Source organism: Oncorhynchus masou, chromosome 27, assembly GCF_036934945.1.
Source record: "Oncorhynchus masou masou isolate Uvic2021 chromosome 27, UVic_Omas_1.1, whole genome shotgun sequence".
Taxonomy (NCBI): Eukaryota; Metazoa; Chordata; class Actinopteri; order Salmoniformes; family Salmonidae; genus Oncorhynchus; species Oncorhynchus masou.
In genome coordinates this window covers 24424115-24496203 of record NC_088238.1, presented here as the reverse complement: position 1 = coordinate 24496203, position 72089 = coordinate 24424115, and the positions used below count along the sequence as shown (strand labels likewise).

The following is a 72089-nucleotide window of genomic DNA, read 5'->3' as shown; positions in this document are numbered from 1 at the left end:
CACCTGTCCACAACCTCAAACAGTCACACTCCAAACTCCACTATGGCCAAGACCAAAGAGCTGTCAAAGGACACCAGAAACAAAATTGTAGATCTGCACCAGGCTGGGAAGACTGAATCTGCAATAGGTAAGCAGCTTGGTTTGAAGAAATCAACTGTGGGAGCAATTACCGTAATATCCAGACTATAAGCCGCTACTTTTTTCCCACACTTTGAACCTCGCGGTTTATACAATGACGCGGCTAATTTATGGATTTTTCCCGCTTTCACAAGATTCATGCCGCCAAAAAACTGAGCAACGGCACATAATGTGACGTAAATCAAGCGCGCTCAAACTTCCCATCACTCTGATTACAGTAGTCATTTTGTCACCCTCATCATGGCAAAGACACAGAGAAATGCATATGATGCAGCTTTCAAGTTGAAGGCGACCGATCTGGCTGTTGGAAAAGGAAATAGAGCTGCTGACAGCGTGGAGCATTGTTAAAAAATCCACTATCATCAACGGTTTTCGAAAGGCTGGACTGCTGCGTGTTGAAGAGGGCAGTGATCCAACATCGGATGAAGCAATTCTGAGGCTATTCAACTCCGACACCGAAGGAGTTGACTTCAGTGGTTTCAGTGCACAGGAGGAGGAAGATAGTGACCAATGACTTTCTTGGTAGGCTACTGTTTAATGCTATTTTTTTATTTTTTTTTATACAAGCTGTGTTTCGTTAAAGCCTATTTATTTTTGTTACAAGCCGTGTTTCGTTTAAAGGCTGTGTAAAGTTCATCTGTTTCAATGTACCGGTAGGCACCTGTGGCTTATAGACATGTGATGCTTATTTATGTACAAAATACATATTTATAAAAAATTCAGTGGGTGCCTTTTATGTTCAGGTGCGCTTAATAGTCCAGAAATTACGGTATTAGGAAATGGAAGACATACAAGACCACTGATAATCTCCCTCGACGCAAGATCTCACCCAGTGGGGTCAAAATGATCACAAGAACGGTGAGCAAAAATCCCAGAACCACACGGGGGGACCTAGTGAATGACCTGCAGAGAGCTGGGACCAAAGTAACAAAGCATACCATCAGTAACACACTACGCCGCCAGGGACTCAAATCCTGCAGTGCCAGACGTGTCCCCCTGCTTAAGCCAGTACATGTCCAGGCCCGTCTGAAGTTTGCTAGAGAGCATTTGGATGATCTAGAAGAAGATTGGGAGAATGTCATATGGTCAGATGAAACCAAAATATAACTTTTTGGTAAAAACTCAACTCGTCGTGTTTGGAGGACAAAGAATGCTGAGTTGCATCCAAAGAACACCATACCTACTGTAAAGCATGGGGGTGGAAACATCATGCTTTGGGGCTGTTTTTCTGCAAAGGGACCAGGACGACTGATCCGTGGAAAGGAAAGAATGAATGGGGCCATGTATCATGAGATTTTGAGTGAAAACCTCCTTCCCTCAGCAAGGGCATTGACGATGAAACGTGGCTGGATCTTTCAGCATGACAATGATCCCAAACACACCGCCCGGGCAATGAAGGAGTGGCTTCGTAAGAAGCATTTCAAGGTCCTGGAGTGGCCGAGCCAGTCTCCAGATTTCAACCCCATAGAAAATCTTTGGAGGGAGTTGAAAGTCTGAGATCTGCATGGAGGAATGGGCCACAATACCAGCAACAGTGTGTGAAAACCTTGTGAAGACTTGCAGAAAACATTTGACCTCTGTCATTGCCAACAAAGGGTATATAACAAAGTATTGAGATCAACTTTTGTTATTGACCAAATACTTATTTTCCACCATAATTTGCAAATAAATTCATTAAAAATCCTACAATGTGATTTTTCTAGATTTTTTTTCTCATTTTGTCTGTCATAGTTGAAGTGTACCTATGATAAATTACAGGCCTCTCATCTTTTTAAGTGGGAGAACTTGCACAATTGGTGGCTGACTAAATACTTTTTTTGCCCCGCTGTAGATATCCTAACATCACTTTGTCGGGCAAAGACTCAACATCAAAACAACAGACAATGACTCCTCCGTTTCACCACTCACGCCGCCCTGTATGCGTCACACCAAACGACGAGCATCACAAACACAGGGAATCGTCCACTTCAGTTGGTCAACTTTTACATTTACTGCTACCCCAGTAATCACTCCTTTCAATGGCACCCTTTTCTTGAGAGCATAACAATTTACATTTCTTGCTCCAATTCGTTTTAACGCGGAGTGCCTTCTCCCTCTGACCAGCAGAAACAAACAATTATCACAAGACCACTTCTGGTTACCTTCACCGATTCCACAGCACCCAACTCTGTTTTCATCCACCCTGAAACAACAAATGGATCAGCCAAAAGGAAAGGGTCCCCTTTTTCCAAATACTTCACTCCTACTGTCAGACTCATCTTTATCCTGACCTTCAGTGCAAGACTCAGGCTCTGAGAACTTCACCACACCGAACACATCCAATACCTCATTCACTTCCATTTCTCCTCAACTTAGGCTTTCTACCATTCTTCTTTAATTAACAAACCATCTCCCTTTTCCCCACCTTTTAACAGACTCAAGCTTTCTCTAAGTATACATCTCCTTATACTACACTTCTCCTGACATACATATTGTAACGACCATTTTAAGCGCGTTATCGACTCTGCCGCTCGAGTATGTTTTTGCGGCACAGTCGATAGCACGATGGACTTCGGCCTAGAAGGTCGAGGGTTCGAGACCTACTCCCTGCCTGTTTCATTACAATATTGTTTTTGCCTTCACAAAGGAAGCCATTTAACCGAATGTCACAACTCCATACAATCAGCACGAACTCCTCAGGATGTAGCGCTCATCTTATAAAGCAGCTGCTTCATCTTGATGTTCTTCTTTATCAAAAGCTACCGCGGCGCTTTTCCATTTCAAATAAGCGCGCTCTTCCAAACACCATCGACCGTCTCGCTTCATCCGACTCCCCCTTTGACAACATCTCCCAGCAGCCATTGCGTTTTCTTCTATACTGAACGTGCACACACTCAATGTCACTTGCCAATGCATGTAGTAATGTGTATCAATAAACCTTGTTTGTAATTATATTAGAAAAAGCGAATGTATTTTCTGTTAACTAGCTAGCAGCAATGTTGTTGCAGACATTAATTGAATCGTTCACCTCTGGCTTACAAGGTAAAATTAGTTTTATACTGGATATTCTGTTTTCCCTTGTCAATAGCTATTGATCCAAGCATGCCGTGACTATGAAAAAGGTATATTCTGAATCGGCATGGGTGGATATAAAAAAAGGTGTGGGTTTTTCTCTCATATATATATATATATATATATATATATATATATATATATATATATATATCATCATAGGTATGGCACACTGTGTAAGAGCTATTGAAGATTGAAGTACGAATATCCTATATTAAACTATTTTGAACTCGGCCTGGTTTACCACGTGATTTGAAAAACTAAGAATGACCTCTCGTAGCTAGGCTGTGCTTGTTCCTAGAAGCAAAAGTGGCTATTTTAGAAACACTTTTCATGCAATGGATCAAAATAAACCGCAAGAAGAGGACTATGGATATAACCTATTCCCGGAGAGGAATTCGGGAAAGTTCCAAAAGGGATCTATAGCAGAAAGCTTGTTCACTTTCAATCACAAATGTCAGGTCATGCTACAATTCGCAATGGAAACAAGTAAGCTAACAGGCTAGTAAGCTGATATGTCTGTCACCCTCCAAAATATATCGCATGGCAATAGTTAGCTAGATGGCCGTGTAACCATTGATGCCGTGTTTACATTTGTCATATACGTCATAGCCATGTTTCTAGCAAGCTTAGCTAGCTATACGCTAACTGTTGAATGACCTGATTGCTGTCATGGTGCAGGACCGATTAGGCCTAATCTCATTCTATCTCCCTTTCAGGTCCATATGCAAAGCTTCTCCTTGGAGCCATGAAAAGCTCAGGATGGTAAGTGTCAGCCAGCCACAATCATCATCAATCACAACTCAACACAGCTGTCAGCTGCCATAATTCTTCTTCCTCCTATCAGTTTTGGCAGAATAGACACTGTAATGCATATTGCTGCCTTTCTCAGGCTGGAGTGTGAAAAACACAATGATCTAAATAGCCTAGGTACAAGCCAGTGGAATAAAGAAACCACAACAGCTATTTTGCTCTGCCTGTCATTTGAGCCCAAAATAATTACAAGTGAAAATGTGGTTAACTCAGTCAGCGCACAGAAAAATATCACCCTATCCTCAGCATACTGTCTGCTATAACAGAACATGCTTCACAGTAGTGCAGTCTCTACCTCCCCACATTCCTCACACTTGCCATCTGGTGTTTCTCTACTAACAATAACCCACTTCCCAATCCACAATGCCCCAACCTCCGCCTCGCCAACAGAACCCTATCCCTCCTTTCCCTCCCCAGATACCTACTGCCTTTCCTCACAGAATTCTGGATAGAGAAAAACTGCCTGCCCCGCTCCTCTCCCACTCACGTTGCCACTCCAGGGTCAACCCCTCTGCTATGATGCTCCTACATTCCATCCCCCCTAATGGGACCACCACATCGACCTCCTCCCTCCTCAAAGCGGCCTTTGCCACCATATTGGCTGCCTCATTTCCTCTGACCACAACATGAGTTGGGACCCACAGAAAACCTACCGTACACCCTTTCTGTCCCACCTTTATAAAGTGCCATCATCAGCTCTATTATAATTTCTGGGCGTGCCTTTGAATTCCCTTCTCTCAGTGCAACCAGGCTAGTTGCAGAGTCTGAACACAAAATTACAGTTTGTGCCCCACTTCTTCCACCCATCCCAATGCCTACACTAGTGCTAGCATTTCAGCAGAGAAGACAAACTTCATCAGACAGCCGCCTCCCCTGATGTATCCGAAACCGGGGAACATGTATCCAGAGCACCCCATAATCAGAAAACAGGAAAAGCCCAAAACCAGGCCAAACATCCCAGAACATGAAATTCACCATTTATGTTAAACAAAACTGGACTAATTACACTTACCTGCGGTGTCCCTTTCTCTATCCCCACTAACTCAGAATAAGCTCCACCAACTCTGACCTGTGTGGTCCGGTTCTTCAAGAAATCCTGGATCCAATTTAACAGCAACCCCTCACCCCAGCAGAATACAGCTCCAGCACCAGTCCCACTTACCAGAGCATGTCGTATGCCTTTTCAATGTCCAGAAACACCGCCACCTCTCCCTCCTTGTTGGCCAGTACCTTCTTTATATCACAGTCCTGTGCTAGCACTGAGTCCATAGCACAACGTCCTAACATAAATCCGCTCTGGTATGAGGAAAACATAAATGTACTCTCAAACATATGTACCAATCTGTCTGTGACCATTCTTTCCATTAGTTAACACATTACAGAGGTCAATGCTATGGGTCTGTATGAACCCGGGTGTGATGCTCATTTTCCCGGTTTTACAATTGGCACCACTATGGCATGTTTCCACACTGCTGGTAATGCCCCCTCTTCCCATACTGTATTCATTAATGCCAGTACCTCCTCCAGTACCAAATCATCCAGGTGTTTAAGTTGCTCGTAGCGTAGCCCGTCCATTACTGGGGCTGTGTCCTCCTTGTATCACCCAACGCAGGTCATTCATTGTAACAAAACAACAACAACACATTGTTCGGGTGTAGCTGCCATAATGCTTCGATAGCTGCCATGACACTGATTTATTGTACACTGAACAAAAATACACTGCTCAAAAAAATAAAGGGAACACTTAAACAACACAATGTATCTCCAAGTCAATCACACTTCTGTGAAATCAAACTGTCCACTTCGGAAGCAACACTGATTGACAATAAATTTCACATGCTGTTGTGCAAATGGAATAGACAACAGGTGGAAATTATAGGCATTTAGCAAGACACCCCCAATAAAGGAGTGGTTCTGCAGGTGGTGACCACAGACCACTTCTCAGTTCCTATGCTTCCTGGCTGATGTTTTGGTCACTTTTAAATGCTGGTGGTGCTTTCACTCTAGTGGTAGCATGAGACGGGAGTCTACAACCCACAAATCAAATCAATTTTATTTATATAGCCCTTCGTACATCAGCTGATATCTCAAAGTGCTGTACAGAAACCCAGCCTAAAACCCCAAACAGCAAGCAATGCAGGTGTAGAAGCACGGTGGTTAGGAAAACTCCCTAGAAAGGCCAAAACCTAGGAAGAAACCTAGAGAGGAACCAGGCTATGTGGGGTGGCCAGTCCTCTTCTGGCTGTGCCGGGTGGAGATTATAACAACCCAGCAGCAGGACCGCTACCTCCGCCTTTGTGCAAGGAGGAGCAGGAGGAGCACTGCCAGAGCCCTGCAAAATGACCTCCAGCAGGCCACAAGTGTGCATGTGCCTGCTCAAACGGTCAGAAACAGACTCCATGAGTTGATAGATTTGATTTCCATTGATCATTTTTGTGTGATTGTGTTGTCAGCACATTCAACTATGTAAAGAAAAAAGTATTTAATAAGAATATTTCATTCATTCAGATCTAGGATGTGTTCTTTTAGTGTTCCTTTTATTTTTTTGAGCAGTGTATAAACACAACATGTAACGATTTTACTGAGTTACAGTTCATTTAAGGAACACAGTCAATGCATTCATTAGGCCCTAATCTATACATTTCACATGACTGGGAATACAGATATGCATGCATCTGTTGGTCACAGATACATGAAAAATATATTTTAAAAAAGTAGGGGCGTGGATCAGAAAACTAGTCAGTATCTGGTGTGACCACCATTTTCCTCATGCAGCGCGACATCTTTTTGCATAGAGTTGATCAGGCTGTAGATTGTGGAATGTTGTCCCACTCCTCTTCAATGGCTGTGCGAAGTTGCTGGGTATTTGCGAGAACTGGAGCACTCTGTTGTGCACGTCGATCCAGAGCATCCAAACATGCCCAATGGGCGTCATGTTTTGGTGAGTATACAGGCCATGGAAGAACTGGGACATTTTCAGCTTCCAGGAATTGTGTACAGATCCTTGCGACATGGGGCCATGCATTATCATGCTTAAACATGAGGTGATGGCAGCGGATATCCCTGCCCATACCATAACCCCATCACCACCATGGGGCACTCTGTCAACACGCCAATTGCACGCTGCCTCAACTTAAGACATCTCTGGCATTGTGTTGTGTGACAAAACTGCACATTTTAGTGGCCTTTCATTGTCCCCAGCACAAGGTGCACCTGTGTACACAATCCATGTCTCCTCCCATTAATTTACACCAGTGGTATTCAAACGTTTTCAATGGAGACAGCATTTCTTTCTGCAGAATTTTTGAGGACCCCATTTTTTCCCCCCAAGAAAATTCAGATGAACAAATAACCTTCAATTCATTGCATTTTCATCTCTTATCAAAATGAAAATAAACCAATAAATACATTTACCTAAAATGTTATCTTTCAAATGATCTTTCTCCAAAATGTTTGTAAATTGTAAATTGTCCCATACAATAATCTGTCCTCTTAATATTTGTATTCATTATTTATTTATTCATTTTTAATTGGCGACCACACTGCAATTCCCTAGTGGGGTTGCGACCCCGACTTTGAATACCACTGATCTACACTGATGTGGATTTAACAAGTGACATCAAAAAAGGACCATAGCTTTCACTTGGTCAATTTGTAAGCGAAAGAGCAGGTGTTCCTAATATTTTGTGTACTCACTATGTAACACGGGTGTCAAACTCATTCTATGGAGGGCCGAGTGACTGTGTTTTTTGTGTTTTTCCTTGCATTTAAAATCTAGACAATCAGGTGAGGAGAGTTCCTTACTAATTACTCACCTTAATTCATCAGTCAAGTACAGGGGTTGAGTGGAAACCCACAGACACTCGGCCCTCCGTGGAATGAGTTTGACATGTGATGTAATAGCTATATCATGCCGTTATAATGTTAGGTTTTGTTTTCACTATGCCACCCCTTTGTGAAGTATTATCCTCTCTCTTCAGTGCAGTGTACAAAGATAGACATTTCTCCTGTGAAGACTGTGATGGGACTGTCAGTGGTGGTTTTGATGCAACATCATCACAAGTAAGACAACTAGAACCATTACCTTTGTGTACAGGTTCACATGCTACACTGTGTACTTTGTATCACATCTGTAAGATACCATCCCCCCCCCCCAACTCTCTCAATTCTAGATTGTTTTGTGTCAGAATAATATTCACCAGCAGTCCCACATGAACCGAGTGGTTACACATGAGCTCATCCATGCCTTTGACCACTGCCGGGCGCATGTGGATTGGTTTAACAACTTCAAGCACTTGGCCTGCTCAGAGGTGAGACCAAGAAATAAACGTGCATGTTATGGGCATTGTGTTTGTGCTCAGTTTTAATTGTGTTTTAAAGGAAGATATGTTAATTGTTTTGGTTCTTATTTTTCAGATTCGAGCAGCCAATCTCAGTGGGGATTGCTCCTTCCACAATGAAGTATCCAGGTTCAACTTTGGCCTCAGGAAGCACCATCAGGTAATATCTGGAGATAATGTGAATTCACTGCAAACACAATTACATTCTTACTTGTATGTATTTCAGTCAACTAGTATCCTTCATGGCATAGCATGACATGATTTTCCCATTGTGTGAATTGGTATGTCTGAATTGACAACTGGTTCAGTTGAAACTGTAGTTGAATGTAATGGCAAGTATAGCACTGCCTTTTTCAGTGCTTAGCGATTAACAAGAAGTGTTTATGATGGCCAATATTCACATGAAGAACTCCCTACCTAACCCATACACTACTACCTATCAGGAATGTGTTCGGGGACGTGCCTTGCGTTCCATCCTTGCTGTTAGGAAGGTGAGCCGAGAGGAGGCAGAGAAAGTGGTGGACGAGGTATTCGATACCTGCTTCAATGACCACGCCCCCTTTGGCCGCATCCCACATGACAAGAAGGATGCCAATTTTGCCTACAGAGATTTTGAGAACCGAGATCGGTATTACGCAAACCTTTAATGTGTTATTACATGCACAAATTAATTTTTATTTAATTTCCATGGGTGCTATTGTGATGATCCTTGCAGAAAGCTGGGCAACCTACCACTGCCCTCAGCAGAATGACTGTGTCAAAAATGGTATGAAATTACCTCCTGAAGGGAAATATTCAGAGGTCTTTCTCTCTGTCATTTAAATAAATCAAATGATATAATAAATTATATGTTTTTATGGCACACTTTTGTGGACTCTAATGCTATAACTAAAGAATATGATGGAGAGGTTTCCTTCTTGGCATTGATAAATGTGGCCCAAATATTATTTTTGTCATCCTTTTAGAGAGGTTCCAAAGTTTGGTCTTTATGTAGGGTATATGATGCCTTTGAAACTTATTTCAAGACTGAAAGGTGGGAACAGATTTACAAGGGGGACTGTCCACCCCTCTACTCTGCCATGTAACTGAACTGGGAGTTCACTGTAAATAGATTTTATTGTACTGTACTGAATAAGTTGAAATAAATATTTGATTATTATGAATAATATGATATTGAGCCTTGATTATTATTGCATTAGCATTTATGAATTGACAAAGACGGTTCAAAAACGAATTCTACAAAGTGCTCAGTTAATATCCAATTTACATTAAACACACAGTATTCCCTGAAGACGGTATGAAAGCATGCATTAGTCCATGTTAGCATCATTCCTTCATCCATCAGATGAGCAAATCATTTCTTGAACAAGTTGGACAAGTGATGTTACTTCTCAAGACCTTCATATACAGTGCCTTCTGAAAGTATACACACCCTTTGACTTTCTCCAAAATTTGTTGTGTTACAAAGTAGGATTAAAATGTGTAAAAATATGAAAAATAAAGCATTACATATGTATTTATTAACCCTTTGAGTCAATACATGTTAGAATGACCTTTCTGGGTGAAAGACACGGCATGTTCAATCTGCATTGGCCGTGCAGAATTTATGGTGATATGGACTCTGCAGAATCAGGGATTTCATACTTGTGCTTCGCCGAGCAGCTCCGAGCTGTTGTCAAGGAAGTGAGTTTGTGTTTATACAGGACCTCCTGCCCTCACCTACTGTCAACCAATCATGTAAATGCGGAGCTATACGGAGCCCTCAGTATTGATTTTGCCTCCGCCAGGCTCCGCAATTGCGTCACACAAGCCATACTGCGCCTCCGGCCACATTTTTGGATTAAGCCTGAATTGTCCCTAAATCTCAAATAAGATTTTCGCATACTTGGATAACACAATATTTGCACATCTGTCTTTTGAAAATTATTCAAGCTCTGTCAAGTTAGTTGTTCATCATTGCTAGACAGTCATTTAAGTCTTGACATAGATTTTCAAGCCGATTTAAGTCAACACGATACTAGGGCACTCAAGAACATTCAATGTCATCTTGGTAAGCATTTCCAGTGTCTGTTGGAAAGCTGACAGAACCAGGTGTTCCTCTTGGGTTTTGCCTGTGCTTAGCTTTATTCAGTTTTCTTTAAAAAAAATACTCCCTTGTCCTTGCAAATGGCAAGTATGCCAATAACATGATGCAGCCACCACCATGCTTGAACATATGAAAAGTGGTAATCAGTGATGTGTTGTGTTGGATTTGCCTGAAACATAACGCTTTGTATTCAGGACATAAAGTTAATTTCTTTGCCAATATTATTGGCAGTTTTACTTTAGTGCCTTACTGCAAACAGGATGCATGTTTGGGAATATTTTTATTCTGTACAGGCTTCCTTCTTTTCCCTCTGTCATTTAGGTTAATATTGTGGAGTAACTACAATGTTGTTGATCCATCCTCAGTTTTCTTCTATCACAGCCATTAAACTCCATAAATGTTTTAAAGTCACCATTGGCCTCATGGTGAAATCCCTGAGCGGTTTCCTTCCTCTCCGGGCAACATAACAAAGAGGTTGAACACTTATAGACTCAAGACATTTCAGCTTTACATTTTTTATTCATTTGTAAAAATGTCTAAAAACATTATTCCACTTTGACATTATGGGGTATTGTGTGTAGGCCAGCGACAACAAAATCTAAATTTCAGAAATGTTTTGTTTGGGCTGTAACACAACCAAATGTGGAAAAGGCTGTGTGAATACTTTCTGAAGGCACTGTAGAGACAATTCTCGCCAGTGGCGGTCAGTCCCGTTTAAGATGAGGGAGGACGATTATTTTTTCATGAACCTGGCCTTATTTCTATTACAGCATATTGGATGACTCTTCTTCATATTCCATTCACCCAGTTCAATGTAACAGCGATAGGTTTAGACAACCACATGATACTCAAATTTTCCCTATAGCCATCATGAGGTTGCAACAACTTAGCCTATGAATTAAAGTTTACAATGTAGGTGCAACACAGGTCGAGAGACAAATTTGAGGTGACAGACAGTGACATTCAATACAGCATTGTACACTCTTGCCTGCATCTAGCTGAGTTTCTATTGGACAAATTCAGGAATGCTTTTCCTTGTTTTATTCAGTTTGCGTCCCTTTACGAAATGTTTTTCAACAGAATCGGCGCAAGGAATTCAGCCCTGATCACGCGTAAACAGAGTACACTCTTATAACAGCCACGTTGTATTCCTTCTCTTTCCTTCGTTTGTGGACTTCGAACAGCTGTATGTGACCAGGCGAAAAAACTTTCCCATGCCAAACCATAAACGCTACACACAGCCGACATCGTTGTCACCGTATTAGCTAAAGTAACATCATAGTCAGCATAGCTAATACAACAAATGCCTTAGTAAACCCGCTACAATTATGCAGTTACGTTACAGTGTATAGTCATTAAGCAGTTACACTGGCGGGCCCTGTGGCAATAAATGAGTGAAAACCAAAAGCTGACCTTGACTTGGAAGAGTTCCAGTGTTGTGTTGGAAAGTCATAGCCAGCTAGCTAACATAGTGTCCCTCTGTTTGAGCAGGGTCTTTCAGTAGGCTAAACTGTCTAGCTGAATTTGCTAGCTAAGTAAGTGAAACTGAAAGCGAAAATAAATTATGAAATTTCTTGCTTCTCCATCATTTTGGAAGAAATTAATTTGTTCAAAACTGTTCAACTACTGTCTTTCTCTCCGTTTCAGTCAACTACTCACCTCATTGTATACACTGCAGTGCTAGCTAGCTGTATCTTATGCTTTCAGTACTATATTAATTCTCAGCTTCTTTGATTGGTTGGACAACATGTCAGTTCATGCTGCAAAAGCTTTGATAAGCTGGAGGACATCCTCTGGAAGTTGTTATAATTACTGTGTAAGTCTATGGAAAGGGGTGAGAACCATGAGCCTCCTAGGTTGTGTATTGAAGTCAGTGTACCCAGACGGAAGCTAGCTGTCCACCATGGTGGTACCCTACAGAGTGATGTTGAGGCTAATGTCAAATCAAAGTTTATTTGTTACTTGCGCCGAATACAACAGGTTTAGACCTTATGCTTACTTACAGGCTCTAACCAACCAGACATGATGCAAATAGTCCGGGTAGCCATTTGATTACCTGTTCAGGAGTCTTATGGCTTAGGGGTGAAAACTGTTGAGAAGCCTTTTTGTCCTAGACTTGGCACTCCGGTACAGCTTGCCATGCGGTAGTAGAAAGAACAGTCACTGACTGGGGTGGCTGGGGTCTTTGACAGTTTTTAGGGCCTTCCTCTGACACCGCCTGGTGTAGAGGTCCTGGATGGCTTGCAGCTTAGCCCCAGTGATGTACTGGGCTGTACGCACTACCCTCTGTAGTGCCTTGCGGTTGGAGGCCGAGCAATTGCAGTACCAGGCAGCGATGCAACCAGTCAGGATGTTCTCAATGTTGCAACTGTAGAATCTTTTGAGGATCTCAGGACCCATGCCAAATCTTTTTAGTTTCCTGAGGGGGAATAGGCTTTGTCATGCCCTCTTCACCACTGTCTTGGTGTGTTTGGACCATTCTAGTTTGTTGGTGATGTGGACACCAAGGAACTTGAAGCTCTCAACCTGCTCCACTACAGCCCCGTCGATGAGAATGGGGGTGTACTCGGTCCTCTTTTTCCTGTAGTCCACAATCATCTCCTTATTCTTGGTTACGTTGAGGGATAGGTTGTTATTCTGGCACTACCCGGCCTGGTCTCTGACCTCCTCCCTATAGGCTGTCTCGTCGTTGTCGGTGAATAGGCTGTTGTGTCATCTGCAAACTTAATGATGGTGTTGGAGTTGTGCCTGTCCATGCAATCGTGGGTGAAAAGGGAGTACAGGAGGGGACTGAGCATGCACCCCTGGCGGGCTCCAGTGTTGAGGATCAGCGTGGCAGATGTGTTGCTACCTACCCCCACCACCTGGGGGCAGCCCGTCAGGAGGTCCAGGATCCAGTTACAGAGGGAGGTGTTTAGTCCCAGGATCCTTAGCTTAGTGATGAGCTTTGAGGGTACTATGGTGTTGAACTCTGAGCTGTAGTCAATGAATAGCATTCTCACATAAGTGTTCCTTTTGTCCAGGTGAGAAAAAGGGCAGTGTGGAGTGCAATAGAGATTGCATCATCTGTGGATCTGTTTGGGCGGTATGCAAATTGGAGTGGGTCTAGGGTTTCTGGGATAATTTGTGATCGTACCTCGTCTAATTTATTGTCCAATGATGGCACGTTGGCGAGAAATATTGACGGTAACGGCAGCTTTCCCACTCACCTTCTGCAGGTCTTCACAAGTCATCCCGCTCTGTGTCCCCTGTACCTGCATTTCTTCCTCTTGCAAATAACGGGGATGTTGGCCCTGTCGGGTGTTTGCAGAATGTCCTGTGCATCTTGCTTGTTGAAGAAACAATCTTTGTCTAATCCGAGGTGAGTGATCACTGTCCTGATATCCAGAATGTCTTTTTTTGCCGTAAGATATGGTTGCAGAAATATTATGTACAAAATAAGTTACAAATAACGCGAAAAACCCCCACATAATAGCACTTGGTTGGGCACCTGTAAAACTGCTGCCATTTCTTCCGGTGCCATTTTTCCATGTAGACCTTTGCAAAATAATGTGTTTTAATCAGTTATTTGGTGATTATATTTAATATAGTTTTATCTAAAAAGGATAACTTTTTTAGATGTTTTACAATTTACATTTTTATGAAATTCACTGAGGAGGATGGTCAACCCCTTCCTCCTCTGAGGAGCCTCCACTGTTGCCCTCTGAATGTCAGTGCAGCTGAGGCCTCTCTTTCTTCGTGTGTGGGGAGAAATGCTTAAAAAAAAACGTATTCCACAGACAGATGATGGCAAACACTACCTCTACACCGTATGAACTTCCTCTGTAAAATGTAATTTGGGACATTTTTATAGCACATTAGCATTTTAAGAATCCGTTATCCATCTTCTTTGGATTAATGAGGAACAGTTCCGCGGGAAATAGCCTCATAATCTTCCCCCACCATTTGCAGTATATGGTGGCTTTCAGGCTATCGCAAAGAGTCCAGACATCGACATTTGAATTGTAATTAGAAATTGTGTGGTGAAAGTTACACTGTACTTGTCTTTAATGTACACTCCACCAACAGGCACTACAGAGGGCATACATCTTACACGGGATCAAACAGCAAGAGGAGTCTGTTGAATAGGACAAAGAAATTAAGTAGTTTACGAAGAATTGCACCCTCATAGGCAAGCAGGGGATTAGTGTTAACTGCATAATCACTAAACAACAGCAGTTAGAGGAGATTAACCTAAGGACTATGGGAATATAACACAAGAAAATATACTGGCATTGAAATAAAACAATACAATTACTTGTAGAATTATTAACTTAACTATGTTAATTGCCATATTGAATGACACTGTGCTTTGTGCCATTCTTCTTGTTTTTTTTCCCATACATTCACTTGAGTATGTGGATTTATGACTTTTATACTTGTTTGAATGGCTTGTACTCTAATTCAATAGGTCCTTACTGTAGGGTATTTTCCCAAATCTGCCTCATGTTAACTTTAGTAACATGATTTTGGAATTGGAACTGACTGACTTGGTGCACACAGGACCAAGCAGTTGACTCTTGTACGTATTGGGTGATTTCACACAACTCAGAAGTGTAGTACACTTCACCAATGTCGAATATATAAATGTTTGATCCTTGAGTTCAAGACCTATGACAATTCATGAGTCATCTTATCTGTAGTTCCATCATTGTCCTCAGGATGGCAGTCTTGATGTATCAAACTTCAGGCTATAGTGGTCGATTAGACTCCATAAAGAAGACAGAAGAAAGTGCAATCACAGTTTTAGTGATACAGATGATTTAATCCATTTCAATGAGCCCTGGTTCAGGTGAATGCCAGGCCTTTATAGGGTAAAATAGAGCATGGTGATTAAGTTACCACTGAGAGAATGACTTATCTCATTACTCCATCCATTTAAACAGGCAGCTCCCACTGAGTTCTAATTAGAATGTTCCAGCATCATTTAAATCCCCCTGCCTTCTCTAATCTACTATAGGACAACACATTAACACAGACCTCACTGATGAACTAATGTGTTTAATTTGAATAATTCCAGATTTGGTTGAGAGGGATAATAGAGACACTAAAAACATTCACTTGTGTTTTTGGAAGTAATCTTTAAACTTGAAAAAACAGAAGGAACTATGACAAGAATCCGGTTTGTGCCAAAATTCCACAAATAGGTTCCCAGCATTTTGAAAGCATGGCTCATTAGTAATGTTGGCATTGGATTGTTCTTGACTTTTTTTGGCAGGGACAGCCCTGGGTAGATGCTTAGTGCCACGGTACAGTTTTGAAGAGGCAGGTGTGAAACCAAGCTTATTATGCCAGGACTGAAGCAGGTACTCGTTCTATTTGGATGGCTTTTCCAGTCCAGAGAGCGAGCTAAAAAGCATGCTGAAGTGTAATACACTACTTACCGGTAAATATGAAACATGGGTAAAAATCAAATTTGATTAAATATGAAACATGGGTAAAAACCAGCTGGAGAGAGACAAGACCAGTAGAATCTACAGTATATTGATCCTGCCAATGTTATCTGTCTTTCAAAATACCCTGGCATGTGTCCATCATTATGTTAAAGGTGTATTTTAGCCAGTTATTGCCTGTTTCTCCATATCTGTTGTGTATGGTGATCACCATAAAAATGTAAATGACAGTTCATTCTCACACTTTTTAGGATGCTTTATGAGGTTTCATTTAAGCCCAAATTAAGAGTTCTGAGGAGTGATATAAAAGGTTAGGTCACTCTTTTTGCTGAGATGGTCATGCACTGCCCAATCTCCCTCGCTCTTGGGTAATGCTATAACAAAAGAAAAATATTGAGTCCATCAGTGCCTGTTCTTTAGCCTGAAGAGGACAATGACTTTCAGCTTATTGAGGACAAGGTTGCTTCTCTAAAGATGGATTCCTGAATCATTTAATGTCCTTGTAAATCACTCAATACACGAAAATATCATGATGTAATGAAACTAAACAAATATCAGCTGGTTTAGCACCGCCTTTAAGGATGTTAAGTGATCACTTATGTTATGAATGATAAAATTGAAATATATGTAATATGTAGGCATACTGTAAATTAAGAAGTGCCCACATTGTGGCATTATGGGTATTAATATGATTAGGAAAACTGTTATCAGCTCACTGACGGAATTGAAACAACTAGCTATCATTATAATTCACAGCACAAAGCCACCTCAGGCTAAGCATCTAACCTGACGATTAACTTGCCCAGCAGGTAACTGTTGTAAGAGGTGTTCAACGTGGTCATTGGAAATCAATTAATTATGTGTGTAGGGAATTTAATTAAGAAAGTGTTTATAGGTTGGCACAGACCCAATGGCCATCATCCTCTTCTTTATATATATTTTAAAATGTAATGAAGGTTTGGTACTGATTCTCGGGCTAGTTTTAACGGTGAACTGCACATATTAGCAAATTCATTACCTGGCTAAACAGTTCTTAATAAGTGAACACAGAGGTCACTCTGTGTTCACAGAGTTACGGAGGTTATTGAGATCAATTTATAATTTAAAACACCTATATATTCAACCTCCCCCACTCAAAAATGTGTTCATTGCCAATCTTCTGCAATGAACGATCCAATGAAACACTGTAGGCTTATTATTCTTGCAAAATGATTTTAATGAGTGAAAAATATAATTAGGCTAGTCCCTTCTCAATTTAGTGTCCCTACTTTGGCTTGATCATTATGAAGTCATCACTGTATCTACATTACCACAGTATAATAAATGTGTAACTGTGTAACATATTCAACAACAGTTGTATTAATCTCTGCTCTCAGGCATACATAGCATGTAAGGTCAGGGCAGAATAACAGGTGGTTTAGTGATACGAAGCATCTTAACACTGCACCTCATTGTGTCTGCTAGATGACAGAGATGAAACGAATGTTCATAAATGATTCTTGGCAGATTGTTAGCATTCATGGCAGAAATGCTCAACAAATTCTTCAGCGGTAATTAATGTCTGCTGGCATTTGAATCTTCATTTTCCACTAATGATATGCATGGTATTAATTAAGTGATTAGCATAACAACCATTGGACAATGTCCTGGGGGAAGAGCAGGGGGGCTGCTTTTTCTCTCTGTGAGCCATGTGCTCATTAATGAATCCTTTCAGCTAACTCCAATAACCTTAACAAACTTTCCTCCACAAACATTTTGTCATTAATATTGGCTAATTCATTAATATTCTCTTTCCATGAATCTGGAAGCAAATGTGATGTACCTCACTCATCCACCTTGAAGCAACACTCAAGCACATAATTGCAAAACAACCCAGTTTGGCCTCAAATTAGTGATGTTATTGATTAAAAATGCAAGCATCAATGAAGATGGAATTTTGGTTATCATTAGTGTATGTGTGCAGGGTCAAAATTAAGAGGATGATTCAGTCCATGTATGTTCAAGGGTAAATTACTCCATGCCTTTTCATATTTAACAAATGTTCAAATATAGATATCAACAGCAGAAGCTAGAATTAGGCAGAGTTGCAGTGGGGGAAGGGGAGTGTAATCCATATTTACTATGCAGACTAATATGCCACAAGGATCAACATTCTGAGAGGACCAGGGCTATAGAATAGTATGACTCCTCTACAGGGAACTGAGAAAGAGAAAATCGGCATTTGCTTCCTCTGCTGTGCACAACAGGACTGTCCCAGAGCTCCACTGAGGAGGCATGGCACCCCAGTAACCACCACAGCCCACGGCTCTGCTTTTTCTCGCTGCTCTGAGAGGGAGGGAGGGAGAGATCCCACCCCCCCCGATACTGGGAGGCAATTAGCTTGAAGTAAGTGCAGCAGAGCCTTTGCATACACTTGACTCTGAAACAGTGAAGAAAACGTTCTCCCTGATCCCACTGTGTAGTGTCTGTGAGTAAGATGCAAGACAAGAAAGTCACTATGACCATGGCTTTGATAGCCTGAGGTCAGAGCTTACTCTAGTGGCTATGATGTGAAATGTCCTGAAACGTACTGTCAATATGAAGGCCAAACCTACCATCAAACTTGATATAACATGACAGTATGGTGGTGTTAAACGTTCCCTGACTTTGAGCTCTTTGTGAGTCTCTGCTCCAAGGACACAGAGGAGAATCACTCCATTCTCCTAGCTATTGCCACATTTGCAAGGCAGCGGTCTGCCTTCTCTGCGCCACAGAGTGGCCAGGGGAGTTACACATCATTGAAGGGAGCAGCAGGACTAGGATAGCCTTGAGGTGGTGGGCAGATCTCTCGTGAGCCAATTTAGAGTGACCTTGAGGTGTCCCCTGCGTTTGGAAGTCCTGATAAGTGTCCCCTCAATCTGGGGGCTTTGTCACACCCCTGTGCGTGTGATCCTGCAGCTATGAGAAGGAAGTGAACCCGAACAACTCTGACCGTCAGGGATTACTTCACTGAGACGCAGAGCCAGGGACACAGATAAGAACAGATTTGACGCCTTTCCCTGAAAATGTTCAGTACTTTGTTGAGGGAAAATGGATTGTATAACACATACTGCCTAGCACACAGTTACAGTAGGAATTCGTTTTACTTTGATGAAAGATCAAACATTTGATCAACTTAGGATCAGAAGTGTACTGTGTGTTTACATTCATTAGCTACTACTAAGGTGATTAGAGAGACTCCAAGAAGTGGTGGATGATAAACCCTCAGAATTATCTTTGAGTAATCCATAGAATGGAACTCTCCTGTCTAGGTCAATTTGATTGATTTTTGAAAAGGCGTTTCACAGTATAGACCGAGAGATGCTTTGGAAACTCATCGCACACTATGGAATCCCACCCAAATTCAGGACATCATTAACCTGTAACCTATCACGAGGGAAGTCCATTAGAAATTAGGGCTGCCTGCTCTGTTCCATCCTCTTCCACTTTTGCGTCGACTGGATCTTGAAACAAACAACCAACAATAACCAAACCCATATTCAGAGGAGCCTGGCCGAGCAGCTAGAGGATCTCTGCTGATGATTTGGCACTATTAGCACACACTCACCAACGACTCCCATACTGTAGAAACAATGCATCTATGCTTGAACTTCAGATCAACCCCCCGAAAATGAAAGTCGTGAGGATCAACAATAAAGACAACGCACCAATAACCATGGAAACAACCACCTAGAGGAGGTACTGTAGTCAGATTCTCCTACCTAGGTAGTGTGATAACTGTGGATGGAGGAAGATGTGAAATAAATAATTGGTAAAGCATGAATAGCATTCAACACTACATTTTTATTTATTTATTTTTATTTCACCTTTATTTAACTAGGCAAGTCAGTTAAGAACAAATTTAATTTACAATGACGGCCTCCCCGAAATGCAAAAGGCCTTCTGCGGAGACAGGGGCTGGGATTAAAAAAGTATAGCAAAAAAATATATAAATATAGGACAAAACACACATCATGACAAGATAGACAACACAACACTACATAAAGAGAGACCTAAGACAACAACATAGCAATGCAGCAACACATGACAACACCGCATTGTAGAAACACAACATGACAACAACATGGTAGCAACACAACATGGTAGCAGCACAAAATATGGTACAAACATTATTGGGCACAGACAACAGCACAAAGGGCAGGAAAGTAGAAACAACAATACATCACGAAAAGCAGCCAGTAAGAGTGTCCATGACTGAGTCTTTGAATGAAGAGATTGAGATAAAACTGTCCAGTTTGAGTGTTTGTTGCAGCTCGTTCCAGTCGCTAGCTGCAGCGAACTGAAAAGAGGAGCGACCCAGTGATGTGTGTGCTTTTGGGGACCTTTAACAGAATGTGACTGGCAGAACGAGTGTTGGATGTGGAGGATGAGGGCTGCAGTAGGTATCTCAGATAGGGGGGAGTGAGGCCTAAGAGGGTTTTATAAATAAACATCAACCAGTGGGTCTTGCGACGGGTATACAGAGATGACCAGATGACCAGAGGTATATAGAGTGCAGTGATGTGTCCTATAAGGAGCATTGGTGGCAAATCTGATGGCCGAATGGTAAAGAACATCTAGCCACTCGTGAGCATCCTTACCTACCTATCTATAAATGATGTCTCCCTAATCTAGCATGGGTAGGATGGTCATCTAAATCAGTGTTATTTTGGCAGTTGGGGTGAAAGAGTAGTGATTACGATTGAGGAAACCAAGTCTACATTTAGCTTTAGCCTGCAGCTTTGATATGTGCTGAGAGAAGGACAGTGTACCATCTAGCCATACTCCCAAGTACTTGTATGAGGTGACTACCTCAAGCTCTAAACCCTCAAATGTAGTAATCACACCTGTGGGGAGAGGGGCATTCTTCTTACCAAACCACACGACCTTTGTTTTGGAGGTGTTCAGAACAGGGTTAAGGTTAGAGAAAGCTTGTTGGCTACTAAGATGGCTTTGTTGTAGAGCATTTAACACAAAATCCTGGGAGGGGCCAGCTGAGTATAAGACTGTATCATCTGCATATAAATGGATGAGAGAGCTTCCTACTGCCTGAGCTATGTTGTTGATGTAAATTAAGAAGAGTGTGGGGCCTAGGATTGAGCCTTGGGGTACTCCCTTGGTGACAGGCAGTGGCTGAGACAGAATATTTTCTGACTTTATACACTGCACTCTTTGAGAAAGGTAGTTAGCAAACCGTGCCAAAGATCCCTCAGAGACACCAATATTCCTTAGCCAGCCCACAATAATGGAATGGTTTACCGTATAAAAAGCTTTGGCCAAGTCAATAAAAATAGCAGCACATATCTTGTGGTATTGTCAATAATCTGAGAAAGATTTAGGGAGTCCCATTGCTTTAGGACTTGGTCAGGTGGTTTAAGCATGTCCCAGTTTAGGTCACCGAGCAGGAGAAATTCAGACTTAGTGTAAGAGGCCAGGAGAGAGCTTAGGGCGTACAGGCTGGTGCTGATGGAGGACAATAGCACCCAGCAACAGTCAACAAAGAGCTATTTGAAAGTTTCATACTTAAAACCAGCAAATCAAATTGTTTGGGGACAGACTTGGTGGAGACAACCGAGCACTGAAGGTGATCCTTGGTAAAGATTACCACTCCCCCACCTATGGAAGATCTGTCTTGCTGAAAAACGTTGTGATCAGAAAGGTTAACATCAGTATTCAAACACTCTTCCTTAACCATGTCTCAGTAATGACCAACACATCTGGATTGGAGCTGTGAACCCACACTTTCAATTGATGTTAAAATGTTAATGTGGAGAAAAAACAGGCTTTTACAAGAGCAGAAATCAGTGAAGTAGATATCAGAGCACAAGTCAGAATTGGGTCTAGCATCAATAGATGGGCCAGGATATACATGCACATTTCCAGTTATTATCATCAGTAATACGATCAGGGCACAGCGAAAGCTTGGGAGGGGAGGGGGGGGTGGAGACAACCAGGGCACAACTCTCTCTCTCGCATATCCAACCAAACCAAACAACCATCCAATGTTTTGATTGGGGTGGGGGGAGACAAACCAGGGCAGACAGTGAACAAATTGCCAGGTGGAATCCAAGGAGCAGTGCAGCAGGCAACAGGAGTACAGTAGATGTTACACCCACTTGGGATAAGCTTTTATTTGTGGAGGCAGATTTCTTGTAGAAGATGCCAGTGGATGGCCCTGAACAGCAGGAGGGGGCTTCAAGGCCTCTGGATATGGGTAGGGTAACCTGCCATTTGTTGGGCTCAAAGGCTTCGGCACATCTCACTTCACACGTCAGTGCTAATGTAAGTTGTATCTGTTTGTCCTAGCTAGCTTGGTAGCCTTAGCCTTCAGTCCTTGTTAAAATATATCATTGTAATGTATTTTTCTTCTTGGCTTTTGAAAGTAAAACAATTGCTTCAGACTAAGCATTAGTCACTCAGTTCCAAGTTGGATGGTGATTTGTTTGTTTGTTTCCCAGAGCATTTGATGTATAGCTTGGGAATACTAATCCTTGGGTGTAGGAAGCATTCTAGGTAATTCTGTCCAATTGTTGTACATTTGGAGTTTTGATTTGAAGTGAAGGTTATATTGTTTAGGGTAGCATCTTGTATATGTCCCTGCCAAAAAAAAATCCAAGTTTGCCTAACTCTAAATCTATCTATTTAAAAAAAACATGCTACAAAAATGTGGGAGGTCATCTGCTCATGACCTCTCTCTCTCTCTCTCTCTCGAATCTAAATAAGATCTGGAAAACCAAAAACATCTCACTTTTAACTAAATGGAAAATCTACAACTCAAATGTGAAATCCATTCTTCTGTACTGATCTGAAACATGGAGAACCATCACTAACATACTGAACAAATTATAACAACCACTGTCTCAGACACCTTCTGGCAGTCCAATGGCCAGATACCATCAGCAACATCAAGCTGTGGGAAACAACTAAACAATAACCACTAGAAGAACAACTCAAGAGGAGAGTGAAGTTGGACAGGTCACACACTCTAAAGAAACAATAATTACATCACAAAACAGGCCCTAACATGGAACCCACAAGGCAAGCGCATAAGAGGAAGACCTAGAATGGCCCGGAGACAAAGCACAGAGCAGGAGATGAAGGCTGAGGGTCTGACATGGCACTGCCTGGAGCGGAGGGCAAAAGACAGAAAGGGATGGAGGCGATTCATCGATGGCCTATGTTCCGTAAGGAACACAAAGGCCTAAGTACGGAGATCATAAAAAAACACACAAAGACAATCACAACTCTCTCTCCCATCCAACCAAACCAAACAAGCATCCAATGTTTTGATCCAACGTCAAAGCAGAAAGACTTCTCACCCACATGAACTCCTCATCAACTTCTTTAGGGTGCCCCGGTCAAACGAGTCTCTAATTGCACTTTGCATGTTCGTTAACCTGCGCTGGCCCACAATCCACAGGGGGTTCATTATCCGGGAGGATGGCCCTCCACGGTACGTCTCTGACTCAGTCCTTGACCTGGCCCACGTCGACGTTGCATCTCACTCTCATTAGTAACAGCTAGGCGAGTGAGGCAGCCGAGCCACGAGCCCAGTGCTACAATACAATCCACTGTTATTGATCAGCCTTTGTATTATGCTGTGGTCGCCCCGAGGCAGTGTGCAATTGAAAAGCAAAAGCTGTGAAACCATACACACTTAGCGTGACATAATGAATGCATGCTAATTATTTAATTTGAGAGTAGGAAAGAAACCCTGTGCCCTCTCAGACAGTGGTGTTGAGGAGAGAGTGAAAACAAACAAAGTACAGATGTAGGATCTTAATTTGATCACTCTTTTGTTGCTGAGAATCTTCCTGTGCTGCAGAAAATACAGATGAGCTTTGTGATATACAGTTTTTTAAATGAGTTACTGAAATCAGTTAATTGGAATAAATTTAACATGACTGGGCAGGGGCGCAGCCATGGGTGGGCCTGGGAGGGCATAGGCCCACCCACTTGGGAGCCAGGCCTACCCACTGGGGAGCCAGGCACAGCCAATCAGAATTTGTTTTTCTCCACTAAGGGGCTTTATTACAGATGGAAATACTCCTCAGTTTCATCAGCTGTCCAGGTGGCTGGTCTCCGACGATTCCGCAGGGAAACAGGCCGGATGTGGAGGTCAGGGGCTGGTGTGGTTACACGTGGTCTGTGGTTGTGAGGCCGGTTGGACGTACTGCCAAATTCTCTAAAATGATGTTGGAGGTGGCTTATGGTAGAGAAATGAACATTCAATTATCTGGCAACACCTCTGTTGGACATTCATGCAGTCAGCATGCCAAATGCCACTTCCTTAAAAATTGAGACATCTGTGGCATTGTGTTGTGTGAAACAACTGCACATTTTAGAGTGTCATTTTATTATCCCCAGCACAAGGTGCACCTGTGTAATTATCATGCCTTTTAATCAGCTTCTTGATATGTCACACCTGTCAGGTGGATGGATTATCTTGGCAGATGAGAAATACTCACTAACAGGGATGTAAACAAATTTGTGCACATTTCTGGCATCTTTTATTTCAGTTCATGAAACAGGAGACTAACACTTTACATGTTACGTTTATATTTTTATTCAGTATATATTAACAGTATTGCACTTTTCATGTAGATTACTTTTGTCCAGCTCACCACTGATCAAGTAACATTAAGGACTAAACAGTCAAATCCTGGCGCTGCAGGATTATTTTTCTACAACGATACTGGTCAAATTAAGATCCTATATATGTATGTAATCATCATAGAATGTCTTGAAGGAATTTAATAAAATATTTCCAGTGTAAATGATAACCATGTTATGATAAGATCAGACAGACATTCTCAAACCAAAGATGAGATGAGATTAATTTTGTCTTGAAAAAGGTTCTGGCAGTAATTTTCTCAAAGTCACCAAATGTTACTATGGCGACTTCAGTGGTAAAGCGTCCTCACATCTTGTCCTCAAAGAAGCACAACCTTTCACTGTAAGGACCGACGCTGGAGTAGAGAAACAGGTACTGGGAGTCAACATTTAATAAGGAACAGACACGGAACAGCGTCAGCACACGGGTAACACAATGACATATGACAATTAATGCTGAGGCGGGGAACAGAGACGGGAAACAGTTAGATATAGGGAAGGTAATGACAGAGGTGATTGAGTCCAGGTGAGTCCAATAATTGCTGATGCGCGTGACGGGGGAAAGCAGGTGTGCGCAATGATGGTGGCAGGAGTGCGTAATGTTGAGGAGCCTGGCGCCGGTGGGCGGGAGCAGGCATGACGGTACCCCCTCCCCTCTAGGGGCGCCACCCATTGTCCCACCTGGGCAGGCCGGCCGAGGCACGGGCGCTAGACAAGCCGGCTGGGCGTGAAATCCCAACAAACTGGCAGAGGCGTGAGACACTGGCGAGCCGGCTGGGCATGAAATCCTGACGATATGGCTGAGGCCTAACATGGTATGGGCGCCTTCCGAGCCAACCGGGGCAAGAAACCTCTCAAGCCAGCTAGGGCATGACAGCCCGACCAGCTGGCTTAGGTACCCCCTGTTCCATCGGTGGTGGCCCCCGGACCCAACGTCACCACCAATCGGAAAGCCAGCACTCCCCGATGCTTTGTTTGTTGGCTTCAGCATCCGGTGAGGACCGACCCTGGAGAAGAGAAGCAAGTACTGGGAGTCAACGTTTAATAATGAACAGACACGGAACAGCGTCAGCACACGGGTAGCACAACGGCATACGACAATTAATGCTGAAGCGGGGGAACAGAGTGGGGGAACAGTTAGATATAGGCGAGGTAATGACAGAGGTGATTAAGTCCAGGTGAGTCCAATAATCGCTGATGCATGTGACGGGGGTAGGCAGGTGTGCGTAATGATGGTGGCAGGAGTGCGTAATGTTGGGGAGCCGAAGAGCGGGAGCAGGCGTGACATTCACAGTGTTCATGACTGTTCTCACCTTTACCCATAGTAACTGACTTTGTTCCTTAGACAGAAAGGGAGCCTCAGCACCTCCTAAATGTCATTCCATTGTATGACCAAGTACAGTAATTATACAATCATTATGGTCAACCATACTGTCTATCAAAGAGGTTCTGAATGGCAAAGGCACTGAAGAATTGTGAATATTCAGAGGTGACGGAATGACATGATGACATCTATGCCAAAGAGGGGACCTTTCTCAACCTGCAAATGTCTTGTTTGACACTTCTATTTTCTAGAAAGTTCACAGAATTGACAATGGTGATTCGTGTTTATTTTCTACCAGCCAATTAGATTGGGAGAGAATTAGATGACCAGGTGCTGTTGGGAATAGTCCAATGCACAAAACACACTGCATTAACAAGTACGTTCGTTTAAGAGAGTGGTGAAAGTCTTCCAGCTGTAAAATTAAAAACAGAGAGAATGGAAGCATGAGCAAGTTATGAGAGGCCTTCCCCAGATACCAAGCTAACTAGTACTGTACATTCATGCGAGAGGTTGCTGTTGGGATGAGCTTTAGGAGTACAGGCTCATTGTACAGACTGGAATGGAATATATGGGATGGTATCAAACACATCAAACATATGGAAATCAATGTTTGACTCCGTTCCATTGATTCCATTACAGTCTTTACAATGAGCCTGCCCTCCAATAGCTCCTCCCACCATTCTCCTCTGCTTCCTGCCTATCTATTTTTTTAACCTTTATTTAACGAGGCAAGTCAGTTAAGAAAAATTCTTATTTACAATGAGCTTCCGGATGACACTGGGCCAATTGGATGGTATATGCCAGGATCAGTTCATGGAGATTGGCTACCTGAATGGCGGTCAGGATTCACAATCCGACCTAACTACCTACCTAACTACCTACTTGTCTTTTCGCATGTCTGCCCATCCATCCATCCGTATGTCATAGAATTTGTATTCTAACATGTTTCACCAAGGTTGTGTTTTGCTGATAAAGGAAGGTAGGAACCATGCAGCTGACCAACCGCCACATGTCTTCTCACTTAAACTCTCTAGATTTCTCTGGCTTTCATCTACACCCCTCCCTCCCATTCTCCTTGTTCCCTCGCTCCCCAACGCCCTACCGAAAGAAAAACGACTTTCTAACCACTTCTAATGGAAAATGCAGCTGTTTGCAAGTTTTCTCTGTGAGAGAGCATGGAAATGGTTTCTGAGGCACGTTCCATCAGACAAGAGCACTGTACAAGAGGGTGGAGAGAGCGGGGGGGGGAGGGAGAGGGTTGAAGGAATGTATACAAGGGCACAGACCTGCGGTTGGCCATGGGGTTGTGAGTCATTGACCAGAAACATGACTCTTTTCACATAGAATGGGGGAGTGTATCAACCCAAAATTTTGCTGGACACAAAATAATAGGATCATGTTCAAGAGGTGTGTACATGAAAATTTAAATCAGACAATATATAACAATATAACACTCATCAGGATTTGTGTCAAAGTCAACACAATAGGGGTCAAGTTGCTTGAAGAAAAAGTGAATTGAGTGAAATTAATTTGAGCTAAAAACCCTTTATTGTGGTGAAGTCAGCTGCTAGTCTGGGAATGCATGCTCCCCCCAAGCAGTACTGCCACAAAAACTGAGAGAACATTTCGTTTTTGTTCCACGTGGTGATGAACAATCGTTTTTCATGTTATTTATCCAAGGCCATACAAGTTCATAACAACACGACCAATGATCTGAAGAACTGTGAACTTGGTGGGTATGATCTGGTTATACGGCCTACACAGAAATGAACAGCTTCACCTTCTCTGGTTATAGATACAAAAAAACATTTCAGGCCAGATATACAACATAGTTCCCCTCTCTTTCTTTTCTTATCTCAAAATATAAGTTTGAAACACTTTGTGGGTGTCAGAATGATCATTGCAACCGTGGCGAAGTGATTAAACTTGGACGTGCTTCTTTGATGATTGATGCAATATGGCCCACATATGTGCTCTTGCACTCTGGTAATTACAACACTTTGAAAGCCGTGGAATTCGCCTTTTGATGTGCGTCCGTCTGCGCCGACTTTGAAGAGTCCAACTAAAGGCCATCTGGGTTTGAAAAGAAAGACGTTCGTCAGGAAAAGAAAGGGAAAATAGCCACCCAGTGACATTCATGTCTGAAAACGCAGTGCAACAAGTCGTTTGAACAGAGCCAAGAGTTCTCGGCTCTTGACTTTGGAGAGAGCTGTGACGTGTCCAGCATTTACATGACGTAGTGGACCATATGGTGGTTTTTAAGACTCATGGGTAGTTTGAGGCGGCTCGAGGGAGGTTTTCATATGGTTTATATGGAGCGTGGAGGTTTAAAGGGGTCAGCACATGGTTGGAACATGAGTAGTATGTCCATGCGGAAATGGTAGGGCCGTTTCCCTCCCTATAACCACATAAATGCGTGATGTAGTTGTAGTACACAGAAGTCTGGATGAAGCAGGATACCTAGTCAGTTGTAGAACTGAATGCATTCAAATTAAATGTTTGTTCCGCATTTAACCCAACCCCTCTGATTCAGAGAGGTGCAGTGGGCTGCCTTAATCAACATCATCAGCACCTAGGTAACAGTGGGTTAAACTACCTTGCTCAGGGGCAGAACAACAGATTTTTACCTTGTCAGCTTGGGGATTCGATCCAGCAATCTTTTGGTTACTGGCCCAATGCTCCTACCCACCAGGCTACTATTGAGGGATGTCACATTAAGCCAAGAGTGGATGTCTTCCCACTTGATTTTAGTAGGGAGTAGGAAGGCCATTGATCAAACGTCTATTAGCAGTACTTTTCAGCCTTTACTGTACAAAGGAACAGCATGACCAAATGCTTTCAGAACTGAGTGGTGTTGTGGTGTCTGCTAGCTAACCGAGGGGGCATATCAAAGTCAATAGTGCTGGGCAATGGAGGGAGGTTGGAAAACAGTTTTATACACACGGGGTACATAACCTAGAATAATTTTAGGATATAACAGTAGGGGTGGAAAGGAACAAGCAATACAAGAAAAGGATCTCCTCAGGGAAATAATCAGACAATCCTGCCACCAAACTGTGCATGTTTTCTCCCCAGCTACCTGCTCCATTGTGGACATGATTAGTTTAACTCCAGCGAAGCAAGTTCCACCCACTACCATGGAAAGTAATGCTGTTTTTTTATGTCGGGAGTAATTTGTCCACCTGCACTTCTGAACACCAGGTTTGGTAACAATTACTAGCCCCAGGAGAGAAAACATTACAGAGCCATTACAATAATGATAGTAATTCAAGCCAGGATTGATGTAGGGCTCTGCAGGCTTTCTCTCTCCCTCCGTCCCTCCACCTCTCTCTCTTTCTTTCTCTCTCCCTCTTGTCCGTTCACTTTCTCTCTCCCTCCCGTCCACTTTAATTCCTTTGTCTGTGTTCACTTTAATGTCTCCCAATACTTCTCACTCACTGTGAACACACACATTGGCATCTGAAATAGCACAGTTTAGCCCCACTAAAAAGCTAACTGAGGCCTTTGACTGAAGTGAATTAGTCTGAATGTAGAATTGGAATCCCCCTAGATTCAAGGCAGGGATCAAATGTTATTTTACATGTGCATTGAGTTTTCCAGCAGGGGGCACAAGGCAGCAGAGAGAGAGAGCTGATGGACTCATTCTGCCATCACCACCACCATCTTTTATAATCATCTTATTTATGTTTCAGAAAGCTAGCAGTGCCAGGACATTATCTAACACACTGATGGAGCTACCACAGTGCTTGCTGCCGCTGCTTTTCCACCCTTCGCTGGTCTGGAAAACATTAGAAAATCTTTGTTATGAAAAGAGTGTGATGCTCACCAAAATTAACTGCACGTTTGAGCTCCTCTGCCTCAGTCTTCATGTTGTAGAGAGTCTTGAAGAAGAAGAAGAAAAAAATCTATATTTCCATTAGTTTCGTACTATATTGATGTGGGGAGGAGGGGGTATTGTAAACAAGACTTTGGCACCATACCCAGAAAGTCAACTCATGGAAAGGAGGGTTGTGTAACTTAATAAACATTTATTGTAATATTCTACTGGGTGGGCTTGGAGATGTACATCTCAGAAGACGTCTAAAGGGGCTTAAATTGACTTCTCCATCACTTTGTGGTGAGAGAGAGCCATCACCTACAAAAAGACCCTGGCTAAGGTAGACCGATCCATCAACGGAGAGCATCTCTGGACAAATCCACCTGATATGGAAACTCTTCATCTATCAACTGGAGTTGGTGTTATATCTTAAACCGAACCAACAGACTGCTAGCCAAATAGCGCACTATTCCCTATTTAGTGCACTACGTTTGACCAGGATCCATAGCACTCTGGTCCCAGGGTCCTTGGGGTGCTTGTGAAAAGTAGTGCACGACATAGGGAATAGGGTGCCATTTGGGATGTACAGGTCTGGGCAGGGAAAGTGGGAAATCCCCCTCTCTCTGTCTCCACTGTGGGCCTTGTTGCTACTCAAGTCCAGTGTCATAATTCAGTGCTGTAACCCAAAACCAAACAATAAATATTAGACAGTTTAGTTGTTTTAAAAGCAGCAGTGTTTCTACAAAAGTGCACGCCCGAACATGTTCGATTTATGGCGATGTGGAGGCTTTTTCTATTGTCAACCACCAGCCGCAAAACATACTGTAGCCTACTATACACAACCCAAATGAGGTTTCACACACAGGCTCTTACATAACTTCATTGCAAGTTCTCCAACAGCACAGATCTATCTGTACTTTTACATATACAGCTGAAGTCGGAAGTTTACATACACTTAGGTTGGAGTCATTAAAACTTGTTTTTCAACCTCTCCACACATTTCTTGTAAACAAAATATGGTTTTGGCAAGTCGGTTAGGACATCTACTTTGTGCATGACACAAGTAATTTTCCAACAATTGTTTACAGACAGATTATTTCACTTATCACTGTATCACAATTCCAGTGGGTCAGAAGTTTACATACACTAAGTTGACTGTGCCTTTAAACAGCTTGGAAAATTCCAGAAAATGATGTAAAGGCTTTAGAAGCTTCTGATAGGCTAATTGACATCATTTGAGTCAATTGGAGGTGTACCTGTGGATGTATTTCAAGGCCTATTTCAGTGCCTCTTTGCTTGACATCATGGGAAAATCAAAAGAAATCAGCCAAGACCTTAGAAAAAAAATTGTAAACATCCACAAGTCTGGTTCATCCTTGGGAGCAATTTCCAAACCCCTGAAGGTACCATGTTCATCTGTACAAACAATAGTACGCAAGTATAAACACAAGGGGACCAATCAGCCATCATACCGCTCAGGAAGGAGACGCGTTCTGTCTCCTAGAGATGAACGTACTTTGGTGCAAAAAGTACAAATCAATCCCAGAACAACAGCAAAGGACCTTGTGAAGATGCTGAAGGAAACAGGTAGAAAAGTATCTATATCCACAGTAAAACGAGTCCTATATCAACATAACCTAAAAGGCCGATCAGCAAGGAAGAAGCCACTGCTCCAAAACCACCATAAAAAAGCCAGACTACGGTTTGCAACTGCACGTGGGGACAAAGATCGTACTTTTTGGAGAAATGACCTGTGGTCTGATGAAACAAAAATAGAACTGTTTGGCCATAATGACCATCATTATGTTTGGAGGAAAAAGGGGGAGGCTTGCAAGCTGAAGAACACCATCCCAACCGTGAAGCACAGGGGTGGCAGCATCATGTTGTGGGGGTGCTTTGCTGCAGGAGGGACTGGTGCACTTCACAAACTAGATGGCATCATGAGGGAGGAAAATTATGTGGCTATATTGAAACAACATCTCAAGACATCAGTCAGGAAGTTAAAGCTTGGTTGCAAATGGGTCTTCCGACCCCAAGCATACTTCCAAAGTTGTGGAAAAAATGGCTTAAGGACAACAAAATCAAGGTGTTGGAGTGGCCATCACAAAGCTCTGACCTCAATCCCATAGACAATTTGTGGGCAGAACTGAAAAAGTGTGTTTGAGCAAGGTGTCCTACAAACCTGACTCAGTTACACCAGCTCTGTCAGGAGGAATGGGCCAAAATTCACCCAACTTATTGTGGGAATCTTGTGGAAGGCTACCTGAAACGTTTGATCCAAGTTAAACAATTTGATCCAACGTTTGATCCAAGTTAAACAATTTAAAGGCAATGCTACCAAATACTAATTAAGTGTATGCAAATGTAACAGTACTCTTCTTGCGTTGTGTACAATCAGTCATCGACACGGAACTCCAATATGTAGCACCAGTCATGTAGCTTTATTCTGTTAGGAACGGCACAAAATTGCACGTCATGCAATGCACGTCTCACCATCCAACTCTGCACACATGCACTGTATAAAATATATGAACCCCCCCACCAGACACAGTAAGTTGCTAGCTAGTACTGGTGGGAATTCTTACAACAAAATGCACAACAAATATTCTCCAAAAACCGTTGCATCTTATATGTGATGTTCGAATAACATTTACAAACAATTTGATATAAATTGTACATTTAAATAATCACTTGAGAGTATAAGAATCACTTTTGATGTACAGTGCTTTGCAACCAACAACTTACCGCTGGTTTGGTGCTTGTTCACTGGGACGATTCTAATTGGAGCATCCCCCCCTCGTAAGCAAGCTACGCAAACCAGCCAATAAGATGCCATGTTGAGTAGGTGAAGGCAAGACAAACTCAAACCAAAAACCCATTGGCTTAACAATAAAGTGGCAAGGGGAATCACCAATATAACCCTGTTACACAAACATCTGACCCACTGGGAATGTGATGAAAGAAATTAAAGCTGAAGTATATCATTCTCTCTGTTATTATTCTGACATTTCACATTCTTCAAATAAAGTGGTGATCCTAATTGACCTAAAACAGGGAATTTTTACTTGGATTGAATGTCAGGAATTGTGAAAAATGGATTTGCTATGTTTTTGGCTGTGTATGTAAACTTCCGACTTCAACTGTAAGATTTTATCAGTTCAATAGTCTTTAGGCACATGGTATATGTCAAGTATGTACATTTTCTATATTGACTGCTTATATCATGATTAGCCTGGAAAACACAAGTTATGTGTTTCAAATGGCCTTTTTTGAGGGCAGCGGCGCATCAGGACTCCCCAGACAGCACCAGTAGAACACGAGGCAAACAAATACACCATGGAGCCCAGAGTGGATTCTTTGCATGTTAACAAGGGATCGAACAGATCGTTTCCATTAATCCCTGGCAAAACCCAGAAAAAGATTAGATAATTGCCTTAACATACTAGCCAAGCCTTGAGCTCAACATTTCTGCAGAGCTCCCTGATGTTCCACAGATAAACTTGTGGAGCTGAATACCTATAATACTGTATATGGGAATGTATGAGAAGTACTCCCTATAATGAAATGTCTCTGGCACATTCAGGCGATCTCCATAGCACAGTACTGGCTAGCTATCTTCCCAACACTGTATGTAGCCATATTACTCCCCAATGTCATTCCTGGTCCACCTTCTGTTTGGCTGAGTCATTTGGAGTATTCTAAAACAGCAGCCATTTGGTGGCTTTGTCTCTCAGTGGATTGGTGGATTGGTTACCATGGTAAAAGACCAACCCAAACACCCCCGCTACTCTAAACCTCTTCCCCTGTTTGTTTTCTGTCATCAGATCTGGTTTCTACATAGAGCACTTAAAATCAATGAAGGATCTTTTTTGGGGGGGGGGTCGATGTCTGTGTGCCCTCCTTCCGCCTTCCTACACCTTCCTCCCCCTTATCCCTCCTCTCATTCGGGTGTTGTTTGAGCTGATGACAGGGGGCTTGGCTTCACATTACAGCCCTTTGGTGTTTGCTTGCTCATAGTCAACAAAAGGGCCTCTTCCATCCATTTATGGAGTAGCATCACTCACACCTTTTCAAAGTACATCCATTGACTTGTCCCATTGCAATGCGGTAGGTAGACTCCCAATGGTGAAATTGAAGATATGTCATGTCATTGCTTGACAAAGACTCATCTGCACCTCGATTCCAGGACAGCATCTTCAATGTCTTTAAAGGAAAGCTCTCTTTTTATTTAAGAAATTAAGCAAATAAGTGAAAGACCCTTGAGGTCAGGTCTTTGCCCATTTTTGCAGTGTGTTTGGTTTGAACATTTGTGTGTGCGTATGGTGAGGTTCTCCTGAGTTATTGTGTCAGCGTGTTTGACCCTGGAGTGTCTGAAGTGGCGGTGCTCCAACAGGTCAAGGGTCAGATCAGTCAGGTGGTGCCTCGGTGTGAGAGTGTCACCGTCGCCTACATGATCAGACACTGTGTGACACCCCGAGTTTTGCTCCATTTAACCGGTCAGTTACTCTAAGAATGTATGACTTAATAACCCCCTGTCGACCTCTCTGTGAGCAAATCTCCTATTGGCATTGATGTACGATACCATCTCAATTTCGAGCAGGTGCCTCAAGTTAGCATTAATCTTTAGGTTCCTTGTAATTGATCAATTCTGAAATTCTTAAATCGGATGAAATTAGCATGGCATTCACTTCAACAACGCAGACCCAGCCATGTTATTCACTTCACTGTGGATAGATTGGGGGGGGGGGGGATTTTACATGGAATAGCCTTGGTGTCAAGCCAATCAGGCCCTCCTCACGAGTGAATGACCCTCTCTCCATCGTCAAGTGTGCAAGGCAGATCCCCTATAGATAAGAGAATTGGCCCTCTGGCGAGTCACACATTTTTAAGGGGGGTACGAGCCACATGATCTTAGAAGTTTCATGCGGCTGGTGAAAGCACCACAAAAGGGCAATGTTCGTGCATATTTTAGTTTATTCCCCAAATTTGCTGTTTTCTACAGCTTTAATACGGAACATTGTAATACTGAATATATTGTTTTAATATGAAGTTGTAATAAGAAGGCGGTGGAAGTACTATCAGTGCCTAGGGGACATTTCTATCTACAGAGAGCATGGGGCACCCTTGATGGATTGATATTTGTGCCGGTGCCCTCCAAGGTTCTTCACTAAGTGAAGTAAGCCATGAAGTGTGAGTTTGTGTCAATGACCAATAATGTCATAGTTGCCGAGGTTAAAGCATGATACAGTGATAAACTTTGTAAGTTAACCTTATTCTTCCTTTAAATCTACAAACACCTGTCCCACTCTCCATCTTGCAATATGAGTTTCTTCACATCAAAATGAATTTTAACAAGAATTTTAACACAGAATTTCTACTTTTCACCCAGCTTATTTTGAAACAGAGTTTCAAGAGGGATCAGAGAAGCCCAAACAAATGAATATCATAATGATAGCCTGTCAATTACAGTGCCCACTGGGCACAAAGAGCATTGTGTGCTCCCCGCAGTGGCTCTTTGCATACAGCACAGTGAAAGAATGCAAAGAGGCTGGACCGTCGATCGTGTTAACAGAACGAGGGGAAACCACCTGGAGTTAAATTAAACAGGCAAGGTCACCGTTCTTAAAAAAAAAAATATCTCTCTGCTCACAAAAGATGCCCCGAAGACATACACTTAACCAGTTTGGGTTTATCCAGGGCTGTAATTTCAGTCAGGCTTAACACAGACAACATTTAGCGCTTTATTGGCTATTTGTTAAGGGATTATTTCTGGAGTGTTTGACACCACCAATATTGTAACACTATGTTTAGATCCATTAGCTACTGTTATTTAATTGATACACTAACTGTTCTATTCTTGTTTTTACTCTGATAATGACTATCCTTTTCTGACAAAACAAAGTAACGAATCCTTCGTTTGTTAATCAAGGGGAATATGTCATGGAATTAATAAAACGGTTGACTCTGACAACACAAATAAATGGACTGAAACGTACTACTTATGAAACAAGAAAGGACGCCTCGCAGTCAGCCTTCAAAGCAGCTTTAAACCAAAACAAAAACCTTAATAGGGTCTGAGGTAACCCTGGTGCAGGCGAGACTGATGGTCTCTAGTGGGTTGCTGTCACCATCACCTCCATAAATCCTGACACTTAGCCTCTCGTCACTGTACTCCCCCATTCTTCTCTCACCCCTATCCCTCACTACACTACTCCCCACGTCCACTACACTCAGAGCAAAATGTCACAAACCCCTATTACACGGTCAGGAAATGGAGAATGAAAGGGGGCACACCACTATGAGTTAGTTAGACTATATTTCACCATCAGGGTTTGTGTCAACTATAACGGGGGCAGGCATGTAACTGTACACTAAAGCACAGAAAGCTTAACGGTGATGAATAAGACACGTCTTGGTTTAATTGATGGAGAGAACTGGAATTCAAATCCATCTAGAGTTTGAAGGCCTGAAGACAAGATGTTTTACTGCATTTTAGTCTAATTAACAGTAGATTAGTTGTGTAGACAGTACAGTGTTAGTCACTATTCTTGTATTTGTGTCTGCATAGCAAGATGTCTTCTCCCCTGGGTTATAAACATAAAATCCTCTGGGACCCTGTCCTAATCCACCATTGTCAGTGTGAAATGCAATGGGTTGGGAGTAGTGAGTAGTGTGGCTTTGAGGCTATGGTGAGACAGCATCTTTTTCAAGGGACTGATTCCGCCGTCAAGGGACTGATTCCGCCGTCAAGGGACTGATTCATGGCCTTGGCTGTCGTCTCAGCCATTATGGCTTTTTTTATGGGGTGGGGGTGTGAGCTAACACCATCCATGGAGGCTTAGGCAGTCTGGCTGGTTCAGCCATCATCGTTTTGTGTGGAATTAGTCACAGTGGAAACTGCATTGGAGACAAGGGAGTTTAAGACCGTAGCCTCCATGGTGAAAATAACCCAGTGTGAGAAAGAGAAAGCCAGCTGTGGGCGTTGTTTCCTTCCTTTACGGTTCCTTCAGGTTTTCACCTGTGCTGACATGGCTTGGAGTTTACAATTGTCCCGAAAGAGTTACAAGCAACCTGGCAGAAATTCCAGACTTTTTTCTTCAAATAGTTTTTACGGGAAGGGTGGGGTGGGGGGGCTTAGTTATTGTTGAACATTTGTCAGACAGCCAGTTGCCTAGGCAGGGCCAACTAGTGATTTATTACAACATCTGCAAGACAAAAATGCTTGTATCTGCTTTTAATCATATGAGCCCCTATGGTTCGATGGGAGAGCCAAAGGAGAGCTTTTTAGTGGCGGAGAGGGTGGGATTCACTGATGGTTAACTTAAAGAGACGTTCCGGAACTTTGGCGACTACGGAAGTATTTTTTAAACCTCCCGCTTTGGGCTCAATTTGTCAATTTGTAGTTCATACATGCATAATCTATGAGCATTATAACAGTCTTACAGTGACAACGCATCATTCAGGACAGGTGGGGCAAAAACTAAAAATAATAATTGAGTTAATAAAGCCGCATACAAACATGGTCTTTTTTTGCCTTCTTGAGTAAGGCAGCTCCAAAATGCAGGTGTTTCAGCCTAGATCAGTGCTTTCTGTGGTGGTGGGGTAGCCAGAGGAAAGTACGAAGTGTAGGGTTTGGTAATGTTCTCTAGTTGCACCGTGATTGACTCAGTGTTCTGTCACTCATGGGGACACTATGTCACTGCAAAATCTACAAGTAGAGCTCGAAAATTCAGGCCCCTTGGGTGCTGCCGCAGACTTACATTAGAAGTGCCCATCCAAGAAGGCTCAAGGTCATTGGTCAGAGATAAAATCACGTTATATCTAACTTAGCTTTGATTGGACTGAGCATGTCAACATCATACTTTCAAAATCTTAGCTAGCAAGCTAGATAAGAAGTTATCATCATGCATCAAGTCGGCAATCTACTGGCAAATCCTTTTCAATCCTTGTCATATGATGAGAAACGATAGATAAAACGTATCGGTTCTCATCGGCCATTGGACATAAAGGTTACACAACAAGTTGGAAATCACAAATTCAACAATGAGTGCTAAGGCACCACTGCAACCCCGGATTCGATCCCAGCTTGTGTCACAGCCGGCCGTGACCGGGAGATCCATGGGACAGCGCACAATTTGCCAGCGTCCCCCGGGTTAGGGTAGAGTTTGGCCGACCGGGATGTCCTTGTCACATCGTGCGCTAGCGACTCCTTGTGGCGGGCCAGTTGGTCGAATTCGGTCGTCGTTCGACAGTGTTTTCTCTGACACATTGGTGCGGCTGGCTTCCGGGTTAATTGAGCAGTGTGTCTAGAAGCAGTGCGGCTTGGCTCTCGACCTTCTGCTGGGGAATTGCAGTGATGAGACAAAATCGTAACTACCAATTGGATATCACGATAAAGGGGTAACACCATGGGCCAGAAAAGTTTGAATAGATTGTCTGTCTATCCAGCGTGACTTCTGCTGCGTTCAATACAACTGGAAACTCAGATCTAGGAAATCTCAGACTACAGTGAGTTCAAAACACGGAAAATAATTTGAACAGTCATCAACTCTGAATTCCAAGTCGGGATTTCAGGCCTCTTTCTAGAGCCCACAAGAAGGACAGCAGTGCCATACTTCCTGTTCAAGTGAGCACAGCACAACAAGGTGAATCTAAAAATGTATTGTATGCTGCTGCATAATTGACCAAATCAAATTGTATTTGTCAAATGCGCCTAATACAACAGTGAAATACTTACTTACAAGCCCTTAACCAACAATGCAGTTTTAGGAAAATATAACTAAGTAAATATTTACTAAATAAACTAAAGTTAAAAAAAAGTTATTAAAAAAAGTTACATAATAAAATAACACTAATGAGGCCATATACAGGTGGTACTGGTACTGAGTTAATGTGCGACATACAGGTCAGTCGAGGTCATTTGTACATGTAGGTTGGAGTAAAGTGACTATGCATAGATAATAAACAGTGAGTAGCAGCAGTGTAAAAACAAAGGGGGGGGGGGGCTCCTGTTAAGGAGCCTTTTGGACCTAGACTTGGCGCTCCGGTCCTGCTTGCCGTGCGGTAGCGGAGTGAACATTCAAAGTCTTTGGTCAGGAGGTATCTCTCACTGGCCACTACTCCAGTGTTATCAGCCAACTCTCAAGATGCTACAGCTAGCTCCCCGCTTGTGGAAGATCTACATTTTATCATGCGGTTAATGACAATCAGCCAAAAACCGAGAACGTCCTTCAGGCAAAATCAGCAGTGGGTTTGGGTTACTTGAGAAGGGTAAACTGTGACTGCATGACCGAACTTGCAAACAAAGTCAAATTTGCGTTGGTTTAGGGGTAGTACTGTTGCTGAGAAATTACATGATGCGTGGTAGAAGCAAGCGCTCATCAGTTTGTTTTCAAGTTGCCTGGAAGGGCTTGAAAGAATATCCACTGACCAGTGAATGTATGACCTCACCATGTTCAGAAGCAGATGAAGGAAAAAACATTTTTTAAGAGAATATTTATTAAAAATTATAATTACTCATGTCATTGAATAAACATGATTTTCTCTATGCTCGGTCTGAACACTTCTCACCGACAGAGTTTGAAAACTGAACATAGGGATGTTGAGGTAGATAGTAAGAGTTAGGCTCCATTCCCCCAGCAGATTTTCTGAGCTTCACAACAAAAGAATACAATTTCAGCGAGCCGCCCGTGGCCATTTAATATCATAAACATCTGTATCCATGTTGCCACATCTGGCAACAATGAAGACAAATTAGCTACGAATTTCAGAGTGTCTGGCAATGAGATAAGGCCCTGGCATGCTAAATTCATTTTCTGGGCTCATTCACAGGGGTGGGGAGTCCAATGCTGGCCTAAGGAACTGATCCCAAGATCAGTGTTCGATTGCTCCCAGTAAACTGGTGTGGGTCAATGTGTGGGGCTCAGAAGCTGATCCAGGACCTGGGGTTAGGGGGGACTCACTAACCCCTACTGTAAGTCATTGGTGGTCTGAGGAATAGTCGACTTCCTGTCTCGTTTCTCTGGAGCCGAAATCAAAGAGGGGAAATTATTCTGCAATCTGACCAGTGTTTTCTTTTTTCCCCCGGCTGGAAACGTGAAGGTTCTCGCTGGTTGCAGTCTCTGCAGGAGTTTACAGGCTCTAAATCATTTCTTTATTTTTCTCAAGTAAACCTTTTAAACCCCCCTCAGTCCCTTGTTATGGCACAAATTGTTTCTCGATTGCAGTTGTTTTCGAAACTTTCCCAGAGGAATGAATAAACAATTTTGGCCTCACCCAAATATGTGGAGGTAAATTACATCCACACAGGTAATTGCTACATGCATAGTAGTTTGGTGTGTAGTTATAGTAATACATAGTAATAGTTAAGTGCAAAACTATGTTTGCTAGTGAGAAGTCTCATCTGAACAACAGTGTGGGGAAATCAACAAGGTATAATCTTAACATAAAGAAACCCTTGGTGAGAGTTCATGAACTAGGATTTTTTTATTTACACGGGCCGCTAACTAACTCAGTAATGGGAACAACATAAACATTTCCTAGATCAATGAAAAAGACATGAGTTGAAGTTTGGTTTTACTGACTAATAACATCAACCTCAGCATTCTTTGTGTTCATCAAACATCAATTATCTAGCCATGAATTCACTACACTGTTTAAATTCCGTAAGGTTTGAAGTGAATGCTTGCAGGCTTTGGTAATTCTCCAAGTTGATCAAACATCACATCTTTCTGCACCACCTCATCTGTATCGGATCATGTTTGTTAGACCCCACAAGGTTCTCTAAACCAATGGGAGGCCTTGGGTTTGAGGACTAGTTCAGCAGCTGTCTTCCAGGTGTTTAAATGTGTGTGGTTCTGGTTCCACCATCTTGTGCTTAGCCCAAGTTCCTCAAAGAGCTGGCAAGACTTCCAACAGATTGGTTCATTCCTTCACACTGGGGTGAATGTATACTCCCCAATAAGCACTCAGTGAATAACAAGGTGTGTCGCTGAGGCTCAAGGACATGGATGGGTTTTCAAACAAACCTCTCTGAATAGGATTCCATAAAACAAAAGGTTTAAACAAAACATTTGAATACATTTTGAAAATGTGTTGTAACTCAATGAGGTCTTTATAAGCTTTTGTAATATATTCCACATTGGAAGATTGGCAGATGAAGTGGATGGCTGAATTGAATGCCCTTAGTAAGGTGTCTTTCTATAAGCCCACCTCAAAATACTGGCACCACCATCCGAACTCAGTGAATCAGCCATTTTATACACACATCTCCAGTGTGGCAGTGAGAGAGGCCGCAAGACACTTTCCAAGTGCAAGTTTCGACAGCTAGCGGACAATAACACCTTTTTCCTCCACGTTGAAAAGGAGAGGCCTGAAAAAACAAACCCAAGATGTGAAAAAGCCAGAAGGGGACAGGCTTGGGGAGTGAATCATCTGGTGAAAAGCTTCCATGTGCTGGATACAGCAAGCGCAGCAACCCCCACCCTCCTTCCCAGAGACGAAGGCCCAAAGAGGGGGAGAGGGGAGCCCTGTGACTGGCTGGTTGGGAGAGAGCAGGACCGGACCAGACGGCCAGCTCCAACAGTTCCAGAGACCTCATGTGACTGTTCCTTTCCTTGACATGTCTGCCCTAATTTGGCCTTCCATTGATTGTCTCCAGGGTACTGAGTCTACACTGAGCCAAAGACTGAAGAAGCTAGACCTGAACTTCCCACACACACAGACAAATGCCAAACGTACACGCACACACACACACACACTTTCCCAGCGTACACTTGTTGGATTCTATTTGGACAGCATGGTGGGGGGCCTCATGGCAGGCACAAGCCGTCCTTGGAGGTCTGTGGTTCGGCTCAGAAAAGCCACATCAACACCCCCTTCTCATTCCCAGCTTCAGCAATACTCTCGTATACCTCTATTCTCTTTGTCCTCCATTACAGAACAGTGGTGTCTGTGCATGGTACAGCCATTTAAAGATAGGAAGGAGTCACAGTACTTTTAATGTACGTAGCAGCACATGTTATGGTGTTTTATTATGTATAGGTATGTGCAAAGGGGTGCTTAACTCAAAGCAAAACAAAAGCTAGAATAACTGAACAGGCGTGGTCGGTCGCACAACACAAAATACTCATTTACAGGAAAAAATACAGCAAAAATAATGGATTCTACTTTTACACTTAATTTACAAAATATAATAAACTTTGTATAAAAACGTATATATATATTCAATATCTATCTTCAATTGAAGATGTTTCCCATTTTTCTTTCTTAAAAAAAGAACAGTCCTCACTGTTAATATCTCCTCATATAATTTTTCAGCATTTTGTAGGCACAATGCATTATCCTTTTACATTCAAGCGTTGCACATTTGCAGTGTCCATCATTGAGAAAGTGTCCATTCATTGAGAAAGTGTCCATTCACTGAGGTAGTATTTTTTTGGGGCCACCATCATAACGAAGAAAAACTCAAAGGAATGTCAGTTTGTTTGAACGCACATATTCAGCTATGTGCTCGCTCGACCTTGCTGACTAGTAGCAGTCCTGTTGAGATCATATGGTTGTTCATAGATATTATTGCCGCTCTTTTCCGATTCCGATTTAGAATTCTTTGACTGGACGCTGTTCTTGTCTTCCTCGCGTTCCGAGTCTGTGTCCAGAGCTGCGTAGGGATTCTCATGTAGCATCATGCTGTTGTGCAGGGCCAGTGGCGGTGGTCCAAATCCGGGATAGAATTCCTGTTGAGGCCTCCAGGGGGCTTTCCCAAACGTTCCTGCGAGAGGGAAAGACGGAGGGAGATACAGGGTAAAGCATGAGACATTCACATGTTGTGCTAGTTGTCAAGAAAATGAATATTCAATAAATCACTTACTCATTGAGTGAATTACATTTCTGAGTGGATTTAAAATGTGCTTCACTTGACCCAAATCCATACATTGAAATGTCCTCAGACATACCCATCCTCAGACATACCCATCCTCAGACATACCCATCCTCAGACATACCCATCCTCAGACATACCCATCCTCAGACATACCCATCCTCAGACATACCCATCCTCAGACATACCCATCCTCAGACATACCCATCCTCAGACATACCCATCCTCAGACATACCCATCCTCAGACATACCCATCCTCAGACATACCCATCCTCAGACATACCCATCCTCAGACATACCCATCCTCAGACATACCCATCCTCAGACATACCCATCCTCAGACATACCCATCCTCAGACATACCCATCCTCAGACATACCCATCCTCAGACATACCCATCCTCAGACATACCCATCCTCAGACATACCCATCCTCAGACATACCATCCTCAGACATACCCATCCTCAGACATACCATCCTCAGACATACCCATCCATACCCATCCTCAGACATACCCATCCTCAGACATACCCATCCTCAGACATACCATCCTCAGACATACCCATCCTCAGACATACCCATCCTCAGACATACCCATCCTCAGACATACCCATCCTCAGACATACCCATCCTCAGACATACCCATCCTCAGACATACCCATCCTCAGACATACCCATCCTCAGACATACCCATCCTCAGACATACCCATCCTCAGACATACCCATCCTCAGACATACCCATCCTCAGACATACCCATCCTCAGACATACCCATCCTCAGACATACCCATCCTCAGACATACCCATCCTCAGACACCCATCCTCAGACATACCATCCTCAGACATACCCATCCTCAGACATACCCATCCTCAGACATACCCATCCTCAGACCCATCCTCAGACATACCATCCTCAGACATACCCATCCTCAGACATACCATCCTCAGACATACCATCCTCAGACATACCATCCTCAGACATACCCATCCTCAGACATACCATCCTCAGACATACCCATCCTCAGACATACCCATCCTCAGACATACCCATCCTCAGACATACCCATCCTCAGACATACCCATCCTCAGACATACCCATCCTCAGACATACCCATCCTCAGACATACCATCCTCAGACATACCATCCTCAGACATACCCATCCTCAGACATACCCATCCTCAGACATACCCATCCTCAGACATACCCATGAATGTGTTGGAGGAGGAGAGCCTTGTCTCCCGAGGTCGGCCGTACTCGCTTCCATCTCCCTCGTCCATGCAGGGGGGGCCCTCGCCCTGTAGGTGGGGTGGCCCGTGGAAGCTGCTGCTGTTGGGCATCTGCATCAGCACACTGGGGCTCCCGTGGTCAAAAGGGTCCTGGAGGGCCCCGCCACATGGATAGTAGTCTCTCCTCTTGGAGCTGGTCAGGCTGCCACTGTAGGAGTCTATGCAGATGGGCCGCTGGTCCATAGCACAGCCTGTGGGGGGGTTACAGTGAGCCATGGGAAATCAGATCAGTATGACAGCAGCACATGATGATATTGTTTAATTTAGAGGAAAATACTTCTTATGCTACAATATTTAAAAAATATATATCTGTTGCACCAACCTGTGAAAGCCTCTGAGGGTTCTCCGGTGTACATGTTACCTCTCCTGAGGAGAGAGCTGATGGGTCCTTGGTAATGGCAGAGCAGGGGATCTATGGCCGCCTCCATGTCCGCTTCACTTCCTGTGTCTAGCTGACACAGACCTGTACGAGTCACATGACACATTAGTAACGCATTGGTACTTGCCTCAAATTACTTAAACTATTCCAATATGTATTCAGGTGAAACAATACACATAGAAAAATGCTCAGAATACAGTTGACTGATGCATATATTCATAACATAAAAAGTCCCCATGCATTTCCAATGAAAGAGCTCCTCTTCTACCATTCATGTCTTTAGGCTGCATGTAGAATCCACTCATAGAGGAAGCCATGAACTGGTGGTTGCCACTGCCACTCTCTGAGGGGATATAGCCGTCTTGTCTGTCGGCCAGCGTGCCCTGAGAGGACAGGTAGCTGGGGATGTCTGCAGGCAGGTTGGTCTCGTCTGCAGGGAAAACACCAGGGAGGGAAAAGTCTCAGAAATGTTTTCATAGAGAAATACAATAATTATAATAATCTGTTCACGGCAATGGTCTGTCACTGATTCATTTCAAAGCATTCGTAAAAGGTGTGGTTTTAACAACATGCCAGCCAAAGTATGTGGAGCTGGAGCCCAAAACTCAAGCTCCCCCAAAAATGTTATTTTCTGTTTGAAGGAGGAGGCAACATGGGCATGCAAGTACTGAACTCCTCAAAACCAATCCCGTGCTGACAAAATAAAATGACACCCTCTCATCACCTGTGTTGGTGACGCTGCAGTCCTCGTTGCGCCGACGCGTATGGTAGATGATGACCACCCAGACCAGCGAGGTGCCCACCACGCAGCACACCACCGCGATGATGACAATGCCCACCGTGGTCCAGCCGTCCTCGTCCGAGCCTACGCCTCCCGAGGCGCCCACCCCCACGTCACAGTTGGGGTTGGGCAGTACGGCTAGGCGCACGTTGCCCCGCTGGGTGCCCAGCGTGTTGGACATCTCGCACGTGTACATCCCGGCGTCGCCCTCCGCTGCGTCCACAATTATGAGCAGCTGGTTGCCGGCGGCAAAGAAGTGGCGCTCTGTGACCACAAGGGGGTTGTCGTCTTTGGTCCAGTTGAGCCTGGGGGAAGGGCTGCCACCGGCAATGCACTGGAGGACCGCAGTCTCCCCTTTGGCCACGGTGCGGTCCATGAGAGGGCGCAGGAAGGAGGGCGTTTCTGGAGGAGAATGGGGTAAGGGGGAGTGTTAGCTGCCTCACAGTCTGAAAACGCCTGATTTATATGTCGATTTGTGGGGGAAAACACTCATGGAATACCATAAAATAAAATTGATCTGTGTCAAAATGAAGCGGCGCCCACATATAAATGCAAAGTTCTTTGACAGCAGGTGAAAATAGAAAGAATAATTCTCACCGAGCACAGTTAGCGTAGCGTTAGCTGATATGGCTCCGGCGGTATTCTGGGCGGTGCAGCTGTACAACCCGATGTCCTCCGTCTTCACATCCACGATGAAGAACACATCGTCCTCAGGCATCACGTGCATACGGCGCTCCCGGGCGGCGGGGAAGTCCGTGCCGCCGTCTTTCTGCCAGGCGATCTGCGGAGACGGGTGTCCCACGGAGGCACACTCCAGTCTGGCAGTGGCACCGGCCCGGATGCTCAGGTCCATGGGCATCTTGGTGAAGGACGGCAGCACTGGAGGGACAAAAGGGATGGACATTTTATTTGACATCTAACGGCAGCACCACTTCAAGACGAACATCAAAATCAATACCAGTAGGTCATTTAACTTACTGTTGACAGTGAGCTTGGCCTTATTGGAGTAGGAGGAACCAAAGTGGTTTGAGATGACACACTGGTACTTCCCCTCGCTGGTGAACTCTACACTGCGTAGCTGCAGTGTGGTGGTGTACTCTGTAACCTCTGTTTCACGGCCTTGGCCTCCCCCCTGGGCTCTGAGGTGTGCCTGGTTGTGGATTTCAGCGTCATTCAGGACCTCATTGTCCTTCTTCCAGGCAAAGGTCATGGGTGAGTCGCTGGAGCTGGCCGCCGAGCACACGAAGGTGACGTTGGCGCTTTTGATGGCCGACTGGGTCTCAGGTTGCACCGTGATCTGAGGTTTGGGGAAGTCGTCTGGTTGGAAGACAAGAGGGGAAAAACATTAGTCTCCATTTGATGTGAACGGGGCTTAACTCAAATTGACATTCATTTTGAGGCTAACCAGTTTTTGTTTAAACCGTGATGGTCGACAAACAGCTTAAATATGGAAATTATACTATTTCATCCGCCAAGATTCAAACTACCTGACTGGAGAAATGTTGAAAGCTCAGAAGGCAAAGCACCTCAGCTCTAATAGTAGTCATTACTTAAAGAAACTGATCCCAGAAATTCCTCAACAATTATTTATTTTCTCCCTGCACTCTCTGACTCCACCCGGCCAAGCTGTTAACTCACTGAGTTTCCACATGGTCCCATTACAATGCTGGCTCCATCAGAGTGTCCATGAGTTGAAGGAAAATATGGAACAATCTGGGTCAGTTCATAAAGTGGAAAACCTGTCACGGCTAAATGGTTGTTTTTAACAAGGGCTACATTAAGAGGCTTGTGTGTGTGTGTGTGTGTGTGTGTGTGTGTGTGTGTGTGTGTGTGTGTGTGTGTGTGTGTGTGTGTGTGTGTGTGTGTGTGTGTGTGTGTGTGTGTGTGTGTGTGTGTGTGTGTCAGTCACACTCACCACACACAAAGTCCTCCTGTCTGACGGTGAACACGCTCTTGCCCTTCAGCATCAGGGGATGGGCACAGCTGGCATTCACGTAGGGCAGGAAGGTCTGCTCCGCCACCCACAGAGGAAACCACTTGAGCTGGCAGTCACACAGCAGGCTGGATGTGTTCAGGTGCCTGGGGGGTGGGGGGGGTACTGCATTAGAGCCAGGAATCACAAGGGAGACCCAGCACAAAGATGATCCATAATACTTGAACAGTTTTATAGTCGTTCCATTTGAAGATAATCACTTTTGTCAGTATAGGTGCTTTTGAAGTAATTGTCTATGAAAGATTCTTTCCTTTCCTCAGTTAGTCCAGAACAGTGACTCTGGTCTATTGGCATTGCAGAATATGAATACGGTGTGACTGAACCCAGAGATACTTACAGTTCCTCAAGCTTCTTCATCTGCACAAAGGCATTCCCTTGGACTGACATGATCGCATTGTTACTCAAATCTCTGAGGAGGGGAGGGAAGAACGGATGGATCAGAACCATGAGAATGCACACAGAAAGATGGCAGACTTTCCCCTCCGTCTAGGCCTATCTGGAGGAAGACTGCTAAAAACTTCAATAATCAGAGAGAGAGAGAGAGAGAGAGAGAGAGAGAGAGAGAGAGAGAGAGAGGGAAGAAAAGGTCTACAGAACAATACAAATCTGGGCAGCACCGTGCTTTGTTAATCAAGAGGGGCCCGACTTCAGCTCCTTTGAGCTCAGACACGACTGGGAAAAAAAGTTAATTACAATCAAATGCAGCTGTTTCACAGATAGAAAAACACACACAGATGTGCACATACACAAACACTTGTACACAGAAAGCTGCACACATGAGCACAAACACACAGGCGCTCTCTCTCACACACACACACACACACACACACACACACACACACACACACACACACACACACACACACACACACACACACACACACACACACACACACACACACACACACACACACACACACACACACACACTCCTCTCGCCATGCCTAAGCAGTTAGTGATCAATAGTCTCCCCACATTTGGAGGTGGTGAATACCAGACAGCTCTGTTTTTCATCAAAGTATGGACAAGAAGCAGGGACAAGAAGCAGAGACAATAAGATCGTGTGGTTCTCACTAACAGGCGTTGTTTCTCATGGTTATGAATTCTCCCATATTTAGTTAACAGCTTTAGGACAGTTGAGACAGACGGATGATGATATTGATTTGAAGGTCAACTCACAGGTGCTCCAGTGTGTCCAGACCAGAGAACGATTTCTTGGTCACCGAGCGGATTTGATTTCCTTGAAGGAACCTGAGAAAAGTATATTTGAGTTTTCATTCAAATACAGTCATTTATTTTATGATAAGAAGCAAATACTTCCAGTTAAAATCCGTTCCCATGGTCCATTTTATAGTTTCTAATCTATCTTCTGAAAACCAACAAGTTAGAAGACAACGCCATGGTAAAGTCAAGCCTACTCACAGTTTCCTCAGTTTGTCCAGAGCAGAAAATGGTCCGTTCATATCTTCAATGGTCCAGGAGATTTCGTTGTTCTGCAGATCTCTATTTCCAGAGAAACAAAGACAAACCACAGTGTAAAGATCCACACCCAGAAAACAACTGCACTTTTTATAGTCTTCACAAACCTTGGTGCGGCTTTGCGTTTCGTCTGAAGGACGAGAAAGAAGTCAAAGGCTTTACATTTGTATTCAAAGTGATCCCATCACTGGAGGATGTTTCTCGTTAACTTCGAGGTTTTTAACATTTTTGCGATGGTTTCTCCATGTCTTGCAGCATAACACTGCTTCATATGCAATACAACGTGTTTAACAGGGAGGAACTCAAACCCACACATTGGTGCTACTAGATTTAGTGAAAAACAATACGTTTTTAGTAATGAGTTTAATGGCTGAGGAATTGTTTTTTTGTTGTCGTTTTTTCCCATACAGAACAAGGACCCCCCCACCCCCCAACTGCTCGGGTGGCGGGGCCAGCACATGCTGCCCTAAGGTAGGTTCAAATATTACAATTGAGAGTGCGTTAATAAGTACAAATTCACAGTGCCGACTCGTCCAAGTAGGAGAGGAAAGGCTGCCAGATTTGATCAAATGTTGATCATTTATTGTTCAGAATATATCTAATTCTTTCTAAGTGTACAGTGTTTGCCAATTCACTGAGCCATAATTTGGTAGAGGGCGCTTCCCTCTACGCTTCCCGCTTCCAAAACAACAAGATTCATTTTTTTGCCGAAATGAGATCCCAAAAATTCCACACCGATAACCATGCAAGCCAGAGCATAGGGCAAAGCAGTGGAGTAGTGTACCCTGCGCAGCCTGACATTTATCACATGTAGGGGATGTATCAGGAAATATCCTATGCAGTTTAGTTTTGGAATAGTGTAATCTGTGTCATACCTTGAATGTATGAGACAATGTCTGGAATTAATGGAGCATGTGTGGATATACTCCAAGCTCTCTTCCCAGTCTGGCACCGAAATGTCAGTCCCTAGTTCTTCCTCCCCTTTTGCCTTAATGGCATCTGTATAAGGTGTGCTAACAGATTGAAAAGCATCATATAGAGGCGATATCAGTTTGTCTGAAGTGGGGCATATTTTTATGCATCCGTCAAACATGGAAGGTTTAGCATTCCCAAATGTTGGGAGGTGTTTTCTAACATAGTCTCTAATTTGTAGGTATCTGAAAAAATTACTTCTGGGAAGATTATAAGTTTCCCTCAGAAACTCAAAGGAAGCAAAGGTCCCTTCTTTATATAAATCCCCTATGGTACTTATCCCCAACTCTCCCCATCGCTCAAAGGTGTTATCAAGGGTGATTCCTGGCGACAGGGAGTATGAATGCCATTGGTCTAAGCTCAAAGTGGACTTTAATTTGCTTCCAGATTCGGACTGTGCTATGTATAATAGGATTGTTACAATAAAGTGACATCTCCAGATTGACAGGCGACAAAATCACAGCTTCAATAGAGAAGGGGTGACACTCCTCACGCTCCATACTAAGCCAGCTGGATGACGGAAGTGCGTCATCCAGCAGAAACGTAACAGCGCGGAGGTTAGTGGCCTAGTAATAAAATATACAATTTGGGAGAGACAATCCTCCTTCCATCTTGGATTTACAGAGGTGTTTTTTACCTATCCTGTGTGTTTTATAATCCCAGATTAAAGGATTGATAATTGAGTCCAGTTGTTTGTGAAAGAATTTAGGTGTGAATAGTGGGATGTTCTGGTATAGGTAGGTAGAGCAGTTGTGGGAGGAAGACCATTTTAATGGCATTAATTATTCCGTGCAGAGAAATTGGGAGTTCTCCAAAATTGTATATTTGCCTTGAGTTTTTGCATTAGAGAGGGGAAATTCTCTTTAAATAGTAAGGAGTATTGTTTGGTAACTACAATTCCTAGGTAGGCACATTTTTCTGAAGATAACTTAATGGGGAGATGTTCTAGCCACGATGTGTTTTGCAACCGTATGGGCATTAATTCACTATTGTTCCAATTTATTCTGTATCCCGAGAAGGTACAAAACAAATTGATCACATCAAGAATAGCTGGAATAATAGCCTGGGGTTCTGTTACATAGAGGAGGATGTCATCTGCGTATAGGGAAATCTTATTTAGAGTATCTTTAGTATTATAGCCGTGTATTGCTGCATGAGATCTAATCGCCTGAGCGAGAGGTTTGAAAATTAGGACAAAGAGCATAGGCGACAGCGAACAACCCTGCCTTGTCCCTCTGTAAAGGTTAAATCGGGGCGACAATGATTGGTTAGTGAGTATTCTCGCACAGGGGTTCCTATATAAAAGCTGCATCCAATTTATGAACCCATCTCCAATATTACATTTCTGTAGGACCTTGAATAGATAGGGCCACTCAACTTGGTCAAAGGCCTTTTCGGAGTCAGGAGATATAATGGCAAGGTCCACGTTGGGTAACCTCATAATATTGAAGAGGTGTCTGAGATTGAAGAATGAGTTTCTGTTAGGGATAAAGCCGGTCTGGTCCGAATGGACCAATTTGCCAATTAAAGTGCTAAGCCTGTTAGCCAGAGTTTTTGCTAAAATCTTTTAGTCTGTATTAAGGAGAGATATTGGTCTGTATGACCCTACCTCTTCCGGATCTTTACCCTTCTTATGTATAACTGTAATGAACGCTTCATCCAAAGTAGATGGGAGAGCTCTATCCTCATTGGCCTGAACCAACATTTTGTGCAAGTAGGGAGAGAGCATGTTGCTGAATGTTTTATAGAATTCACCAGGGTATCCATCTGGGTCCGGGGTCTTGCCTCTCTTTAGAGATTTCATTGTTTCTCGGTTTTCTTCAAGAGATATTTCCTTATTCAGGAAGTTAGAATCTTCCTGGTTCAGGGCAGGGGTTAGGATCCGCTTTAGATGTATATAGAGTCTCATAAAACTGATGGAATCTGTCATTGATGTCTTTGGGGGAAGAGAGTAATCCCCCAGATTCAGGTTTAACTTTGTGAATCATTCGGTCACTCACATTTTTTGGAAGAGTTCTGATGAGAAATTTGTGTGGTTTGTCACCAAACTCAAAATATTTTTGCTTGGCATAGAGAAAAGATTTATCAACTTTAGCTGAGAGAATCTGATTATATTCCAATTTTAAAGAGGTAATTTTTTTTATGTTTCTCCATAGATGGATGGCTAGCATTCTCCCTATCCAGTAAGTGAATTTGTCCCTCCAGTTCTTCCAGTTTTCCTCTGTTTTGCCTACTCCTGGCAGCCTGAAAGGAGACGATACAGCCTCTCAGATAAGCCTTCAGTGTTTCCCATAATAATGCTGGGGAAGTCTCTGTGTTGTCGTTGGTATCAAAGAAAAATGTAATTTGGTCTTTAAGACGTTCACAGAATGTTGGTTCTGTGAGGAGCTGAGGATTCAACCTCCAGACCCTCTCGTTTGGTACAATGTCACCCAATCTCAGGGAGAAGGTGAGTGGACTGTGGTCCGAGATTATAATATAATGATACCTCACATTACAGGTACAGGGAAGTAGTTTAGCATCAACCAAAAAGTAGTCAATTTGAGTGTAAATATTGTGAACATGAGCATAAAAGGATTATTCCCTACCCGTAGGGTTAGCGATCCTCCATATATCAAATAAGTTCAATTTTTTATGTAGGTATTCAAGAATTCGCTTGAATAGGAGGTAGGGGTTCGCCAGGTAGAGGATCTATCCAAATATTGGTCTAGCACACAGTTGAGGTCCCCTCCAATGACCAGGTTAGTATGGGAGATATCTGGAATCAGGGCAAGGACTCCTTTGAAAAAAAGAGGGGTTATCAATGTTTGGCCCATAGATATTTAGTAGAGTTACTGAAGTAGAGTGGATTTCTCCTATTACGATCACATAACGACCCTCTTTATCCGCAATAGTGTTTTTATGTAGAAAGGGAATTCCTTTCCGTACCAGAATCGCTGTGCCTCTCGTTTTGGCAGAGAAGTTAGAGTGATACACTTGCCCCACCAACCTACATTTAAGTCTGCTATGAGAGTTATTTTTCAGATGGATTTCTAGCAAAAATATAATATCAGACGAGAGTGCTTTCAAGTGGGCTCGGCCCTTGCCTCTCTTAATTGGTTTGTTTAAACCCTTGACATTCCAGTAAGTGAATGTAAGCCCTGCCCTCCTCTTGTTTGTCGTTCCTATACATAACATGTAACTCAATAAAAAGGTAAGAAATTGCACCAAACCATCACGATTAGCATATGTAGCACCTACACCTGAGCAGTATCCAACCCACCCCTCCCCCATGCAAGCACCTTTACTTCCCACCCTGTTCCCCTAATTTCCCCAACAATTACCCCCCATCAACCCACATTTAACAGACATACAAATATAGGAGAGAAAAAAATGAAAAATAAAATTAATAAACACATTGTCTGGCTGATGCCAAAAAAGCACGGCGTTACCTCGAACAAGAGGTAAAACAAAAATAAAATCCCAACTATATGTTCACCTTTCACTATCCTAGAACTTCTACTAACATATGAACTCAGAAGGCTCCCATGAATAAAGTGTTCAATTAGCATCTAATAAACCTAAACATAATAAGTTGCAACTTAAACATATTGCGCATTTCAGTGTCATCTTGGGTCAATCCCTGAGATAAGCAAGATATAACCTCACAAGATTATATTGCTAAGCAATGCCGGTCTAAACATAAACCATCCGCAACCGACATAGACAGCAGTACCTTTACATACTGTGGGTCAGGAGATCGGAACAAGGATTTTGCTAAATTAAACGTACCCCCCCATCAAAAAAATAAAATAAGAAAAAAGTATAGAAATATTTTTTTCCTTTTTAAGATTTAAAAAAATAAAATAAATAAAATAAAATATTTTATATATATACATACACATATGCACATATACATATACACATCCACACAAAAAAATGCATATATAAAAATATATATTGAATATATATATATATATATATATATATATATATATATATATATATATATATATATATATATATATATATGTATATACACACGTATATACATCCATATGCACATGTACAAGCATTCATACCCCCAGAATAACAATCTACACTGATTTAAAATATACACATACATAATACTAAAATGCTAAGAGAAAATAATAATAAAGTACAGATAGTAATTATATGTACGCACACCTACACAGACACAAGCACTACAGAGCGCTGGTGGGAATCTAGTCGGGAGATCGGCCCACGGCTTGACAAAGAAAGAACGGCACAAAACATCAACTTGCTAACCAGGTGTCTGCGTCTGCCCCTTCCCAACCATCACCCCCAGTCCCCTGCAAGCAATAAATAAATGGTAATAAGAATAATGTAAGGATTGAAAAATAAATAACGAAACAAAACAAAAAATGGGGGAATATAAGTATATCCATCTGAAGGTGTCAGTGACCAAACCTGGAAGATCTCCCAAATATGCATCGCTCTGAGCCGGGATGAAAGTGAATTTAACGTTAAATGAGAGCTCTGACCGCCATCCATTGGTCGGCTCAGCATCTTACATGTTCGGTAGCCCTTGCTGAGCCCGTTTAATACGGTGTCACCCATTATGGTATAGTATGGATTTGAGTCCATGAGCAGACCCTAACACACAATGACAAGGCACTCTAACATGTACGGGGGATTGGCGTATTTTCCCGGATAAATTTCTCTGCGTCCAAAACCGAGGAGAGGGGAGGGGGGTAATTCTTAGTCTTACAGGGAAGAGCAAGGCTGGGCGAAGATGGAGTTTGTAGAGTTTGGTCATGACATCTCTGTAGCCGGCACGGTGCTTTGCCACATCGGGCACATAATCCTCATAGACACGGAATGGGTGCCCTTTATGTGACAGGTTGCCCCTCATTCGAGCTTCACGCAGGATAAGATCCTTGGTCTTGAAACTGTGACAACAGATGATTACTGGGCGAGGACGTTGGCCCGGTCCAGGCAATGGGACAAGGGAGCGATGTGCACGGTCCAGCTGGGGATCCGAAGCCAAAACATCCGATCCCATTGCATCCTTCAATTGCTTGGCGAAGAAGTCAGTGGGGCGAGAGCCCACCTGCACCCCCTCTGCCAGACCAACAATGCAAAGGTTATTACGTCTGGATCGGTCCTCCAGGTCGACCACTTTCACAGAAAGCCTCTGCACACTATCCTGCAATGACGTGCATAGCTTCTCTAACTCGTCGATCCTACCAGCGTTGAATTCAGAAGCTTTCTCAAGGTCCACAATACTCTGGCCATGCGAAGCGACCGTTCGAATGATGCTCTCGATTTTGGTGTCCAGTTCAGCAATAGTAGTATTAAGATCCTCAGCTACAGCAACACATAGCTCCCCCAAAGCCCGGGTAAGTTCTGTAAGTGTCACGTTGTTGCCTGTGCCTTCCGCCATGTCTGTCTCGTTGTTTAGTGGGGAGTACGCCTCCACTGTGGATTTATTGTCCTTTGGTGGCTTATTACTCGGCATTTTCACACAGAAAGTTACAATCATGTATTAGAAAGAAACGTTTGTTGTAAAAAGTGCCATAAAGTAGGTTAAATTAGATTATTTCCCAAAAAAGTTGCAGGAGCCTCTCACACACAGCCGTTCACTCCAACAAGCTAGCTCCGCCCGGGGAATTGTAGTTTTTAACTAAATATCAAAGGGTTTTGAAAAATCTGAAATATCTTTCAAACTAACTGAATGTCATGTGCACACAGCAGTACATCATGTCTGTTAGAGATTTGCTGGATGTCTTCGCCCTTCCCCCGCTCCTTCTCTCTCAAGTCTCTTTAAATACTTTCAAACAGCTAGTTTCCTCCTCTGCATGCCTGGTTACAAATGATTGGGGTTGAGGAGGGGTGGAGGGGGTAGAGGAGTGGGTTGTGGAGAGGGGCTGGGGGGCTGGGGGGTAAAGCCCTCTAAGCCACCCCAACTCCCCATCCACCTACCTACACACCTGCCCTCTGTTGACCTTTCACGCACAGTTAACATTTGGTTCCATTTAAGAGAGGGACAAGGGGAAATGTTATGCAGCCGGTCTGGAGATGGGGGGATAGAGCGGTGGACTCAGTCTCACTCTGCTGGCTTGTTGAGGGTTTTATGTGTGTGTGGGGGGGGGGGGGGGGGACCACAGGCAGTACGTTCAGCTATTTCACATACCGAAAACAAACAAGGCAGAATATTTCCACTCACGCCTCGATGAGTGTGGAGAGGGACAGGGAGTGAAATCCAAGAAGCAGGCAGCATCTGAGAAGTTAGCTAGCTGCTAATGTACTCTCATAGATGTGAGATAGAGCTTCTCTTATAGAACACAAAACAATGATAAAGTGTCGGCTGATGAGGCCTCTCGAGTGGAGTAGCAGTCTAAGGCGAGATGTCAATACAGACCCTGGTTTGATCCCAGGCTGTGTCGCAACCGGCCGCGGCCGGGAGACCCATGAGGCAGCGCAAAATTGGCCCAGCAACGTGAAAGTTTGGTCGGCCAGGATGTCCTTGTCCCATTGCGCTCTCGTGACTCCTTGTGGCGGGCCAGGCACATGTATGCTGATTTCAGTCGTCAGCTGTACGGTGTTTCCTCCAACACATTGGTGCGGCTGGCTTAAGCGAGCAGTGTGTCAATGGCTCTCAACCTTCACCTCTCCTGAGTCCGTACGGGAGTTGCAGCAATGGGACAAGACTGTAACTACCAAAAGGGGTCAATATATATATTTTAAAAAGTGTAGACTGATGACTGTTATAACCATGTCACTGACGAGTTTAAATCAAGTTCATCCCTAAACTCTCATGAGCCTTGAGGCTTCTCAAACAACTTAAGGGGAAACTAAGAACCAGGATTAGTGATATTAACCATGGCTAATACACTCACTGCCAGTGGGACGTTGAAAATAAGTATTTAATGCTTCAGCACTATTATACAATAGAGCTGCCATCTCTGACAAGTAATTCAATGAAATGTAATTATTCAAACTTACAGCATCTGTAGGTGGGAGAGTCCTCGGAAGGCTCCGTCTGCGATGAAGCTCACACGGTTGTTCCCGATGTGGAGTTCGTCAAGCAGGCTGAGGCCCACAAAGCTGGACTCCTCCAGTCTTGTCAAGTGGTTGGATGAGATGTCCCTGTCGGGTGGAGAGAGAAGGAGCATCAGCATCACACAGTTCAAACCCCCAGGGCAAATGGAAAGGAGGGGGGGGGGGTAGAAATAAACAGTTGAGGTAGAAGATAAACTGGTCTCAGATCACTAGGAACGTGCACCAAATCTAGCCAGATAAGTCTGTGAATTACCAATAAGGACTTTGTAATAGGCATTAATAACCACTACTAAAACATATTATCTAATTATTATCAAGGCATATCCAGTAAAAAAAAAACTTTGGGTTATAGACTATTTTAAACTAAGTTTTGAAAGGTAGATTGTACCTTGCACCGCTGGTCTACTTTGTTTAACCGTATGCAGACAGTATAAAAAGTATTAACTTTGTACTAGAAATCCTCAAACGCAAGCATCAGACGAAAAAAGGCTATTTACCAAAGAGTGGGCGAAAATGATCAGTCAACTGCCAATTTGGTTAACTCTCAGGTTCACTTGATAAGAGAAATGGAAAAAAACAACAACTCCCCTTTCAGAAACCAACAAAACATGGCGGACTTAGTAATTGGCCAGTGCCATAAACAATGTTAACAACAAAGGAAACAATATGTCACTGCAGACACTCTGGTTGTGAAATCCCCCCTCCTTCTCCCCCCGTTCTCCCCTATAGACGTGACGAGGCATTAAAGGAAGGGGGCTATAGTGGCGGGGGTGAAGAGGGGGAGTAACACTTTGTCAGGAGCCCTGCATTGGTTTTGGCACTGAGCACTAAGGGTGGAGGAGGAGAGGGGAGTGGAGAGTTGGAGACTGTGAGGAAGGTGGGCGAGAGCAAGGGAGAGAGAGAAAGAGAGAGGTGTTGGGAGTTCAAAGTGTGAATAGGAGAGAAAGTGAGAGGGAAAAGAGAGGGAGGGAGAAGACGAAGAAAAAAGGGTCACTCACAGCTCGCTGAGTTTCTGGCAGAACTCCCAGGCGTCAGGCCGGATCCGGCTGATGGCGTTGTGGCCCAGGTGGAGTTGCTGCAGAGTCAGCAGGCCATACAGCCAGCCCTTACTCACCTCCGTCAGGTTGTTGTAGTCCAGCTGCCTGCAGGGACACACAGAGACATACAAACAGAGGTCAGTCCTCAACATAGACATATAGACACACACAGACAGACAGGGATGAAGACGTATGTTAGCTTGGACTGATACCACACTGTATAGGCTATAGTCAATTATCGTTGTCTAGACATATGGCTACAAATATGTATCAAAAGATAGTATGCAGACACTTGCACCCAGACATATGCTGTTAAATCCACCAATGTACACTAGTAAAAAAATACACACTTTCTTGTCACAGAGGACAGTTACTTACAGGACCTCCATGTTACTGAGGCCCCAGAAGGCTCCATCCATCAGGCGGCTGATACCGTTCCTCTGGATCTTCAGCGAGCGCAGCGCGTGCAGACCGTGGAACGTCAGGCCTTCCACCCTGCGCACCCGATTCCTGTTCAGCTCCCTGCAGGTTGGACCACAACCAGACCGTAAGAGAACCGCAGCATCATATATGCAGGGAAGGATGAAGAGTTCACTCAAGTCAAGAAGTGAGGCTGAAACGGAATCTAATTCATCCAAGAGAAGCCAAGAAGATGTCAATGACTGTTGGAAGAGTGGTCAAAGAGTGGTTAGAGACGTCAACACACTGTCCATGAGTGCAGTCACAATGTGTTTTCAGGAAGTTCACAGAGCAGTCAGAGAAACTTCAAAGAGTAGCGAAAAGTCGTGGACTGTTACACAACCGTTCAAAGAGCTGTCATAGTATAGTTTGTGGTCAACCCCAACAGCGCTCAAAGAGCAATTGTCACTTACAGGTGCTGGAGGTTGGGGAGTTGGAAGATCTTGGCAGGGATGGTTGAGAGGCGGTTGCGGTTGAGCCTGAGGACCTGCAGAGTGCTGGACAGGTTGACAAAACAGCCAGTTTCCAGGGTGGAAATGCGATTGTTGTTCATGATACTAAAGGAGAAGAAAATACATAATGAGATATTGATCACATAATTAATTGCAAAGAGGAAAAATGACCAAACATTGTTGTACTTCCGCCAAAATTGTACTATTTGATCCAAACACTTGTCATGACGTTGGCCTGGGGATAGGTTTATGACAGTCATAAATACCTCTTCCCCCCTTTTTCCTCTCTCTACCCTACTGATGTTACATTTGCAAAACCCTTGGTTAACATAGAGATTCTGGGAACATCAGAAGTTGGGGGAAATGAACTATATTCTGGCTATATTCCGACCAATTGAACATATGCGGTGGTACTTAATGAATATGATGTCAGTTTGGTTGTCATCTGAGACATTCTCATCAATGATAAGATGACATAAACACTACAGTGGAAAGTCTACACATCAGAGTTATCGCATTCACATGGAATTGTTGTTCAATTTAAATGTTTGAATGTGAAATTATTCGTGTTGGGATGAAATGTGATTTTAGCTTCTAAAATGTGAGATTTGGGTTTTCATACGATAGGGCTCTGCTCAATCAGTGGCCCGCCCCTGTGAAGGGACATGGGCTATAAAACTTTTCAAACGCCCTCCTCTCCCTTCCTATATAAGCCCTTGACGACAACATAACCTCCTGTTCCGAGGACGTGAGGACGACGGTTCCGATGTCAGAATGGTTCAGATAATAACTTCAGAATGAAGCCAACATTAGCATGAGCTTTGGTTGCGAATGGTATGAACTTTGAACTCTTATTCACTACAGAAGTGATACCTCCTAGCCGTTGAGTTAGCAACAGCCGCTGCAAATGAGGGTTAGGAAGGAACAAACAGAGTTTCCCGTCTATCACACAATGCCGTTACTACAACGTACCCAATTGACCACCAGAGACATTCTTCAAAGGACAAAGGACTCGGTTGGGTAACACGGCCTTCCATCTATCACCAACCTACCGAAGCGCAGCTCAGAGTAAATATTTATTGTATTTTCCTTTTCCAAATGGGCGGTAATTTAGAATGCATAAGATACTGTATTTACGATAGCACAGCTTCGCCCTTTGTTCCTCAGTCTTCCCGCTCTTTCACTCAAACCCAGCCCCTTTTCTTTTGTGTAACAAGCTGTCATATCTGTTCCGCCCGCTAGGGACGTTTTCCTTTATGACGTAATTTGTAATCAAGTTATGATTTAAATATGTGTATGTGTAATTCTGTGTGATTAGTTAGGTATTTAGTAAATAATTAAACCCAATTTTGTATTGCTGATTCAACTTGTTAGCCAGGGTTCGTGCAGGTAACTAAGAATTTACAACTTTCAGATGAGACTGAATTAAGATGACGATTAATATTGATTGCTATTGATGTAAAATATTACTAGGTCTTTAAGAGTTCAGTCGGAAGATAACAGCTCTATAAATATTATTTTGTGGTGCCCGACTCTCTAGTTAATTACATTTACATGATTAGCTCAATCAGGTAATATTAATTACGGAGAAATTATTTTATAGAATAACATGTCATATCACTTAATCCGGCATAGCCAAAGACACGACACACTTACATAGTATTCTTGGACGGAGTTTAAGCATGCATTTTAGTTAAAAAGTCCAAATGGACGGACTCACAGGTTCTTGAGAGGCAGCGCAGGGAAGGTGTCAGCCTTGATATCCACTATGCTGTTATTGCTGAGGTCCAGGGTCTCCAGGCGTTGCAGGGGCCTCAGCTGCTCCAGAGAGATCTTTGTGATCCTGTTGTTTGCTCTGAAAACACAGATTGAACGGCTCCAATGAACGATAGAAAATACGGTGTATTTTAACAACGCGGGTCACCAATCTAACGTTTCCAGACATACAAACACTCAGAGCAGTCAATTAGTGGGTGGTATTTAAAAATGACCAACCTCGCCCGAGCATTCCCCTTGACCCTCGCTACCCCTGTTTTCCCATTATTATTATGTTAATATTATACATTTTTCCTAGAACATTGAGTCTCTCCCTGAACCATGAAAAATAACACAGTTCCCTGGTTGTCTAGGAAAGGGGGGAGGACGGGGCAATACTAAGGCTAACCAATGTCACTACTCATCTCAAAAGGTCAAAACAGCCGTTTGGTTTAGTGCCGTGTTATTTTGTTTATAAGGTAATTACTAACAAGGTATTTAAAAAAAATAACCTGCCAATTACTTGGCTGATGAATACCATTCCCTCAGTGAAAGCATGCCTCAGCAGAGGCTGGCAATTTCCTGAGCTGCACGCCTCCTAAATTGCAGTGCAGGGACTGCTTAGTTATAAACAGTGTCTGTACAGAGCCGTCTTTGTGTATGGGCCTCGACGGGTAGAGAAAGGGAGAGCGAGGGAAAGGGAGAGTGAGGGAAAAGAGTAGGAATTCCCTCTAATACACCAGACTGCAGGCCCCATTTCAGTATTAATTGCAAGGCTAACATAACAACAACCCCCCCCCCCCCCGCCCCCCAAAAATTATAACTTGTATTAACGCATCAGTTCTTAAATTTATCTTCTTTAAGATACATGTTTTTTGTGCATTTTCCTTATACTGACCAAAGTGAATGTTAGCGTTTTCCCTATACTGTGCATGCATGCAATGCACACGTCAACATACAGCCCTTTGGAGAAATGGATGAACATTGACATGGCTGAGAAGTACTGGTTTATGTGAACACTAGTACCCTTCAAGAAGCTGCCAATAAGAAAACAACAATGAAACGGACACACTGAACCAGCACTAGTCGAGAGCCAGACACAAAGTCTCAAACTGGCTCAGCTCCGCTGTATGCCTGGCCAAAGCGAGACTAAAAAAGCACTGAAGATACAATCAAGCGAGAAATTGAGCACAGTGGTAACATAGCTTCTCAGTCCATCATGAAGCCTCAGAAAGTGGGATCTTTGACTTGGACGAAGCAGTCATTTTCCACACATTTCCCTAAATCTGCCATCCATACCTCTCTTATGACTAGGCTCCCCACGTTGAGACAGTGACACCCCTTGGCAGCCTTACCACCAAAACATACAGAGGAAAACAGACGAGTGTGTCTGTCAGTCAGTCCAACCTGGAACAAAGGCAGTACCAGGAGGATATATGGATAGAGGCCCAGGGAGGAGAGGCTGATGGGGTTTCTGGGGCACGTAGGGGTAGAACCTGCCACAGCACGTCCCTCTGCCTAGCCTCCGTCAAGGCCAAGACTCAAAGCTTGGTTCTATGCCAACCGACTGTAAGAGTGTGGGGATGAGGGTGGGGGTAGAGGGTAGGTTCTGGGAGGCTGAAACCCAATCCCCCTTTTTTCATTTTAAACACTCAGTCACTGCCTAAAAAAAAATGATTTCATTTTTTTATTTTTATAATAACACAATTTAGACAACATCCACAGGCTGAGCTAGGTGCAGTGCAGCACACCACCCGCAGTAGAAAGGGTACAAGACAGCCTTTTGTGTGCAGATTTGCAAAGGACTTTCCACGCACCACGGCCTCTGTGGTCCCAAACAAAAGGGGCACACACCCCCTGGGCCTGGGTTTACATGTTCCCCTGACTGGTCGCTGAGAGAAGAGGAGAAGACGGGCTGCGAGAAAAAAAATAAAGAACCTGTATTTCCAGTTTTGTGGAGCCCCGGACTTCAACATATTTTGAGGGAAGGGGGCAGTTGGAAAACAACTGTCAACGCTGGCTGCTCAGTCCATGTTCCTCTACAAAAGACGGACTGACCCTGGGGCCTGTCAGCGGGAGGGAGGTGTGATGTGGTGGTGATGATGATGATGATGATGAGTCCCTGGTCTTTGTATCCCAACCCCCTCTCCCTTCCCCACACAGTAAACATCTGGCCAGCTGTGGAGCATCACCCTGAAGCCTAGACTCCACCACCAGACAACTCATATATGAATATATGAACAATATATGAACAAACCTTTTTAGCTTGAGTGCAAATGGGGCTAGATACATCATTCCGTTGAGCTGCATGTGATGCTAACCCTCAGCTAAGTTGTGGAGAATGAGCAGCCCCTCCATCGGAGAAGCCCCAAATACAACATGGTGTCCCAAGCTGATGTTGTTCATGCTTACTCTCTGACACACTTCCCACTTGAACCCAGTGTGCTGCTACAAACGAGCCTCTCATATGGCTTTGAAAACTTGACATGACCCATATGGAGCATAAGAATCCACAAAAAAAAGTAATGTCATGGGAAGTACAAAGAAAGGAGGATACCTAGTAAGTTATACAACTGAATGCCTTCAACTGAAATGTGTCTGAATCAGAGACCGCACAAGTCAACGGCTTTTATAACCCTCACGAGGACCCCTATTTTGAAGGATGTGGTCAAGACCATCTGGCAAAACATGGACTACACACAGCAGAGGCCAGCCCTCTCCAGATAGACAGAGAGATAGGCTAGGTGAGGACCTACAGGAACTGTAATGGATTCACTTGCTTGAATCTCAGAGACCACTGAGCAATTAATTGAACCCTGTTGTATTAACCTGTAAGTACAACATACTACAGAATCTCAACACCCAACCAACTCTCACCTTAAACATTGTGGCAGATGAGGACTGTGATATCAACTGAGACTGTGCAGTTGAGGCCTGCAGGGATAGACGTGAAGGAGAACTTGGCGACGGTCCATTCAACAAAACAGTTTCTCTCCATCTTTCTCTACTCCCCTACATCTGCCCAGAGATCTAATGAGAGCTTTTGAAAGGCCAACCTAAACGCTGTGTACCGGAGAGTTCCATGTGCTTATCTGTTAATCTCCACCCGTCGGGCCAACTCCACGGACAAACAAGCGGGGCATTGTCCATTTGGACGGCACACACTTCAAATTTGTTTAACCAATTTTCTCACAAATAAGGTTACTGTGTTAATAGTTTCAAGACCTGCCTGTCATTCTTGTTTGGGTCTCTTCAGGTCTTCATTTTAACACACATTAAAATGTACGACCAGGTGAATTTAAAGCATCTATCAAACTGTGCTTTGTTTATTCATGAACTTTAGCAGGTAGCACATGCATGTCTCCCAACTTAAGGAAACTCCAAGCCTTTGGGTATAGTAGACAAAAATAACTATTTGAATAGAAGGCGGTGTACCCTACATTAATGGTAAGTTGATCCGAGATCAGCTGAAATGTGCTGCCAGACTCATTAAGTGTACTCTAAGGAATTTTATTGATATCAGTCAAAAAAAGCAAACATTAAAAAAATAAGACCACACAGCAGCACATCTCAATTTGATTTACACTTGTGTCTAATTTGGCTGTTTTCGAGCAAATCTACTCCATATTTTTGGACTGAGCTGCCTTCACACTCTGAATTTGTTTATCTGAAGAAATATGACCTACATAAACAAGACCACAGTGTGAGACGATTATAGACAGGTGACGCTGCAACAGAAATGTTCCTTTTTGTTTTAAAAGAATAAAAAAATCCACATAAATTATAGATAAACAGCAGAAGCAGCTGTCAAGCAGATACACACATGCACAAACAAGTTACACCAAAGGCAGCAACACTCCACTTTTTAATAACGCAATGACATTGAATCAACAACGTAGGCTTCCTAATCCTGAACCCCCCTTTTTTTCTCTATTTAGTACAGTCTGATTTTCCCCTTCCATTCGCACATACTGGAGATTTTCTTCCCCTTCCTTCATTACTCTAGCCTGGGAGGGGAGTAAAGGGGGAAAAAAGCCCCGGGGTATCGAATGCCACTTATTCAAACAGCCAGGCAGACATAGCGGCAGCTCTCGTCAACTTCCTTGACCCCACAGCCCAGAGTAAAAACAAACGGCAATAACCCTGCAGCTGGTAGTAATTGAGTCGTGATCATCTTAATTAATTGAACAATTTCCCAGGAATTTATGGTAGGGGGTGGGGGCTTAAACCAGATTGCTGTGAAACCACCTCTCGTTGAGTTTGGTGGGCTCTACAAATTATCTGGTGATTCCAGGGCTGATTAGGTATTTGGAGAAGACAGTTTGATGCAATCTCTTTGTATGGAAAAGGTTGGAACTGGTTGGAAGTTGGAACTGGAAAGAGCTTCATATTCTGCTTAGCTACCAATTCATTCTTTCTTATAAAGTGTTAGTTCTGTGGGTAACTAAGCTGACAGATATACCTGGATGTCTTGCTTACAAAACTTTTGGCAACAAACATTGTAACTTTGTAACTCAATACTGCAATAACCTAAAAATCTACTAAACCAGTGTTTCCCAACCCTGGTCCTCAAGTACCGCCAACAGTACACATTTGTATTGTAACTCTGGACAAACACACCTGATTCAACTGGTCTACTAATCAGCAAGCATCAGGTGTGTTTGTACAGGGCTACAACAGAAATGTGTACTGTTGGGGGGTACTCGAGGATCAGGGTTTGGAAACACTGTATGAAACCAACATTATAACTCTTTCTCTCATCGTTCAACCATGTTTCTCTTCAGGTAGACGTTGTGTATTATGTATCAGTTATAGCACTGTAGTTGATGCGGTCCTACTGCAACCTGACAATGTACAGGAACAAAGTTGTGATGATGTGTTAACTGTGTTATTAGCCATTTGGGTCAGATGCTAACGCAGCAGCCCTGCTTCTCATTACAGGCGCCAGTCTGAAAAATAAGTCATCTGATGGCTTCTCAAAACTCTGTTCTTTCTCCAATAGGAAATACCACACACATATTCTCCATCAATGATGCCAATACCAGCAACAAAAAGAAAGAGTGGGGAGAGGGATTTTGTATTTAAATCCCCCCCTCAGAGATTTTAGTTGCCAAGTAGACACTAAGCAATGCAACTGGCAATACTATGCACGCACCCACAGACACAAATGAACGCACGTTGTGGTAAGAAAGTACGAATTGATCATTCCCAAAAGCACATTGAGGATGACAACTAGGCTGGCTGACATACTTTGGAACATTCAATGGTGAAATCTATTGGAATTGTTCTCCTATTCATACATGATATGTTTCAATAAGCAACATCAACCAAATATGCATCTTGAGTGGAGAAATGAGAGTAGAGGGGAATACTATTGTACAACTCCTAAAACCTCTGAATGTTGTCTGACGGATAATGTTCAGAAGTTCATAAATGAATCAGCTCTACTGGAAATCAAACATACCCTGGTGTACTGTATTTTGCTTTAGTTCCGGGTAATACCGCCAGCCACATATGTGGCCTATAGGCTATACACCTAAAAGTCTGAAGACAAATTGACTAATAGCCGACGTCTGAAACCCCTTTGGCTGTTGGCTTCTTTCTCTGGTGTTACTGCTTGTCAAGTTCAGGCTTGATGAGCAATATGCCTCTTCTAGTTTCTGAGATGGATGCATTCTTGTGGGGGAGAAATGTCCTATCCATTGATTTTGTGAGACATTGTGCCGGGGGAAAGGTTTGAAATCAATGCTTTGAAACCTCTGACACTGATGGGTCTATTTGTCTTTGAAAACACATGAAAGCCCCACATTGCTCCATCATGTTCTGGGGCCATCCTACTAGGAGTGTATACAAACACTCAACCTCCAGATGGATGAAATACCACACTATTCATACAGACTATCTATAACGGAAATGAGATGGACAGACAGAAAACTCTAATCTTACAGATCCTGGATCAGCACTTATGGAAACACTGGAACCACCTCTGGCGATTCCATTTTTAACGATGACATTCATTTTCAGACATGTGACTGACTTGTCTCAAACTGGCTGCCATGCCTGGGACAACCCAGTCTGGGAACCAACTCAGCCAAAAGGGGGTCCACCAAGGAGGGAGGAGCAGGGCTTAGCAGCTCTACACTGTTAACTAGTACTGACAACTCTGATGGGTGGGTTGGTGGGGGGAGGGTTGTTTCAAAAGTAATACTTACAGAATGAGGGTGGTGATGTTTGCAGCATGAGGGCCCAAATCAGGTACCGTTTCAAATTCATTGTTGTTTAGCTTTCTGTAAACACACAGGCACAAAGGTTGTTTGTCACATGTGGTGTGGAGGGAGAGTGTTTGTGACTGACGTTGTTTACTCTAGGAAGTACAGAACACAGAGTATACTTACATCTCACTTAGGTACCGCAGTTTCCTAAACACAGTGCTGTCGAGCGACTGCAATTTATTATGGCTCAGGTCCCTGTGAAAAAAGACGTTTGTTAGAGGAAAGTTACACAACATGGAGGGCCGTTCACTTCACAACCAATCATATACTGGCCTTTCTGTTTTTAAACAGGAGACAAAACTTGTCTGAGTGAGCCTAGCCTATACAGCTCCAACTGAAGTAATGTCGGAAAGCAACTGAGTCATTTTCAAAACAAACCACTGTATGCAAAAAAAGTAAAGCTAACCAGTTATAGGCCTAGTTTTGGCATAGCAGCCTTTTTTTAAACATTGAGAGAAAATCCAGCCAGACAAGCTCATGGATCCAATCCGCTCTTGAATCACCGAGCCAAAACAGACAACCAGCTAAGTTACGGAAGGGAGAGATTCCATTTTTTTTCAATTTTTAAGAGGGGGTGGAAAACATGCCTAGAGAAGCCTGCCTGTCCCAGAGTGTTATAAAGCTGTGGAGTTATTGACGCTGCTGTGCACGATCAACATTGTGGTGCCAGACCCTTTTTTTGGATTGCCCCCCATCTGGAATCCATCAACTGGAGCTGAGAGGAGGGAGGGAAAAAAACGAACAACTGGTAATCTATTCACAATGCCAGGAAAGCGAGTTTCTAAGCCATTTTCTAGATCTGGCCTTGGTTTTATTCTTCAGCAAATAGTTTCTTCAACTCTTCAACAAGAGTTTTACTTCTCTCTCTGAAACTTTTTTCCCTTCCCAACACGCAGCTGTATGTTTTTGTTACACTAATCGGGCCATATGGGAGAAGTGGAGATGTGTCGTATCAAAAATGTCCAGATAAACCCTGAGGGTTTCTGACACTTACACTTCCTTCAAAAATCCAGGTCCAGAAGTGGACCAGATTAAATCAGTACAGCTATATAGGCCTTGGCCTGTGTCTATTAGACTTCAAAATGAGCGCCACACATCTATCCGTGTCTGACGAGTGAATGAAACCAAGTTATCCATCCTCTTAGTAATGAGATAAGATAGACCTGCTGGTTCTTTGATGTGGTTATAAAGCACTTGGACTAATACATATTCACAAGGGAAAATAGGTCATTGACTTCCAAACTGATAAAAGGCATACCGTTTCCCACCAGCTAAAGCTCTCACATTATAATCCAGAGCGCTTTCTCTCCTTATCTCTGAAGTGCCATAACATAAGGGCTTGATATCACACTTTAACTTGGATTTTTTTCAGTAGACACTGAAGCCCGTCTCGCTCATGTAAATCTGTGAAAACGTAAAGTTATTTTATAATGCCAAGTTATTCTAATAGTTAATCACATCTGCTTTTAGTGAGGTGAGAACTGGCTGTGGATGGAATGGTCTGGTAATACAGCAATGTTGAGTGAGTCTCCTGAGAGTGCTTACCTCCTCAAATGCACATTATGCTACATTCCTATAAACCCTAAAAAACTTGGGAAAATTAAAACTTGTCTACATTTGAATTGTAAAACCTGTACCCCTCGCTCACTCACTGAGAAATCTGAAGCTCAAACTAAATGCTTCTCCCTCCCACATTCATTCCCTCCCTCCATCCATCCCTCCTTCCCTCGCTTTCGCTCTCTTTCAGAGAGTTTGTACGAACTAATCCAACAGTGGCTCCGTAATCAGTACCATCGGTGGTTCTGGAGATGCTAATGCTGCAGAAATAATGGGGTGCTGGAAAACAAAGGGCCGGGCAGTTTAAGATGTGCTGGAGAGACACTCGTAAATTAGCATGCCGGAGTGCAAAGAATTTTCCCCCCATGTGGAACTTTTTTTCTCCCTTTTTGGTCGGTTACGAGGCTGTGCCTGTGTTTTCTGGCAACGTAAAATTTCCAGAGCAGGCAGCACACATTTTGTAAATGCCAAACAAACATTCTAACAGGGGACTAACTAGCCTAGATGTGTTGTGAAATATGAACTAGAAAAAACACAAGCTAGTAGTGAGGATATATCAACATGGTGCAGTCTGAATGGAAGCCAGGCAGGCAGACCTATGAACATCTGCTTATTAATACATGTTAAACAACCATTTGAGTAGTTACCATGGGAAATTGGCCTGGAGTGACTATGACTTCATTTGACATTATGTATTTATTGTCTTAATAGCCCTGGGGCCTGAAGAACTTCTGAGTTCACATAATATGGAAAGGCCCAATGATGGTATCACCTCATAAACAAAAGGAAAACAATTGTCATTCAGCAGTTGGTCTCATCTAGGGCCTATTGTAATGGACATCTGTATTCTGCATTAGCTCCTTATCATGATGTCACCTGATATTTACATGCTGAAAAAAACAGTTGACCAACCTCTTCAGGTTCAACAAGTAGTCAAAATGAATTGTAATCAATTGTTTATGATGGCATTTTATGCTCTTCGTTCATGGAAATTGTCATAACTCCAAAATCCCAAAAGCCTGTTGAAATTTTCCATGAACTATGTAACGTTGTCAAATTATTGTACCTCACTGCACTAACAACAAACTCAAAAGCAAACAGTACTACCAACTCACTAGCCTACTGATGTTGGCATGTCTTGTTGGGCCTAATGGGTGATTGGAAAAATCCTAATAAAAAAACTCCATGCAGTAGGTAGGCCAACTAATGATTCACTCGTGTAGAACGACTGATAATGGGACATTGATGTACAAAGGTCATTAGTGTTATATCTTCTTCTAAAACGGCCTGCTTTATTATTTACAAGACTGAGCTTCCCTCCTGTTCCTGAGGAGTATGGCTCACATATCCTATAGGTATTCACATGGAATAATTGTAGGCAGTGTGACATTGCAAGAAATACGTTTGATTTAAATGACAGTGTAGTTTGAGTGCAAAATCCCTATTTCCTTGATGTTTACAGTATTTGAAATAACACCAAATGCTGCTAAGGAATGGTAAACAATGGGGTAAAGTGACCCAATATATCACTACATCTTTCAGAATTCGAAATTACCGTAAATAAATATAAAGAAAACAATAATATAATTCTAAATGTGACAAACACGACTTTTATTCACTTAATATCTTTATGGCTCAGTTGGTAGAACATGGCGCTTGCAACGCCGGGGTTGTGGGTTCGAGTCCCACAGGGGGCAGTAAGAGAAAAAGTACAAAAATGTATCAAATCGCTCTGGATTACAGTGTCTGCTGAATTACAAAAAACGAAACGCTTGCACCTTGGAAAATGGAGTGGCTTGTCATTGCGAAATAATTTCTAAACAGCAAACCAGTCTTTGGGATTAAAAAGTAAGGATTTAGGACTGATTTCCCTTTCTTGTCGATGTGAAGGGAAATAAACTTTGTTTTCAAACGGTTTCATTCTCTTCGAATCGTCAGTAAGCAACAACGTAACAAAGTTGGCAACAATGTAACAAATCACGTAATTCTCTGCATATATGTAATTTATCTATTCGAGTATTCCATTCATACACTTGTTGTAACTATGTTAAAACCTGTAACTATCAAATTACTCATTTCAAACATAGGTGTGAAAAGTAATTAAGATAGCTGTTCGTATATATGGGGTAGTGAAGATAAAATCGCAAATCAACAAAAGCTTTCTAAATTGACTTACAATTGTACGGTCCATTCGGGAAGATTTTCAGGAATTCCACGCCTTTTCAACCGACTGCAGTCCAACAGGTCTCCAAAACATGTGCATGGAGACGGACACGTCCTTTTGTTTTCATCATATCCAAGTATAAGTTCTATTCGGGAAAACAGTAAGAAAACGACCGCATACATCGCAGCGTTGAGAGGCTGCATAGATGCGGACATTTTAGCCACACTGAAGTCCTCCACCAAGTTTTAGAGAAAAGCGCGAGAAAATACAATATAGTAAAAGTTACAACCCAAGGACAATGTTGTCCGGTTTAGTCCTTAAATCCAATTCCTCGGCCGTATTCCTTTGACACTACGAACATGTAAAATATTTTTGCGGGACCTAAACTTCTCCATACCTCTGTAAAAGTTTTTGCCTGTACTAGCATACTTTTTGCTTTGCCCTCGCAGCAGCCACTACTTCCAAGGCTCCCAACAGCCTGTCCCTCTATTGGTTGTTGGAGTGATGCGCACCGGGAGGGGAGTGTAGATAGTAGGCCTATCTTTTTTAATTTAACCTTTATTTTACGAGGCAAGTCAGTTAAGAACAGATTCTTATTTACAATGACGGCCTACCGGAGAACCGTGGGCAAGAACGACAGATGTGTACCTTGTAAATTCGGGGATTCGATCCAGCAACCACCTTACAACTGTTCCAGTTGAATTTTATTCCAATTTTACACAACTTTGTTTACACCATAATGTTGATGACACAAACAGACTACTTATTGTTTAATGGAGCCATTTCACAGAAATATTTCCTCATGTGTCTCAAAGACAGTCTTACCACAGATAAAACTAAGGTTTTTGAGAACACATGGCCAAAGGTCATTTGTTTTTATGACTTATTACTGGTTGTAAATTCGCGAAAGCTTAACAATGTGTAATCTCTGATAAATGATTACATTAGCAAGATGAAGGCTACTTTCTCCTCTCTTTGCTTATTACCATGTGAAATACAACAGGTGTAAAACAGTACAGTGAAATTCTCACCTTGAGAGCTCTTTCCAACAATGATAATAATATAGATAATAGAAAATAGAACATAAAATAAAAGTAAGAATAAAAACCACACAAGAACTACTATGACAATTTAAGAAACTCCTGTGTCATTATTTATGACCATGTGAAAGACACATCATGACACTTCATGGCCCATTGTAATGTATCGAGCCTTCCTGTAGGCGGAGTGTGAAAGAGCAGTTTCCTGTCAATTCTATTTTCAGTTGTTTCTCTTTCGGCTTATCATTCAATCTCCCATGTTATTAGGTGTAACTGTGGACATACTGTAGGTGTACTTTGGCCAGGGTCTGATACCAGTTGGTTACATTTCCATGAATTGCAGTTCACTCCACTCCTTCAGGCAAAACAACCTGAATAATGCATGCTTCTAATAAGTCCTGATTGCTTGCAGCATAACTGACTCCATTTCCTCCCCCATTTTTGCCCAATTACACACAAAAAAACTCACCCCAATTTCATCCAAAAATTGCACATCCTCTAGTTATCCCAAATGGGCTCAATCTGTCCTTTTTCCCCAAAGTACCTCTTGTTTGGAAAATACATTGTATTAGCTTTTCCCCTCCAACTCACAATGAAAGTCATTAAGTTGAGGCATGTGTATTGTTGTCTTTAAGCAGTCTCTTGACTGCTTTATTGCATCAATAATTGAAACGGCAAGGTGTGAGACTTGTCCTTCGGCCCAGTTGCCCCAATTAGCTTAGTCATTTGTATTCAAAATGGGTCACCTGGTCAATTGAAAATGAAATTGGCCTCTAGAATCAGAATACAAGCAAACTGGGGCACAGGAGAATCAATTCTCATTGCCGCCAGTACAGCCAGAGAGCAACTTCATTATTTTATTCTGTGCTAAAACTTCAGCAACAAATTAGGAGGTATCTTCTTGGACTGTCCTGTTAATTATCTTTA

At 43.0% G+C, this 72089-nt stretch overlaps 2 protein-coding genes across 4 annotated transcripts; one reads left to right on the top strand and one right to left on the bottom strand.

The window, feature by feature from the left end:
* Positions 1 to 3441: 3441 nt before the first annotated feature.
* Positions 3442 to 9513, top strand: LOC135515861 (mitochondrial inner membrane protease ATP23 homolog). 2 transcript variants are annotated; one of them, XM_064939654.1, is made up of 6 exons: positions 3442 to 3678; positions 3909 to 3954; positions 7983 to 8064; positions 8190 to 8312; positions 8419 to 8502; positions 8786 to 9513. In XM_064939654.1, the coding sequence occupies exons 1-6, from the start codon at positions 3528 to 3530 to the stop codon at positions 8987 to 8989; spliced, it is 690 nt and encodes a 229-aa protein (XP_064795726.1). In that variant the 5' UTR covers positions 3442 to 3527; the 3' UTR covers positions 8990 to 9513. The 2 variants fall into 2 exon arrangements, with proteins under 2 accessions (XP_064795726.1, XP_064795725.1); XM_064939653.1 differs by having other exon boundaries at positions 8175 to 8312.
* Positions 9514 to 41624: 32111 nt separating this feature from the next.
* LOC135515860 (leucine-rich repeats and immunoglobulin-like domains protein 3) lies at positions 41625 to 70629 on the bottom strand. 2 transcript variants are annotated; one of them, XM_064939651.1, is made up of 19 exons: positions 70135 to 70627; positions 66525 to 66596; positions 66342 to 66416; positions 60095 to 60229; positions 58336 to 58479; positions 57842 to 57985; positions 57425 to 57568; positions 56370 to 56513; positions 48372 to 48452; positions 48129 to 48200; positions 47287 to 47358; positions 46872 to 47035; positions 45935 to 46273; positions 45554 to 45835; positions 44900 to 45358; positions 44444 to 44605; positions 44119 to 44259; positions 43715 to 43987; positions 41625 to 42401 (listed from the first exon to the last, which is right to left on the bottom strand). In XM_064939651.1, the coding sequence occupies exons 1-19, from the start codon at positions 70335 to 70337 to the stop codon at positions 42136 to 42138; spliced, it is 3372 nt and encodes a 1123-aa protein (XP_064795723.1). In that variant the 5' UTR covers positions 70338 to 70627; the 3' UTR covers positions 41625 to 42135. The 2 variants fall into 2 exon arrangements, with proteins under 2 accessions (XP_064795723.1, XP_064795724.1); XM_064939652.1 differs by lacking the exons at positions 41625 to 42401; positions 43715 to 43987 and having other exon boundaries at positions 44139 to 44259; positions 44416 to 44605; positions 70135 to 70629.
* Positions 70630 to 72089: the final 1460 nt, after the last annotated feature.

Coding starts and splice junctions, on each gene's coding strand:
- LOC135515861 (XM_064939653.1), top strand. CDS start 3,528: ATGGATCAAAATAAACCGCAAGAAGAGGACTATGGATATAACCTATTC. Junction 3,679..3,908: donor ACAATTCGCAATGGAAACAA/GTAAGCTAACAG, acceptor TCTCCCTTTCAG/GTCCATATGCAAAGCTTCTC. Junction 8,503..8,785: donor GCCTCAGGAAGCACCATCAG/GTAATATCTGGA, acceptor ACTACCTATCAG/GAATGTGTTCGGGGACGTGC.
- LOC135515860 (XM_064939651.1), bottom strand. CDS start 70,337: ATGTCCGCATCTATGCAGCCTCTCAACGCTGCGATGTATGCGGTCGTT. Junction 44,260..44,443: donor GCAGCCTAAAGACATGAATG/GTAGAAGAGGAG, acceptor TGACTCGTACAG/GTCTGTGTCAGCTAGACACA. Junction 43,988..44,118: donor ACCCTCAGAGGCTTTCACAG/GTTGGTGCAACA, acceptor ACCCCCCCACAG/GCTGTGCTATGGACCAGCGG.